The sequence below is a fragment of the Rhinoderma darwinii genome, chromosome 4 (genome assembly GCF_050947455.1).
Source record: "Rhinoderma darwinii isolate aRhiDar2 chromosome 4, aRhiDar2.hap1, whole genome shotgun sequence".
Lineage (NCBI taxonomy): Eukaryota > Metazoa > Chordata > Amphibia > Anura > Rhinodermatidae > Rhinoderma > Rhinoderma darwinii.
Genome location: NC_134690.1, coordinates 259419523 through 259491611, shown reverse-complemented (window position 1 = coordinate 259491611; position 72089 = coordinate 259419523). Strand labels below are relative to the sequence as shown.

General features: G+C 42.8%; 1 protein-coding gene across 1 annotated transcript; it reads right to left on the bottom strand.

Moving 5' to 3' along the window:
* Positions 1-42085: 42085 nt before the first annotated feature.
* TNFAIP3 (TNF alpha induced protein 3) lies at positions 42086-62710 on the bottom strand. The gene is made up of 9 exons (XM_075864277.1): positions 62448-62710; positions 56819-57122; positions 50233-50423; positions 49264-49411; positions 48107-48277; positions 47682-47862; positions 46171-47045; positions 43923-44131; positions 42086-43601 (listed from the first exon to the last, which is right to left on the bottom strand). The coding sequence occupies exons 2-9, from the start codon at positions 57114-57116 to the stop codon at positions 43356-43358; spliced, it is 2319 nt and encodes a 772-aa protein (XP_075720392.1). The 5' UTR covers positions 57117-57122; positions 62448-62710; the 3' UTR covers positions 42086-43355.
* Positions 62711-72089: the final 9379 nt, after the last annotated feature.

The following is a 72089-nucleotide window of genomic DNA, read 5'->3' as shown; positions in this document are numbered from 1 at the left end:
TACGCATCCTAGAACACTTAGGTTATATAAGAAATCCCAATATAACCAATATCTCCAATGCCGCCAGACATTTCATATCTTGCCATGACAGATGTATAAATTCCTTCCGTACATATGCAATAGAAAAAACTAGAGGAACAATGAGAGGAGGGGATCTTAAACACCTTCTCCTGACCCGAGAGGCTTTCTGGATATATAATCTTCAGACACGTTTTCCTGCAGGTTTAAGCCTCAAAAAAGAGCTTATGTTTCATTATTAAACACATTATATTATCATTAAACTCTGCATAGCCCAAGTAGTTTCCAACCAAAGATATCCAAAACTACAAAGTTCCAAACATCAAGCTAGACAAAACAACAACTTTTTTCTACACTCGACCATGCGTATAATAACCACAAGCATGTATAAAACAAATTGAATGGACATTCTATATTTTTCCTAGTTACTATGTATACTAATAACGGTTATAAATATGTATAAATAACAATTACCGGATGTACATATTTCCAGTTACAATGGTTAAAGCATAGAATATGAAATATATTACGGTCTAGAGAATTGATAGAAGAACCACACAATTACAGGACATAATTAATTTATTATTGGGTCCATATTCCCTTTGGGGCATTTCATTATCAATCTTCAAACACAACCAGATGGTTAATGGCACTCATCTATACTTTTCGGTGCATACTTATAGTTATCCTTGCATTTTATCATCTGTTTATATTTACACTTGCAAATACTTAATTTCTTATTTTTTTACATTGTCAAAATACCCGGGATATCCAGTTTAAGTGAAACCGTAATAAATCAAAAATTAAAGACAAATAAAATAGCAGAGTTCTACTCACCGTTCACACTGAGCGTTTGTTAGACTGTTTTTTTTTTTTTGTTTTTTTTTTGGGTCAATTGAGGTCCAGCTGTGTCCTCTGGTGTTCCCAAGATGGGAGTCTCCTGGTATAAGTGTTGACAACATTCAATAAAAATTATAATAAGAGATAAAATTTCTATATGAACAATTATTGCAAGTATTATATTTATACACTTAAATACCCCTTCAGTTTTTATACATATAGTATCAGCACCAAAACCATTGGGATACTTGGGTGTTGTATTCACCTATATCCGGAGTTTGTTCCACCATACTATCACCCAAAAATTTTTTGGGGGGGTTTTAAACCATATTTACAAAAAGGGAGATACATTGGCCAGATATTCCAACTCAAGTAGAATCGTGCATGTCCCGACTTTCCAAATAGAATACAAGTATATTTATGGAAGAAATATAATTCCCATATCTCATATATATGTTTGAGAATTCTTGGTTTTAAGTACGTTCGGTCATACTAGTAGGGAGTTTTTCTCCCCCTTTTTTTTATTTTAAACACTCGCCAATGTAATTCTGTGTCTAAATACTACTTACATACAGATTGTCCGCTGTATTTATCTTTATCTACATTTGTTTCAGATTTATTTGGATTTATATTATTAGATCATGATTTGCATACTTTTTTATCTTTATTTTGTCTGTTGTATATCTTGAATGTTTTACTTGTGTCTGCCCTTATATGCTGTGTCTTTGCTTTGCCGGATGACTGCTTCTATATGCAGCATTAGGTATTAATTTCAAATACAATTATTATCGTATTAAACATGGCCCAATAAGCACGGTTCAATAACTAAAAATATACTAATAATGTTTTATCCCTGTATCAACTAATAAGTGGATTATCAATAACCTGAGCCGATTCACTGTGTAGCCAAAGGTGGTTGCACAGTGTAACGAAAACACTCTCCGCCCATACTTACTACATCAGCTAAAGATTCCACCTGCAGAATTAATTACCAATTAATGTAACCAATTCCGATCCTTGTTCAATCACCACCTTTGCATATTAAGCAGACACAGCACTAGGGACATTCACATTCTTTTGCCATGACTAAGAGCAACATGTTTGCTCGAAACGCGTAGGCTAAGGCTATACAGCCCACTACCACATACACTTTGAGACTGCGTCTCCGTGTGTTTTTTAAATTCTTTTTGCAATAAAATTGGGAATATATTTCCTTTTTAAAATCAACACAGCGCTGGATTTTTCTCTCCTTTTCCAAAGGAAAACTACTTAAGAAGGACGTACCACATTATTAAGCAGGCCACAGGTTTCAAGCAATATGGGAAAGAAAAAGGATCTCTATGCTGCCGAAAAGCGTGAAAGAGTGCAATACCTTGGACAAGGTATGAAAACATTGGATATTTCAAGAAAACTTAAGCGTGATCATCGTACTGTGAAAAGATTTGTGGCTGATTCAGAGCACAGATGGGTTCGTTCAGATAAAGGCATAATGAGGAAGGTTTCTGCCAGACAAATTAATAGGATTAGGAGAGCAGCTGCTAAAATGCCATTGCAAAGCAGCAAACAGGTATTTGAAGTAGCTGGTGCCTCTGGAGTCCCGCGAACCTCAAGGTGTAGGATCCTCCAGAGGTTTGCAAGTGTGCATAAAGCTATTATTCGGCACCCCTAAACAATGCTCACAAGCAGAAACGGTTGCAGTGGGCTCAGAAATACATGAAGACTCATTTTCAAACCGTGTTGTTTACTGATGAGTGCCGTGCAACTCTGGATGGTCCAGATAGATGGAGTAGTGGATGGTTGGTGAATGGCCACCATGTCCCAACAAGGATGCGACGTCAGCAAGGAGCCACGGAGTCATGTTTTGGGCTGGAATCATGGGGAGAGAGCTGGTAGGCCCCTTTAGGGTCCCTAACGGTGTGAAAATGACCTCTGCAAAGTACGTAGAGTTTATGACTGACCACTTTCTTCCGTGATACAAAAAGAAGAACCGTGCCTTCCGTAGCAAAATTATCTTCATGCATGACAATGCACCATCTCATGCTGCAAAGAATACCTCTGTGTCATTGACTGCTATGGGCATAAATAGAGAGAAACTCATGGTGTGGCCCCCATGTTCCCCTGACCTCAACCCTATTGAGAACCTTTGGAGCATCCTCAAGCAAAATATCTATGAGGGTGGGAGGCAGTTCACATCAAAACAGAAGCTATGGGAGGCTATTCTGACATCCTGCAAAGATATTCAAGCAGAAACTGTCCAAATACTCACAAATTCAATGGATGAAAGAATTGTGAAGGTGATATCAAAGAAGGGGTTCCTATGTTAACATGTAACTTCGCCTGTTAATTTTTTTTTTATTGAAAGAGCTTTTGATTTCTATAATTATGACCTCCTGTTGCAGCAAATTCAACAAATTACCTGGCATTAAAAACAAAAACAAAATAAAAATACCTTTGTTTTAAAAATTTGTGTGCCGGATACTCTTATATTTGTTGCGGAGAAGAAGCGGAATTTCATTGCATATTTCAGCCTTTGCAATGCAAAAACTGAAATCTGTGGCAAGTCCGCTGTGCTTTCTGCAACGTCTGAATTACCTGTCAAATATGCAAATGTTGGTGCAGATTCGTTGCGTAATTTCTCCAAATCTGCACCAACATTTGCAGCGGAAAAACTCTGCCACGTGCCCTTAGTGTTTTTTAAAATCAGTGCAAGATATGAAAACCATGGCTTTTTATGTTATAAGCTTTGGATAACACCATGAACGTTTAGCCTGTAACTCTCTTTAGAGTCTTTTAAGGGTATGTTCACACGCTAAAAAAAAACGCCTGTAAAATACGGAGCTGTTTTCAACAGCCTACAATTTTCAGCCGTTTTTTAAGCATCAAGCGTTTATTGATGCATTTTTTGTGGCCGTTTTTGGAGCTGTTTTTCTATTGACCCAATGAAAAACAACTCCAAAAACAGCTCAAGAAAGTGACATGCGCTTCTTTTTACGGAGCGTTTTTTTATGTGCCGTTCTTTCAAAAGGCCGCGTAAAAAAAAGCCCCATCGGAACGAAACAACGTTTTTCCCATTTAAATCAATGGGCAGATGTTTGGAGGCGTTCAACTTCCGTATTTTCAGCCATTTTTCGGGGCATTTACGACCTAAAAAACGGCTGAAAAAAAAGCCGTGTGAACACACCCTGACAGTGATAACTGTAACTAACAATCCACACCTCTCCCCTGGAAGACCATCTCTAAAAGATCTAGTAGCGCAACTCTTCTGCTCTCCAGCGGAACACTCCAGATCTCTATTTTCTGCCTTGTCTGGTTTCCTTTGCAAGGCCCAATGGCAAAATCGAGAGCATGGTATTAACCCCTTCCCGACATTTGTTGTAAGGATACGTCATGGAAAGCTAGTGCTTCCACAATTTGTCGTATACTTACAGAAGCAGCTGAGTCCGTGCCATTATCCCCGGGTGTCAGCTGTATGTTACAGCTGACACCCCACTGTAATGGCGAGGACAGAAGTTAGCTCCGATCCCTGCCATTAACCTTAACCTTAGCATTCAAGGTGTTTGCAGGTAATCGCAACCCCAGCGATGAGATCGCCAGGGTGCCGATCGCTCCAATGGCAACCGAAGACCTAACACTGACTTCCCGATATGCCTAATACGGTAGCTTCCTAGGCCCCGCCCAGAGGCAGGGCTTAAAAGGATTCCAGTACCGACAGGAAGATGGGGCAGGCTCAGAAGCTGAGCCTACGTCATCAGCGGCTGGTGTCAGTTGTATGTTACAGCTAACACCCTGCTGTAATGGCAGGGAGCGGAGCTAGATCCGATCCCTGCCATTAACCCCTTAGATGCAGCGATCTAATGCGATCACTGCATCTTAGTGATTTGTAGCAAATCGGCAGCCCTGCAATGAGATCGCAGGGCTGCCGACGGCTGCTATGGCAACAGGAGGCCTAACAATGACCTCCTGGTCTGCCATTACGGAAGCTTACTATGCCCTGCCCAGAGACAAGGGCCTAATCGGCTTGCTGTCTGTGAACAACTGACAGTTTTAATACATTGCACTACATAGGTAGTGCAATGTATTAGAACATAAATCAGACAATTGGATCTTCACATTATAAACTGAATACTCAAACAAAAATAATACCAAGCAAAATCCACGCTCCAAAAGCCAAATGGCGCTGCCTCCCTTCTGAGCCCTACAGTGTGCCCAAACAGCAGTTTACTTCCACATATATGGCATCGCCATACCCAGGAGAACCCGCTTAACGAGTTTTGGGGGGTGTCTCCAGTGGCACGAGCTGGGCACATCATAGTTGGCACTGAAATGGCATATCTGGGGAAAAACTGAAATTTTTACTTTGCACCATCCGTAGCGTAATCATTTATGAAAAAGATCTGTGGGGTCAAAATGCTCACTACACCCCTTAATAAATGCCTTGAAGGGTGCAGTTTCCAAAATGGGGTCACTTCTCAGGGGTTTCTTTTATTACTTCACATCAGAGCCTCTGCAATTCTGAACCAATACTTTGTAAATCGCCAAATTAGGCCTCAATTTTACATGGTACTCTTTCACTCCTGAGCCATCAAATATCCAGGCAAAAGATTAGGGCCACATGTAGGGTGTTTCTAAAACCTGGAAACACAGCATAATAATTAGAGAGCTGTCTTTTCATGGTGGCACAAGCTGGGCACCACATATTGGCATATCTATGGAAAAATTGCCATTTTCACTCTGCAACATCGAGTGCACACTAATTTCTGGAAAACACCTGCGGGGTTAAAATGCTCACTACACACCTAGGGGAAAACCTTGAGGGGTGTAGTTTCCAAAATGGGGTCACTTCTGGGGGTTTCCACTGTTTTGGTTGCACAGGGGCTTTGCAAATGTGACATAGCAAGCAGAAACCAATCCAGCTAAATCTGTACTCCAAAAGCCAAATGGCACTCCTTCTCTTCTGAGCCCTTCCGTGTGCCCAAACAGCAGTTTATGACCACATATGGGGTATTGCCCTACTCAGGAGAAATTTCTTTACAAATTTTGGGGTGCTTTTTCTCTTTTCATTTGTTGAGAAAATAAACATTTTTGAGCTAAAGCTACCTATTTCTAATAAAATCTATGAAACACCTGTGGGGTCAAAATGCTCACTATAACCCTAGATTAATTCCTCAAGGAGTGTTGTTTCCCAAATGGAGTTACTTTTGGGGAGTTTCCACTGTTTTGGTCTTACAGGGGCTTTGCAAAAAGCGACATGGTGCTAAGAAACGAATCCAGCAAAATCTGTGCTCCAAAAGCCAAATGGCATGGCTTTTCATTCTGAGCCCTATCATGTGCCCAAACAGCAGTTTATGACCACATATGGGGTATTTCCGTACTCTGGAGAAGTTTCTATACAAATGTTGGGGTTCATTTTTTCCTTTATTTGTTGAGAAAATGAAAAATGTTGCGCTAAACCTACGTCTTATTGAAAACAAATGAATTTTTTTTATTTTCACTGCCCAATTATATTTAAAAAAAATGCTCACTACACCCCTAGATGAATTCCTCAAGGGGTGCAGTTTCTTAAATGGAGTCACTTTTGGGGAGCTTCCGTTGTACTAGTAGTACCTTAGGGGCTTTGCAAATGTGACATGGTGCGGAGAAACCAGTCTTGCAAAATCTGCGCTCCAAAAGCCAAATGGCGTACCTTCCCTTCTAAGCCTTGCCGTGTGCCCAAACAGCCATTTATTACAACATATAAGGTATTTACATACTCCGGAGAAGTTGCTTTACAAATATTGGGGGGCTTTTTCTTCTTTATTCCTTGAGGAAATTGTTTATTTTACCTAAAATGACATCTTCTTAGAAAAATGTTTATTTTTCATTTTCACTTCCAAATTCGAATAAAATCTATGAAACACTTCTGGGGTCAAAATGCTCACTATACCCCTAGATTAATTCCTTGTGTGGTGTAGTTTCCAAAATGCAGTCTTTTTTGGGTGGTGTTTCCTTTATTTTGGCATCACAAGACCTCTTGAAACCTGACATAGGTCCTAAAATCTAATCTAATAAAAAGAAGGCCCCAAAATCCACTAGGTGCTCCTTTGCTTTGGAGGACGGTGCTTCAGTCCATTAGAACACTAGGGCCAGATGTGGAATATTTCTAAAAACTGCAGATTCTGGCCAATAAATATTGAGTTACGTATCTCTGATAAAACCTTCTGTGCTACAAAAATGTTTTATTAAAAATGAATTTCTTAAAAAAAAATGGAATTTGTAAATTTCACCCCTACATTGCCTTAATTCTTGTGAAACGCCTAAAGGGTTAAGAAACTTTCCAAATGCTATTTTTAATACTTTGAGGGGTGCAGTTTTTAAAATGGCGTGATTTATGGGGGTTTGTATTGTATGGGCCTATCAAAGCCACTTCGCAACTGAACTGACCCCTGTAAAAATAGCCTTTCGAAATTTTATTGAAAATGTGAGAAATTTCTGCTAATGTTCTGAACCATGTAACATCCTAGAAAAATAAAAGGATGTTCAAAAAGCGATGCCAATATAAAGTAGACATTTGGGAAATATTAATTAGCAATTGTGTGGTATGACTTTCTGTCTAAGGCTTCGTTCACATCTGCGCCAGGGTCTCTGTGTTTTGACGGAATCAATAGTATAGTCGACTACGCTATTGATTTTGTCAAAACTACGGAACCCTTGCACAATAGAGACAAAAGGAAACGATTGGCACTGGATCCGTCACCATTGAAATCAATGGTGATGGAAACAGAAACCTATGGTTTCCGTTTGTGTCAGTCAGGGCTCCGTTCCGACGGAAAGCTCTGACGGAACATCGTAACGGAGCCCTGGCGCAGATATGAATGAAGCCTTACAAGCAGATACATTTACATTTATAAAAATGCTAATTTTTGAAAATTTTCGCTACATTTTGGTGGTTTTCACAATTAAATACTAAATGTATCGACCAAATTTCACCAGTAACACAAAAGTTCAATGTGTCACAAGAAAACAATTACAGAATCGTTTGGATAGGTAAAAGCATTCCAAAGTTATTACCACATAAGTTGACACGTCAGATTTGAAAAATAAGGCTTTGTCAGGAAGGTCAAAAGTGGCTGCGGTGGGAAAGGGTTAAAGGGACATCACCCTCCAGATCTTGTTTAACCTTTAGATTAGTGACCCCTGGCTGCTTTCCTTGCTCTGCCTCCATTGTGTTTGGTTACGAACGTTGCAGTCTCTAGACCTCGCTCCTGCTATGCCCTTTGCATTTATGTCTGTCATATTCCTTATTGTACTCTCTGTTATCAACCTCAGCTCTGTTTCCTGACATCCCTGGACCATCCCCGTTACTTCTGCTGTCTTGGACTGTCTTCCTTCACGTGATTGTTAAGACCAATAGACGCAATAAGGCCGGATTCACACGAGCATGTTCAGTCCGTGATATAGGGTCCGCAGGTCGGCCGCATTTCCCGGACCGAACACACTGCAGGGAGCTGGGCTCGTAGCATCATCGTTATCTATGACGCTAGAAGTTGCTTCCTCGCTGCGGGAAAACTGACACGTACTGAAAAGATGTTTTCAGTACGGGACAGTAGTTCCGCGGAGAGTCAGGGACTCCTAGTGTCATAGATAACTATGATGCTAGGAGCCCAGCTCCCTGCAGTGTGCTCAGTCCGGGAAATGCGGCCGACCTGCGGGCGTTGATAACATGTTTCACTGGCAGTTGCATAGGTAGATATGTCTTCCCTTCCTCTTAATCGATTTCTACGCTCATGTCAGACCAGTCGCTGATGGGAGGTGCTAGTAGTAATAACCTTCATTTACTGCTCTATCCACAATGGAGACCATGTAAACTGATAACTGACCAACAAGCTCCAGACACTAAATCTATTATCTCTTCAGTACTGCTGATCACCAGGTTCCAAGCACTGAATATTCCATTTAACATCAGGTAAGGGTGAATTAACATGCGGCAGATTTGTTTCAGCAATTTCTGCAACTCGCCTATTTATCTGAATGGGGCTTGCAGAACTAAATGCACATGCTGCCAAAAACAACCCCATTCACATGTATGGAATTGATATTTCACAAATCTGCCACAAGTGACCGTACCCTTTACCCCGGTAAAAGCAGCATTGTTTTTTTTAATAAAGCCCAATGTATTCATAAGAACACTGAGCTTCCCCCGAGCAGCCGAGCCCAAATGTTTTTGTGGAGGCACAGAAATGCACCCTATAATTTCAACCTCTAAACTTGCAGGAAATATTTGTTAAAAAAATATATATATATTTTGAAAACACATTATAAAGGGGTTTTAAATGTTCTCGTTGCTCTCCTTTCAGTTTAATGTGAACTCATTTTTCAGAGGGAAGTGGTGAAGAGACAGAAATACAATGTAGGAATTTCCCTTCTCAGGTTAAAATTTCAAACATAGACAGATTTGTAAGGGCTCATGCACATGGCCAAGCACTCTGCAAGGAACACGTACGTCAGTGAATGGAGGCCATAAGGCTACCTAGTACAGAGCGCATTGGCTTTCTTCTAGAAAATCTGGGGAGAAAAGCAGAAGGCATTCGTTGAAGTATTCATTTGGAACCTATAAGAAACAATGTATGCCTCTGTGTAAAATTAATGGCATATGGAGTAACAGTAGATGACCTATTCACCTCTATGGAAGCCCAATTATGGCTCCATACAAAACAGAGATGTAATACAACTGTGTCTATAATTATGATTTCAAACATATTGTACTCTATACTCTTTATTTGACTTGTAAATTTGTATTTCATTAGATTATAATCTTTGGTAAGGTTTCCCATTGTAGCGTCCACGGCCGCGGGACGTCGGGTTTACTCACCTCCCGACGCTCGCAGGCATGGATCCGTGAGCGCTGGTCCCCATCTCCTTCCTAGGACACGCCAGCGCTCACTTCCGCTCCGTTCTGCTGTGTCCCATAGGGTGCGCGCGCACGCTCGTGCCCAGCCTTAAAGGGCCAGCGAGCGCACAAAGGAAACCGTCATCATCATCAACTGCCATGATTTCCTGGTCTATAAGAAGGCCCCAGGCCTTCTGATCCTTGCCTGAGCGTTGTTAGTCTATCCCAGTCTGTCTTGCAAATGGTCCCTTAGTGTTTCCCATTTCCAATTGTTACCCGTGCCCTGTTACCCGTTCCTGTATCCCGTATTGTTCTTGTTCCTGTGCCTACCAGTGTTGGAGTCGTGTCTACTGCACCTGCTGTCGTTTGCCACGTCCAGTGTCTTCTGCCACGTCCAGTGTCTTCTGCCACGTCCGGTGTCTTTTGCTACATCGGATACTGCCCGCCATGTCTGGCGCTACCTGCCGCACTGGCCTCCATCCGTGCTGAAGCCACCTTCTGGACTAGTTCAGGTACCCAAGTATTGCTATCTGCTATTGACTTTCGTGTAGACTGTGACCAGGTCAGCTGCCTCCCCACTACGGCGGAGCAGCCTAGTGGGTCCACATACCCTGTGACCGGGACACTCATTCCTATTGTATTTTGTCTGTTAAATGGAATCTATTATCAAAAAATTACTTTGTTTAAATAAAAAATTTTATGTTAAATGAACACTAGCATTTCAAACAACTTATGCTAATCTAATAGTATACCTGATGTAGATCAACGTTGTAATTTCCTTACTGTTAAAATTTTGTTTTAGTTATGCAAATTCTGTGTTGAGTTACTGCCACTAGGTGTCTTCCTTCTAGTAATCTACTGTCCATCACCTGTTGTCAAGCAAAGTCCGTCCCTGTTTACAGAGCAGAATTGACGGACTGCAGAAGGTGAGGGTATGTCTCTTTACTGTCTATCCATAGAAGTCTATGAAGGGGGGTGGGGAGAGCAGGAGAAGGGAGCAGAGAGAAAGTGGGCCCCGCACGGACACGCTGCCCATACAAGTCTATAGAGAGGAGAGGGGGGAGCCGAGAGAGAGTGAGTCAGACACAGACACACTGGGAGCAGAAGACACAGAAATGCTGGCATGATTTCCATGTCACACCAGTGCTGAATTCTCAGCTACACTACTTATTACTGATGTATAATGTCCTCCATGCTGCTGCAGCTTATATATTTATGTAATATATAAATTCTTCCCTGGGTTATTTTAATTAGTTTAATGCTGGCTCCTACCATCCCCAGATATATGTAGACTTAGTGCCAGTTCTGGGGGTACTTGCAGCGTAGGGACCCACCTTATAGAGGTCGCCTTGTCGTGGCAGGTGGGCTTACACAATTTGATGAAAAGGCACGCTAAGAACCTTACTATCGTAAGTAGATTCAAAAGCAATGCATATTTATTTATTTATAGTGTTTAGGTGGCATTAGTATTCGCAGAGTGCTGTCGCCATTTTTGATATTGTGTGTGATATATAGAGATAGGAGAGGAGGATTCTCCTCTTCTATGTGTGCTATGTATAGAGGACATGATAGTTAGTCTCCGCCGACTATCTCAGAGAGAACTGAGAATAAGAAATAAAGCCTGTAGAGGGGAAAACTGCTAAAAAAAAAATGCAGAATACAAGCAGGGCCGGCCTTAGGATATATGGCGCCCCGTGCGAAATTATCCTTTGGCACCCCACCCCATCATAAAAAAATGCCCCATAAAAAAAGTATAATGTCCCCACACAGTATAATGCCCCTTTAGTGCCCCCCATACAGTTTAATAATAATATTTAATAATATAATATATCATTATAACCCCTTCAAGGACACAGTATTTTGTCCTCTATTTGTGCCCACACAGTATTATGCCACCTAAGTGCCACACACAGTATATTGCCCCCTGTAGTACCCCTACACAGTATATTGTTTGTTTAGTGGCCCCCACACAGTATAATGCCCCCCTCCTCTGGCTGCCACACACAGCCCCCCCCTTGTAGATAGTGCCCCCCTGTAGATTGTGCCATATAGCTTCCCTGTAGACAGTGCCATAATCCCCCACCTTCTCCTTGTAGATCGTGCCATACAGCTCTCCACCTCCCCTTTGTAGACAGTGCCCCCCCCAAAAAAAAATTGTACTGCCCTAGGCCCATTTCCCACGACGAACTGAGCTGCTCCACGACGGGATCCTTGCGTAGGCCGGCGTTATCCTGTATCCTAGTACAGAGTTTCTTAACCTTTTCAGACTCGAATGCCACCCTGTAGGTAGTGCCACACGGCCCCCTGTAGGTAGTGCCACACATCCCCCGGTAGGTAGTGCCACACAGCCCCCTGTAGGTAGTGCCAGACAGCCCCCTGTAGGTAGTGACACACAGACCCTTTGTAGGTAGTGCCACACAGCCCCCTTGTAGGTAGTGCCACACAGCCCCCTTGTAGGTAGTGCCACACAGCCCCCTTGTAGGTAGTGCCACAAAGCCCCCTTGTAGGTATTGCCATACAGCCCCCTTGTAGGTAGTGCCACACAGCCCCCTTGTAGGTAGTGCCACAAAGCCCCCTTGTAGGTATTGCCATACAGCCCTTTTCTGCAACTGTCGATTACATCATCCTAATCGAGACTCACAAGAATGTCTTTTTCTGTTGCCATCAGCATTAAAGAATCCAAATGCTCCTGGGATTCTTGATGAACTATAAGGTGGAGAAACTTTTTTCACAAGCAACTTGCGTGAATGATATAGTCAGTAGGAATTTGTAGGCCAGCCCAATCACATTATAGACATTGGTTAATAGATGGTATCACCGTAGAATTTGATAGCAACAAATAGCGCACTTCTTCCATGATGCACATGGCTTATTTACCAGCTCCATTTCTATATCATCACATTTTGTACTCTGGTCTTCAACTGCTGTTTCTCTTGCCACCCTGAGGGTATGTTCACACGGCCTATTTACGGACGTAATTCGGGCGTTTTAACCCCCGAATAACGTCCGAAATTACGGCTTGAAAGCGTTGACAAACATCTGCCCATTGAAAGCAATGGGCTGACGTTTGTCTGTTCACACGAGGCGTATATTTACGCGTCGCTGTCAAAAGACGGCGCGTAAATAGACGCCCGCGCCAAAGAAGTGTTGTGTCACTTCTTCAGACATAAATGGAGCCGTTTTCCATGGACTCCATGGAAAACCAGCTCCAGTTACGTCCGTAATGGACGCGGCGTTCAAGCGCCTGCACATGCCGCTACGGCAGAAATGACTGGGCTGTTTTCTCCTGGAAACAGCCCCGTAATTTCGGCCATTACGGACGCTGCCGTGTGAACATACCCTGACAGTGTATTTCTCCAGTGCTGATGTTTTCAGCTTGTCCCAGTATAAAGCCAGACTAATTAATTCAAAGCACAAATTGTCAGTTATGGCCCCTTCATCAAATTTGGACAAGTGTTTTCTCAATACTTTCATTGCTTGTGTCTGAAGCCCATTATCTCTTTTGTCAGAGAAATTCCTAGGGTCCAGACATACATAGTCAGTATAGAACCATACCGAAGAAAAAGAGCTATAGCGTCTGAGTATGCAAGAATATATAAATTTTATTAATAGAAAATAACATACATTTAAAAACACATCATAAGAAAACTCTAGTACTAATACCGTGGTACACAATACAGCACAGGACAAAATTAGACAACGGAATGGTATATTAGGGCAGACCCATATTCACTACCCATACAATAAAGTATATAGAGTATCTCATCCAAGTGGGTCATATACTGATGATTCTCAAAGTCCTAATGTTTATGTGGCAACAATGGATAAATACCTGGCCAAAGTATAGTGACATAGGGAAAATCAGTAATTGTATGGTGAGCAGTTATAGTGATGCTGTCTTACCCATTAAAAAGTGAGAGTCTCACGATATGTCCGTGCTGAGAGGTCCACAGTACAACCCCAACGCGCGTTTCGCTATCTTTGGTTGCTTCCTCAGGGGGTACATTAAGCCCATAGTGTGTGTAATCCTTTTATAGTGTGTGTACATAGAGAAATGGATCCATATTAGCGCCGAGACAAGAATCGGCGCTTGTCCGATGACGCGACCGGAAGAGAGTCATGCCCCACATCCGGCCCCGCATGCTGGAGCGCATATCCGGACTCCCGACGCGTAACGGGAGTTCCGGACATGCGCAGTGCATGTATCGAAGCCGAAGGGGGCAGGCGTCGCCGCCGGCCGCCCCACCGAGCAAGCGCACGTCATCAGGGAGGTAAGTGGATTCAAAAAGAAAAATTGACAGGATCAGGATCCCAGAGTCATAATGTACGCTGTACATCGTATTTTAGTAGTTCCATTGACATAATGATATAGTTATAAGATCGTCTTAGGTTACAATAGGAATCAATGGCATATGTGAACATGCAAAAAGAGAAGAACAGTGAAAATAATAAATAAATAATTGAATATATATAGAGACGTGATGCACAATTATATGCAATATGATCAAAAAAGAAAATAAATTTTATAAATGAAGTGAGAAGCAAACAAAGGAATATAAAATTGTGTATGATATGTCAATGCACATACATTGTATTGCATTTAGACATAAATTAAGAGTATAGCAATAGGATATACAAATTATATGCATATGGTGATATCGTGAACAAACAAAAATAAATATTAATAATAATATTAAGAGCATAAGATTGATAGGTATAGCCTGATGCAATATCAGAGTCATACACATTGGTATGATATTCCCTACCAAAACAAACACCAAATGAAATGTAGAGCGTTACAGAAACCTCTCCCCCCAAGTGATATTATATACAAACTCAATTGCATCAATACGTATACTTCCAGAGATTCACTAACTTAAACATCATTCCTGAGTGCGTCAATATAAAAATGTTACATTTCTACCCTATTGTATTTAGATTAGTCTCATAACAGGCCATTCATAGGAGAGCTATATTAAGAAAAAGTATTACGGCACGATAGCGCCATCTACATCTCATATCACTTTGTTACAGAGTAGTAATTATAATCAAGAGAGTCAAATAAGTATCTTCCTTTTCTTGATCTTATCTTCTCCTGGGAATTCAGATGGATCACTTCAATCTGCACCACACAAGGATACCAAACACATAGGACAAGTAGAAGGATAACTAAATAACTATAATACAAAAAACATAATTAATAACAGATAAAATCAGCAATAGACTTTACAGAAAAGGGGCAAAACTTAATGTTTCGTTCAATCCATCGGGTTTCATTGACCCCAGTAGGACAATCCACTTGCACTCTTTCTGTGCAAGAATCTTCTTCGCATTACCCCCTCTGATGCCACAATGAACCCTTTCAATACCCCGTATTGATAAAGTTTTGGGGTTACAGTCATGATGTGTCTTGAAGTGCCTCGGTAGTGTTTTTAATTGTGTAATGTCGACAGATTCTCTTGCCCCCATAATGTCACGTACGTGTTCCCTCGTACGGACCCGTAGTTCCCTAGAAGTGAGTCCCACGTAGACTTTTGGACAACCAGTATAGAGTATATAGTCAGTATAGAGTGTTCCGCTGGTGAGAAAACATTGATTTATGCTCGTAGGGGATGTTCAGGTAGGTAAATGGTTAACTAGGGGATGTGCAGGTAGGTGGGGAAGGGTTAATGTGTAGGGCTAGGATAGGGGTGAAAAGGTAGCTCATTGCAAAGGGGAGAAGGGGTGTGTAACTGTTGCTACACTTGGATACTTAGCACTCGTTGGTATAGGGGAGCGTCCGTGCAAGAGTTGGTGGAGCTGGGGAGCAGAAGGCGGGAGCAGTGTGCCAGTTGTTGGTGGAGGGAGACAGGACCCAGCTGCTCCTCGTCGGTGGGGTGGTGAAGAAAGTAGGCTGCTCTGCTGAGCGTACCGACACAGGGCTATTTAAATCCTGTCGGCACTGTTAGGGATCTGCCAGGTACTTCATCTAGGTATACTCCTGGGATTAATCAATCCACACCTGAGGCCAGACCTGTTCGACTGACACCATCTCCCACCAACCAGGGTGGCAGGCTCAGGAGTGGGAGAGCCTATCGCGGCCTGGTCTGTCGGAGTTAGCTCCGCCCCCTGTCCTTTATTACCTGCCCTGTTCTCTCCCTCAGTGCTTGTAATTCTTTTGGATTCCTGGCCCCACTGCTGCTTGCTCCAGCCTGCTTCTGCCGTGCTTCTGCCTTGCTGCAGTTCTGCTTGACCTGCTTTGCTTTGCCCCTGGCTTGCTTCTGTCTCCGTGCCCGCTCGGGTGTACTCACTTCGTCCTGGTCCTGACTGTTCGTTCGCCGCTCCGTTTCCTCGTGGCGTTCCGTGGCTACTGCCCCTTCCCTTGCGTGTTCCCTGTTTGTTTTCCTGTGCACTTAGACAGCGTAGGGACCGCCGCCCAGTTGTACCTCGTCGCCTAGGGCGGGTCGTTGCAAGTAGGCAGGGACAGGGCGGTGGGTAGATTAGGGCTCACTTTCCCTTCACCTCCTTCCTGCCATTACATAATTACAAGCCCTTACCTAGTCTACCATTTCTCCTACGCTGACGCTATCATGGACCCCCTTGAGACCCTGACCCAGCAGATGCAGGGCCTCTCCCTACAGGTCCAGGCCCTGGCCCAAAGGGTCAATCAGGGTGACGCTGCTTTAGTAGTACCCCTCACCTCACCTCTAGAACCCGACCTCAAGTTACCTGACCGGTTCTCAGGGGACCGTAAGACGTTTCTCTCCTTCCGGGAGAGTTGCAGACTGTATTTCCGCCTGAAGCCCCACTCCTCAGGTTCCGAGAATCAGCGGGTGGGTATCATCATATCCCGACTCCAGGAAGGGCCCCAAGAGTGGGCCTTCTCCTTGGCTCCTGACGCCCCTGAACTTTCCTCTGTTGATCGTTTTTTCTCTGCCCTCGGACTCATTTACGACGAGACTGACAGGACTGCTTTAGCCGAGAGTCAGCTGGTGACCTTACGTCAGGGTAGGAGACCGGTTGAGGAATACTGCTCTGATTTTAGGAAGTGGTGCGTAGCTTCTCAGTGGAACGATCCGGCCCTAAGGTGCCAGTTTAGGTTAGGATTATCTGACGCCCTGAAGGATCTGCTGGTTAGCTACCCCTCGTCTGACTCCCTTGACCAGGTTATGGCCCTAGCAGTACGACTTGACCGACGTCTCAGGGAACGTCAGCTAGAACGCTTCAGTGTGCTCCCCTCTGACTTTTCTGCGATCCCCCCCGAGGTCCCGTCTCCTCGCCCCTCCACGGAGGACTCGGAGGTACCTATGCAACTCGGGGCCTCCATGTCCCCTCGACAACGTAGGGAGTTTCGCAGAATGAATGGTCTCTGCTTCTACTGTGGGGACGACAAGCATCTACTGAACACCTGTCCCAGGCGCAAGAATAAGAAGCCGGAAAACTTCCGCGCCTAAGTGATCATCGGGGAGGTCACTTGGGCGCACAGGTATTTCCCGTTAATGTGAAACGCAATAAAATTTTGCTTCCCTTTCAGGTCTCGTTTGCTGGCCGGTCTGCCACGGGCAGTGCTTTCGTGGATTCTGGCTCATCTGCTAATATCATGTCTGTGGAATTTGCTATGTCTCTAAAGATGCCTTGTATTGATTTACCTTATCCTATCCCTGTAGTAGGAATCGACTCAACTCCCCTTGCTAATGGTTATTTTACTCAGCATACTCCTGTTTTTGAACTCCTGGTTGGCTCCATGCATGTGGAGCAGTGCTCTGTACTGGTGATGCAGGGATTATCGTCTGATCTGGTTTTAGGCCTTCCCTGGTTGCAGTTGCATAATCCCACGTTTGATTGGAATACTGGGGATCTCACCAAATGGGGTAATGAATGTCTTATGTCATGTCTTTCTGTTAACTCTATTTCTCCCCGGGAGGAGGTAAACACGCTTCCTGAGTTTGTTCAGGACTTCGCCGATGTGTTTTCTAAGGAGGCCTCCGAGGTGTTGCCCCCCCATAGAGATTACGATTGCGCTATCGATTTGGTGCCTGGTGCCAAGCTTCCTAAGGGTAGGATATTTAATCTTTCATGTCCTGAACGTGAAGCTATGAGGGTGTATATCCAAGAATGCCTGGCCAAGGGTTTCATTCGCCCCTCGACTTCTCCTGTAGGTGCTGGCTTCTTCTTCGTGGGGAAGAAGGATGGTGGTCTTAGGCCGTGCATTGATTATCGTAACCTGAATAAGGTCACCGTAAGGAACCAGTACCCACTTCCTTTGATTCCGGATCTTTTTAATCAGGTTCAGGGAGCCCAATGGTTTTCTAAGTTCGATCTACGGGGGGCATATAACCTTATCCGCATCAAAGAGGGGGATGAGTGGAAAACTGCGTTCAACACACCCGAGGGTCATTTCGAATACCTGGTCATGCCCTTTGGGTTGTGTAATGCCCCTGCTGTCTTCCAGAATTTTATTAATGAAATCCTGAGAGAGTACCTGGGTAATTTTCTTGTTGTGTACCTTGATGACATACTGGTGTTTTCCAAGGACTGGTCCTCCCACGTGGAGCATGTCAGGAAGGTGCTCCAGGTCCTTCGGGAGAATAATCTGTTTGCTAAGACTGAAAAATGTGTCTTTGGGGTACAGGAGATACCATTTTTAGGGCAAATCCTCACTCCTCATGAATTCCGCATGGACCCTGCCAAGGTTCAGGCTGTGGCGGAATGGGTCCAACCGGCCTCCCTTAAGGTGTTACAGTGTTTTTTAGGGTTCGCCAACTATTACAGGAGATTTATTGCCAACTTCTCGGTCGTCGCTAAGCCTCTTACGGACCTTACCCGCAAGGGTGCTGATGTCCTCCATTGGCCCCCTGAGGCCGTCCAGGCCTTTGAGACTCTCAAGAAGTGCTTTATCTCGGCCCCCGTGCTGATTCAGCCCAACCAAGAGGAGCCATTTATTGTGGAGGTTGACGCTTCCGAGGTGGGAGTGGGGGCCGTCTTGTCCCAGGGTACCAGCTCCCTCACCCATCTCCGCCCCTGTGCTTACTTCTCTAGGAAGTTTTCGCCCACGGAGAGTAACTATGATATTGGCAACCGCGAACTTCTAGCCATTAAATGGGCTTTTGAGGAGTGGCGGCACTTCCTGGAGGGGGCCAGACACCAGGTAACGGTCCTTACGGATCACAAGAATCTGGTTTTCCTAGAATCGGCCCGGAGGCTTAATCCTAGACAAGCTCGGTGGGCACTATTCTTTACCAGATTTAATTTCTTGGTTACCTATAGGGCTGGGTCCAAGAATATTAAGGCTGATGCTCTGTCACGTAGTTTCATGGCCAATCCTCCTTCCGAGAAGGATCCTGCTTGTATTTTACCCCCTGGTATAATCGTCTCTGCCACGGATTCTGATTTAGCTTCTGATATCGCGGCTGATCAGGGTGCAGCTCCCGGGAACGTCCCTGGGGACAAACTGTTTGTTCCCCTGCAATACCGGCTGAGGGTACTCAGGGAAAACCATGACTCCGCTCTATCTGGTCATCCTGGCATCTTGGGCACCAAACACCTCATTACCAGAAACTATTGGTGGCCTGGGTTGCCTAAAGACGTTAGGGCTTACGTCGCCGCTTGTGAGGTTTGCGCTAGGTCCAAAACCCCTAGGTCCCGACCTGCGGGCCTACTACGTTCCTTGCCCATTCCCCAGAGACCTTGGACCCATATCTCCATGGATTTTATCACCGATTTGCCTCCATCTCAGGGCAAGTCGGTGGTGTGGGTGGTAGTCGACCGCTTCAGCAAGATGTGCCACTTTGTGCCCCTTAAGAAGCTACCTAACGCCAAGACGTTAGCTTCTTTGTTTGTGAAACACATCCTGCGTCTCCATGGGGCCCCAGTCAATATCGTTTCTGACAGAGGGGTACAATTTGTTTCCTTATTTTGGAGAGCTTTTTGTAAAAAGTTGGAGATTGATCTGTCCTTCTCCTCCGCCTTCCATCCCGAAACTAATGGCCAAACGGAAAGGACCAACCAATCCCTGGAACAATATTTAAGGTGTTTCATCTCTGACTGTCAATTCGATTGGGTCTCATTCCTTCCCCTTGCTGAATTTTCCCTGAATAACAGGGTCAGTAACTCGTCAGGGGTCTCCCCGTTTTTCTGTAATTTCGGGTTTAACCCAAGGTTCTCCTCCGTCTCCCCTGGTTGTTCCAATAATCCTGAGGTAGAGGATGTTCATCGGGAACTGTGCACTGTCTGGGCCCAGGTTCAGAAGAACCTAGAGGCGTCCCAGAGCGCACAAAAGATTCAGGCGGATAGTAGACGTTCTGCTAACCCCCGGTTTGTCGTCGGGGATTTGGTCTGGTTGTCGTCCAGGAACTTGCGCCTTAAGGTCCCGTCCAGGAAGTTTGCTCCCCGATTTATTGGACCTTATAAGATCATTGAAGTCCTCAACCCTGTATCCTTCCGTCTGGAGCTCCCCCCATCCTTTCGCATACATGACGTCTTCCATGCCTCCCTCCTTAAACGCTGCTCCCCGTCCTGGTCCCCCTCGAGGATACCTCCTGTTCCCGTTCTCACCCCTGAGGGGGTGGAATTCGAGGTGGCCAAGATTATGGACAGTAGGATGGTCCAGGGCTTCCTACAGTACCTGGTCCATTTGAGAGGATACGGGCCGGAGGAGAGGACTTGGGTACCTGCCCGTGATGTTCACGCTGGGGTATTGATCAGGAGGTTCCACCTTCTCTTCCCCACTAAACCGGGTCCCCTTAGTAAGGGTCCGGTGGCCCCTCATAAAAGGGGGAGTACTGTTAGGGATCTGCCAGGTACTTCATCTAGGTATACTCCTGGGATTAATCAATCCACACCTGAGGCCAGACCTGTTCGACTGACACCATCTCCCACCAACCAGGGTGGCAGGCTCAGGAGTGGGAGAGCCTATCGCGGCCTGGTCTGTCGGAGTTAGCTCCGCCCCCTGTCCTTTATTACCTGCCCTGTTCTCTCCCTCAGTGCTTGTAATTCTTTTGGATTCCTGGCCCCACTGCTGCTTGCTCCAGCCTGCTTCTGCCGTGCTTCTGCCTTGCTGCAGTTCTGCTTGACCTGCTTTGCTTTGCCCCTGGCTTGCTTCTGTCTCCGTGCCCGCTCGGGTGTACTCACTTCGTCCTGGTCCTGACTGTTCGTTCGCCGCTCCGTTTCCTCGTGGCGTTCCGTGGCTACTGCCCCTTCCCTTGCGTGTTCCCTGTTTGTTTTCCTGTGCACTTAGACAGCGTAGGGACCGCCGCCCAGTTGTACCTCGTCGCCTAGGGCGGGTCGTTGCAAGTAGGCAGGGACAGGGCGGTGGGTAGATTAGGGCTCACTTTCCCTTCACCTCCTTCCTGCCATTACAGGCACGCTCGTAAATGGGGGCGAGTGGCGCCCCGCCCCGGCTAACATGGGTTGGCACGGTGATATGATGTCACCGACTGACCCAGGAGCGCGCAAGAGTGACCGCGCCAGCGAGAAATTTAAAATGGATACAGGAGATCAACAGTATCTCCTGTCTCCATCAGTCTCAAGCAAAGCAGGACAATGAGTAATTGTCCTACTTTGTTGTGAGGCCATTACTCATGACCAGGTGTCACGATCTGTGGGAATGTGGACCCACTAGGCCGCACCGCCGAAGCGGGGTAGCAGCTGGCCAAACAAAGGTGTACCCAATCAAATACAAAGTCCCCCACTAGGGTACCTGAATAGTCCAGACAGTGGCCGAGGCTTTAGCACGGATGGAGGTGGGTGAAGCAGGTTGCGCCAGACGTTGCAGATGACACCGGATGTGATAGATGACACGACGTCGCTGATGACACTGGACGTTGAAAATTACACTGGACATGGCTGATGACACTGGATGCGGCTGATGACACTGGACGTGGCAGCAGGTGCAGTAGGACACGACTCCAACACTAACAGGCTCAGGAACAAGGACACAGCACAGGATACAGGTAGCAGGGCACGGGAAACAACGGGAACAGGATAACACTAAGGGACCATTTGCAAGACTGATATGGGAATACTAACAACGCCCGGGCAATGAGCAAAGGGGCAGGGCCCTTCTTATAGTCCAGAGGAATCATGGGCCAATTGATGATGATGATGATTCCCATGTGCGCGCGCTGGCCCATTAAGGGCGGGCATGAGCGTGTGCACACACGCTACGTGACACAGTGGACCGTGGGAAAGTGAGCACTGGCATCTCCTGGGAAGGAGTTTCGAGCCAGCGCTCACTGATCCATAGCTGTGGCCGCCGGGGGGTAAGTAATTCAGATGGTCTGCAGCCATGAACGCTACAGTATCCCCCATCTTTTGCCCCCTCTTCATGGGGCCATAGCGAGAGAGGAACTTCTTAATGAGGGCAGTGTCACTGAGGTTCTTTTCCAGCTCCCAGGACCTCTCCTCAGGACCAAACTCTCTCCAGTCGACAAAATAGAAAGTCCTTCCTCCTACCGTTTTGCAGTCCAGGATCTCCCTCACCTCATATACATCAGATGAACCACTGGGAGCAACTGCGGGACTGGGAGTCTTACTATAGTGGTTCAGGACCACTGGTTTCAGGAGGGACACATGAAAGGAGTTGGGGATTGTGAGGGTAGGAGGCAGTAGAAGCTTATAGGAGACAGGGTTGGTCTGTAATATCTCAAAAGGCCCGAGGAACCTGGGAGCAAACTTGTATGAAGGCACCTTTAAACGAATGTTCTGTGAGGACAGCCAGACTTTGATACCTGGAAGATACTGAGGCGGTTCTCTTCTTTTTATATCCGCTTTTCGCTTCATGCGATCGACTGCTAGCAAAATAGAGTAGTTGTGCTCCGCAGAGGAAAAAAGTCTCGAGTAATAGCCACATACTACTGCCTTTCCTGTGGAACTCCTCTGGAACAGAAGTGCACCTGCACCCGGAACAGAAGAAGCGTTCACCTCCAATGAGAACTGCAGAGACACGTCAGGATGATGGGGGATCGAGGCTGAAGTGAAGGCTTTCTTGAGGCTAAAAAATGCAGATTCTGCCTCTGGAGTCCACACCTTGGCGTTCGCACGCTTCTTGCTAAGGGTACAGATGTGATGCATCAGTGATGAGAAGTTTGGGATAAACTGCCGGTAGAAATTGGCGAATCCCAAAAAACGCTGTATGGACCCCAGGCCTTGAGGATATGGCCATTCCAGAACGGACTTTACTTTCTCAGAATCCACATCCGCACTTCTCCAGCTTGGCATATAGACGATTCTCCCTTAATCGCAGTAGAACTTGACGGACATGCCTCCGATGAGTCGTCGGATCTGGAGACAAAATCAAAATATCGTCGAGATAGACTACAACACAGACATAGAGGAGATTTAGGAAGATATCATTGACGAATTCATGGAAGACCCTGGGAGAGTTACACAGTCCGAAGGGCATCACCAGGTATTCGTAGTGCCCGTCTCGGGTGTTGAACCCTGTCTTTCACTCGTCACCTTGACAGATTCAGATTAAATTATAAGCCCCACGCAAGTCTAATTTTGAATAAATCCTGGCTCCTCGTATACGGTCAATCAGTTCGGATACAAGTGGCAACAGGTATTTGTTCTTCACCGTGATCTGGTTGAGACCACGGTAGTCTATACAGGGTCGAAGAGATCTGTCTTTCTTTTTAACGAGGAAGACTTTCTTATGAAAAGCCTCTCCAAATTCTCAGTGATATAGGCCGACATGGAAAGAGTCCCTGGCAAGGAAAGAGGATATACCCGTCCACGGGGAAGAGAAGCATTTGGAACCAGTTCAATGGGGCAGTCATAAGTCTGATGTGGGGGCAGCGTCTCAGCCTCCCTCTTGCTGAAGACATCTGCAAACAGCGAAATGAGGGGGTAATCCTGCCACTGACTGAGGCAGAGGAGGCTGGACAGGATACATCTGCAACAGACAGCGACCGAGACATTTGGAGCCCCATTGGAGAACCTCTCCGGAACTCCAATCCAGGACTGGGGCAAGTAGTTGAAGCCAAGGCAGGCCCAGCAGAACAGGATTGATGGCTTTGGGCAAAACAAGAAACTAAATTTGTTCAGAATTAAGGGCTCCAGCTTGGAGCTTCAGCGGCTTGGACTTAGATTCAATTGGATCGGGCAGAGGCAGTCCATTCGAGGCAACAGCTATAGATGTCTCCAGGGGAACTGTGGGCACCTGGAGATGATCCACTAGATTGAAGTTTGCTGCACAGCCGGAGTCCAGATAGGCAGAAGCCCAGGCCCTCGTGTCTCCGTCATAGCGGGGAGGTAGTGGCAGGAAGCATAGGGGATCGGCACTGGTATAGACAGGAGGTGTAGCAGGAGGAACAGCAGGAATAGGTGCGGTGATGACTGTGGCATGAGCAACCAGCCGATGTGCAATGGCGTTCACCGACATGAGGAATTGGTCTTGCCTTGACTGAAGGTCTTGCATCTCGGCCAGCGGGGTCCATGGCCTGAGTGTACTGTCATGGTCTGTGGGTATGTGGACCCACTAAGCCGCACCGCCGAAGCAGGGTAGCAGCTGGCCAAACAACAGTACACCCAATCAAATGCAAAGTCCCGCACTAGGGTACCTGAATAGTCCAGACAGGGGCCCGAGGCTTTAGCATGGATGGAGGTGGGTGCAGCAGGTTGCGACAGACGTGGCGGATGACACTGGATGCGACGGATGACACTGGACGTAGCTGATGACACTGGACGTGGCAGAAGGCAGCAGGTGCAGTAGGACACGACTCTAACACTAACAGGCTCATGAACAAGGACACAGCAGAGGATACAGGTAGCAGGGCCCTTCTTAGAGTCCCGGGGAATCATGGGCCAATTGATGATGCTCACAGATCCATGGCTGCGGCCGCCGGGGGGTAAGTAATCCCGACGGTCCGCGGCCATGGACGCTACACCAGGGTTGTGTGTCTCTACAGCCCTGGCTCATGAGACATTACACACACACATATATATATATAGGTATATATATAAAAATGTATAAAAACGGGGGACACTTCGCTTTACACGTATGTATATAGCTTTTTTTATGTTTTAAGGTGGTTTTAAAAAAATAATTTTGTTTTTGTGTCGACATATTCTAAGAGCCATAACTGTTTTGTTTTTTCATCAAGAAATCTGTCTGAGGGGTTGTTTTTTTGCGGAACAAACTGTAGTTTTTATTGGTACCATTTTTGGGTACATGCAGCTTTTTGATCCCTATTTATTACATTTTTTTGGGAGCTGAAGTGACTAAAAATAGCGATTCTAGTATTGTTTTTTTTATTATTTTTCTTTTACAGCGTACACCTTGTAGGCAAATAACATTATTATTTTTATAGTTCAGGCCGTTACAGACTCGGCGATACAAATTATGTATAGTTTATTTTTTTTTTTTCATTTATAAGGATATAATGGGGATTTTTAATTTTATTACTTGGAACTTTTGCTTTTTTGTTTATATACATTTTTTTTTTAGTTTCTTATGTATTGCAGGGTATTATACCTGTTAGTTTCCCACTGACAGGTAGCATATTAGGTCCTGCTGCTGGTAGGACCTAATCGCTTTCCGTAAATGATCCCACCCGATGTCTTCCCTCAGTACTAAGACTGCTAGTAGCAGCCAGTACTGAGAGATTAATGGGCTGCAGGCACAAGGACCAGCGCTGCAGCTCGTTAATCTACGCGGGGTGGTCGTGAAGGGGTTAAGAGGTGTGTCCCGAAACTTTTGTCTATATAGAGAATAGCTTATTATTACCCTTGATACAGTCCCGCCAACAAAAAGCAGCTGCTATTCTGCCACTCCCCCCCCCCCCCCACTGCCGTGCCAAGATAAAACTTTATGCACTGTGCAGAAGAGTTAGGCCTCTTTCACACGACAGTGAAAAACGGCCATGTGATGGCCGTCCTTTTAACGGCTTTCACATGGCCGTTTTCAGAACAATGATGTTCTATGGGTGCATTCACACGGCCGTTTTTTTAACGGCCCGTGAATAATGGCCGTCAAAAAATAGGACATGTCCTATTTTTGGCCGTTTTAACGGCCTGACGGCCCCCATAGAAGTCAATGGATCCGTTTTTAACGGCTGTCAATACATGTAACAACCGTTAAAAACGGATCTGTTACATGGGGACTGGCAAGGGAACTACTAGTTCCCTTGCTGGCTATCGTTGGCATACTCACGTTTGCGGCGCTTCTTCAGGTGTGGTCACTCGTCTGTGGTCACTCGGGTTTGAAGGCGCCTCGATGACGTCACCGCACCGTCGCACTGCCTTGCCAGATCCCGTGCAGACGAGTGACCACAAGTGAAGAAGAGGAGAGACGGCGCTGCTCTCGTGAGTATGTGGCACGATCTATAGGCAGGCTGGTGTGGCATCTACAGGGAGGCTGGTGTGGCATCTACAGGGAGGCTGGTGTGGCATCTACAGGGAGGCTGGTGTGGCATCTACAGGGAGGCTGGTGTGGCATCTACAGGGAGGCTGGTGTGGCATCATGTACAGGGAGGCTGGTGTGGCATTTACAGGGAGGCTGGTGTGGCATCTACAGGGAGGCTGGTGTGGCATCTACAAGGAGGCTGGTGTGGCATCTACAAGGAGGCTGGTGTGACATCTACAAGGAGGCTGGTGTGGCATCTACAGGGAGGCTGGTGTGGCATCTACAAGGAGGCTGGTGTAGCATCTACAGGGAGGCTGGTGTGGCACGATCTACAGGGAGGCTGGTGTGGCACGATCTACAGGGAGGCTGGTGTGGCATCATCTACAGGGAGGCGTGTGGCATCATCTACATGGAGGCGTGTGGCATCATCTACAGGGAGGCGTGTGGCATCATCTACAGGGAGGCTGGTGTGGCATCATCTACAGGGGGCGTGTGGCATCTACAGGGAGGCGTCTGGCATCATATACAGGGAGGCTGGTGTGGCATCATATACAGGGAGGCGTGTGGCATCATATACAGGGAGGTGTGTGGCATCATATACAGGGAGGCTGGTGTGGCATCATATACAGGGAGGCGTGTGGCATCATATACAGGGAGGCGTGTGGCATCATATACAGGGAGGCGTGTGGCATCATATACAGGGAGGTGTGTGGCATCATATACAGGGAGGCGTGTGGCATCATATACAGGGAGGTGTGTGGCATCATATACAGGGAGGCTGGTGTGGCATCATATACAGGGAGGCGTGTGGCATCACATACAGGGAGGCGTGTGGCATCATATACAGGGAGGCGTGTGGCATCATATACAGGGAGGTGTGTGGCATCATATACAGGGAGGCGTGTGGCATCATATACAGGGAGGTGTGTGGCATCATATACAGGGAGGCTGTGTGGCATCATATACAGGGAGGTGTGTGGCATCATATACAGGGAGGCGTGTGGCATCATATACAGGGAGGCGTGTGGCATCATATACAGGGAGGCTGTAAATAGTGTCTAGGTGAACATGTGACCTTCCTTTGGGTGTTTTCAGGGGGTTGGGACAAAAAAAGCCTGACCAATGAAATTCATCAGTTTTTTTAACGGCCATGAAAAACTGATGCAAAATGGATGTCAAACGGCCATTAAAAACGGACAGATGGACTTGAAATGGATGAAAATTTAGAGACAAACTGATGCAAAATGGCCATGAAAAACTGACAGTTGATCAGTTTTAAATGGACATTTTTTTTCACTGTCGTGTGAATAAGGCCTTATGCTGCCCTCTGCTAGCAGGAGCTAATGACAGTAATGTCTCATTTACATTATCAGTTTTACTATAGAAGTTTCTGAGTGATTAAGGTCCTTCTAGCAGTCAGTATCTCCAGGAGACATTCAGCAATGATCAAATATTGTAGTGAAGGTTCACTAAAAGTAAACCACCTCTTTAAGATTTGAATGAGATGATTTCATAATATATTTGATCCTGAACAAATCTGCAAATCTAAACATTTTTTAAATTTTCCACTGGAAAAACCTGTTTGAAATCCCTGCCACTAGGGGTCTCCCTTCTTTGTAATATACTGTCCATTCGCTGTTGCTAAAGCAAATCCGGCTTTAGCAGTAGGGATGCCGAGATGGATTCAGGCTCACTGTAGGGAGCCTGAGACTGAGGCTGTAGGGAAGGGGGCTCACTTCAAATAGCCATATCTCGGGCTGCGGACCACCTAGAACAGTGGTTGTGGACCACCTAGAACAGTGGTTGTGGACCACCTAGAACAGTGGTTGTGGACCACCTAGAAGAGTGGTTCTGGTGGCATATAAAAGATGAGATTCTTAGCCGTGACACAACCGGAGAGATCACCAGTTAAAGACACAGTCGGGAATGGGAACCTTATATGCATATAGTATACAGCTTCCATTCCCAACTGGTGATATCGCCTGAGATAAGATTCTCAGCTTTCATATGCCACCAGAATTGAAGTACTAGGTGGTACACAGCCCAAAATATGGCTATTTGAAGTGACCACCCCCTCCCCCCCACGTTTAGTGAGGCGTTAGTCTGTAGCAATGTGTTACTGGCAGATTTCTAAGTTTGGTCCATGCCCCCAGCCTCAGAGAGGAACTGAAGTTGGGGTGCAGACAGAACAGGGCTAATTCTGCCGGAATAAACAATGCTGTAGCGCTCATAAAGGGTTACACAGGTAAAGAATGACCTCGCAATGAGGTCTCTGCATGATTTTACTGAACTCATCAAAACTCAGGTTCCTTTTAATGACAGGCAAGTAGAGATCTTTATGAGACATAACCAATCGCTATTTACGTGTGAGCCATTCTAATACAATTTACGTGTGTGTGTGTGTGTGTGTGTGTGTGTGTGTGTGTGTGTGTGTGTGTGTGTAAACACTGTACTTTGCACAGGTGTCATATGGCATGTAGATACCAGTGTTGGAAACTCCTATTCGTCATTGCAGAAACCTGCAGACCTAACCCTGAAGATATGTAGCAAGTCTGCAGTTCTGTGGTAGTGGGACAGAATGATAGTTGCCGGACAGAGCCTAGCCCCGCTAAGCAAATGATATCCTGCTAGGGCCCAGCCCTTGTAACTGCCTGCCTCTGCTATCTGTTCCTGGTGTTCTCTGCACACCAATGCAGATATTTACACAATTCATAAATACATTTTTGTAACCAAAATTAACCCGTTAGTGACCGCCAATACACCATTTCACGGCGGCCACTAATGGGCTTTGTTCTGATGCATACACCTTTTCACATCGCTGCGTCAGAATAAATAAACAGAGCAGGAAGCCGTTAAAACTCCCTGCTTTCGCCCTTTTATTTATGTACCCTATGCCACTACCCATTTACAAATGATCCCTAATTAGGCACCTCCTTCAGGCTGCCAAATCGGTTTTCCCCCGCAAGTGGAAAACGGCAGTTCCTCCACGGTTGGATGAATGGTTTCAGGAGGTTGCCTTGATACAGCGTATGGAACACCTCCTGGCTCAATCCCCGGCTGCCTCTGCACGATATACGGACACTTGGTCTCAATGGCTTCTGTTTCTCTCTTCTCCCACCTACCGTACTGTAGTGGCTTGATGCTCAGTACCCATCCTCCCCCATGAGACTTCGTCTGGGAGGGGACTGTCTGCGAGTACGGAGGGGTTTGTTTGCTCCATCCAGGTTTTTATCAGGTGCATAGCTGCTTTTTCTTATTTGCCCATGCTTCTCCGGAAATAGAGTCCAGGTTCACCATGAACTCTCCTTGTCTCTCCCTTGCTTTTGTTTGTCTTCCATTCTATCTCTTTCTTTCTTTCTTTCTTCTAATTTGAGGGGTCATTTGCTTCCTGTGATTGTGCTCACATGCTATGGCCATTGCATTTTCGGATGTGTAGGAAGTGAATTATTGCATGTTTCTTTCTCTTTACTTTTAAGCAATGCTCCTTCCCGTTATGATTGCTCAGATGGCGGTCGTACTGTGTGCGCTTCCTGGGTTGTGATGCTTACCCTTCTGTTTGGGCTGTGCCCTCATTTGTCATGTTCCTTTTATTATGGGGACACATTTTCTCAGAATGTTTTTGTCATTGTTTGTTTGTTTGTATTAAAACCAAATAAAACATTTTGAATTGGAAAAAACTCCCTGCTCTTAGCTACCAGAGGTAGCTGAGGGCTGGGGGCATCCCTGCTCGAACGGGTGAGATCGATATCAGTATCGATCTCACCCATTTAACCCCTCAGATGCGGAGCTCAATAGCGATCACCGCATCTGAGTTGTTTTGGAGAGAGGGAGGGAGCTCACACTCTCTCCCACCGGCACCCGGCGATAAGATTGCCGAGTGTCTGTGTCTTCTATGGCAGCCTAATAAAGGCCCCCAGGTCTGCTCATAGTAAATGCCTGCTAGGCCATGCCAGAGTCCGTTTCAAACGGACAGGCAGTAATACACTGCAAGACAAAAGTATTGCAGTGTATTATAAAAGCGATCAGATGATCGCATATTAAAGTCCCCTAGTGGGACTACTAAAAAAGTAAAAAAAAAGTTTAATAAAGTTAATTTTAAAAAAAAGTGAAAAGAAAATGAAAAACCCACTTTTTCCACTTACAAAATGCTTTATTATTAAAAAACGAAAAAAAAGTTACACATATTTGGTATTGCCGCATCCGCAATGACCCCAACTATAAAGCTATTACATTATTTAACCCGCACGGTGAACGCCATAAAAAAAGAAAATAAAAAACAATGAAAAAATTGCTGTTTTCTGTGAATCCTGCCATAAAAAAAAATGTGATATAAAGTGATCAAAAATTCACATCTACTCCAAAATGGTACCAATAAAAACTACAAGTCGTCCCACAAAAAAAAAAGCCCTCATACAGCTGCATCGGCTGAACAAGTTCTGGGTTTTCAAATATGGAGACACAAAAACAAATAATTTTGCAAAAAAAAGTGTTTTTACTGTGGAAAAGTAGTAAAACATGCAAAATCTATATAGATTTTGTATCGTTGCAATCGTAACAACCCGCTGAATAAACTTATTGTGTTATTTATACCACACGGTAAACAACGTAGATTTAAGACGCAAAAAGTGTGGCGAAACTTCAGGTTTTTTTCTATTCCCCCCACAAAAAGTTAATAAAAGTTAATCAATAAATTATATGTACCCCAAAATGGTGCTATTAAAAAATACAACTTGTCCCACAATAAAACAAGACCTTATACAGCTATGTCGACGCAAAAATAAAAAAGTTATGGCTCTTGGAATGCGATGATGGAAAAACGTAAAAAATAGCTTGGTCATTAAGGTTTAAAATAGGCTGGTCATTAAGGGGTTAAACCTTATTCCGATGGGCATATTGTACCGGCATGATTGATTAATTCTGTCTGAATTGGGTCTTAACCCCTTCCCGACATTTGACGTACACTACCGTTCAAAAGTTTGGGGTCACCCAGACAATTTTGTGTTTTCCATGAAAACTAACACTTATATTTATCAAATGAGTTGCAAAATGACTAGAATATATAGTCAAGACATTGACAAGGTTAGAAATAATGATTTTTATTTCAATTAATAATTTTCTCCTTCAAACTTTGCTTTCGTCAAAGAATGCTCCATTTGCAGCAATTACAGCATTGCAGCCCTTTGGCATTCTAGCTGTTAATTTGCTGAGGTAATCGGGAGAAATTTCACTCCATGATTCCAGAAGCACCTCCCACAAGTTGGATTGGCTTGATGGGCACTTCTTGCATACCATACGGTCAAGCTGCTCCCACAACAGCTCTATGGGGTTGAGATCTGGTGACTGTGCTGGCCACTCCATTACAGATAGAATACCAGCTGCCAGCTTCTTCCCTAAATAGTTCTTGCATAATTTGGAGGTATGCTTTGGGTCATTGTCCTGTTGTAGGATGAAATTGGCTCCAATCAAGCGCTGTCCACAGGGTATGGCATGGCGTGGCAAAATGGAGTGATAGCCTTCCTTATTCAAAATCCCTTTTACCTTGTACAAATCTCCCACTTTACCAGCACCAAATCAACCCCAGACCATCACATTACCTCCACCATGCTTGACAGATGGCGTCAGGCACTCTTCCAGCATCTTTTCAGTTCTGAGTCTCACAAATGTTCTTCTGTGTGATCCAAACACCTCAAACTTCGATTCGTCTGTCCATAACACTTTTTTCCAATCTTCCTCTGTCCAATGTCTGTGTGCTTTTGCCCATATTAATCTTTTCCTTTTATTAGCCAGTCTCAGATATGGCTTTTTCTTTGCCACTCTGCCCTGAAGGCCAGCATCCCGGAGTCGCCTCTTCACTGTAGACGTTGACACTGGCGTTTTGCGGGTACTATTTAATGAAGCTGCCAGTTGAGGACCTGTGAGGCGTCTATTTCTCAAACTAGAGACTCTAATGTACTTGTCTTGTTGCTCAGTTGTGCAGCGGGGCCTCCCACTTCTCTTTCTACTCTGGTTAGAGCCTGTGTGTGCTGTCCTCTGAAGGGAGTAGTACACACCGTTGTAGGAAATCTTCAGTTGCTTGGCAATTTCTCGCATGGAATAGCCTTCATTTTTAAGAACAAGAATAGACTATCGAGTTTCACATGAAAGCTCTATTTTTCTAGCCATTTTGAGAGTTTAATCGAACTCACAAATGTAATGCTTCAGATTCTCAACTAGCTCAAAGGAAGGTCAGTTCTATAGCTCCTCTAAACAGCAAAACTGTTTACAGCGGTGCTAACATAATTGCACAAGGGTTTTCAAGTGTTTTCTAATCATCCATTAGCCTTTTAACACAGTTAGCAAACACAATGTACCATTACAACACTGGAGTGATGATTGCTGGAAATGGACCTCTATACACCTATGTAGATATTGCATTAAAAACCAGACGTTTGCAGCTAGAATACTCATTTAGCACATTAACAATGTATAGAGTGTATTTCTGATTAATGTAATGTTATCTTCATTAAAAAAACTGTGATTTTCTTGCAAAAATAATGACATTTCTAAGTGACCCTAAACTTTTGAACGGTAGTGTATCCATACACCAAAGTCGGGTAGGGGAAGTATGGAACGGGCTCACGGAGTGAACCCGCTCCATACGATGCCGGTGTCGGCTGTATGTTACAGCCGACACTTAAGAGTAACGAGCGGGATCGCGTTCGAACGCGATCCCACTCGTTTAACTCGTTAATTGCCTCAGTCAATAGCGACCGCGGCATTTAAATAGTTAGAAAGACGGGAGCGACCCCCTCTAACAGCTCATCGCGTCCCCCGCAATGCAATCGCGGGGTGGCGATGGTTGCTATGGCTGCCTGGGGGCCTAATGAAGGCCCCCAGGTCCGCCATCTTTGTGCTCCTATTATGCGCTACCTCTGGCAGGGCTTAGGGTATATTCACACTTAGTGACCAAAAACGTCTGAAAATACGGAGCTGTTTTCAGGCGAAAACAGCTCCTGTTTTTCAGAAGTTTTTTTAACAACTCGCATTTTTCGCTGCGTTTTTTTACGGCCGTTTTTGGAGCTGTTTTTCTATGGAGTCAATGAAAATCGCCTCCAAAAACGTCCCAAGAAGTGTCCTGCACTTCTTTTGACAAGCCGTCATTTTACGCGCCGTATTTTGACAGTGACGCGTAAAATAAAGACTCGTGGGAACAGAACATCGTAATTCCCATTGGAAGCAATGGGCAGATGTTTGTAGGCGTATTAGGGGCGTTTTTTCAGGCGTAATTCGAGGCGTAAAACGCCCGAATTACGTCTGAAACCACTGCGTGTGAACGTATACCCTTAATAAAAGCCTGTCAGAATCACGATATACTGTAATACATTAGTATTGCAGTATATCGTGCAAGCGATCTAATGATCGCTGGTTGAAGTCCCCTAGGGGGACTAATAAAAAAAAGTCACGATTTGTAAAATAAAGTTTTTTTTATGTAAAAAAACATTTAAAAAAATATTAACGTTAATAAACCTCCCCTTTTCCCATTTCCCCCCTAGAGCATAGTAAAAAAATAAATAAATAAACATAATTGGTATCCCTGCATCTGTAAAAGTCTGAACTATTACAATATATCATTATGTAATCCGCACGGTGAACGCCGTAAAAAAAAGCAAAAATGTAAAACGCCAGAATCTCTGTTTTTTGGTCATCTCATCTCCCACAAAAAATGAAATAAAAAGTGATCAAAATGTCGCATGTACCCCAAAATTGTATCATTAAAAACGACAGCTTATCCCCCAAAAAAATAAGCCCTCATACCACTTAATCGGCAGAAAAATAAAAAGGTTACGGCTCTCAGAATTTCGCGACACAAAATAATTTATTTTTTTTACACTTACTTGTAAAAGTAGTAAAATATAGAAAAAACTATATATTTGGTATCACCACAATCGTATTGACCCACAGAATAAAGTTAACATGTTGTTTTAATTGCACAGTGAAGTCCGTAAAAACTAAGCACAAAAAACAATGGAGGAATCGCTGTTTTTTTCATTTTCTACCCCACAAATATTTTTTTTCCCGTTTCCTAGTACATTATATGGCACAATAAATGGTGCTACGCAAAACTACAACTCGTCCCGCAAAAATCAAGTGCTCATAGGACTATATTGACGGAAAAATAAAAAAGTTATGGCTTTTGGAAGGTAGGGAGGAAAAAACGAAAATGAAAATCTGAAAAATGGCTGCAGCGGGAAGGGGTTAAAGTGTTATTGAATTCCTACCTCTAAAGTGGAATTTACCTGGGGGGGGGGGCTGTGATAAGGAGATCTCTGGGGTTCTCCTGGCTGCCTCTATCTGCTATAAATATTATGACTCACTCTTGTGCATCTAGTAATGTCTAGTAGAGGGAGTATTTACTTATACAAATGACGGCTCAATCAAAAGACCCCAGATAAATTTTGGGGTGGGGAATGAAGTGTGACTTGCGGAGAGGGGGAATTATCATTCAACCGTCTAATGTTAAATAGACCAGGTCAAGTGGCAACATGCGCACAGTTGTGTAGGTCGAGTGAAAGCAAGAAATAAAATACCCACACAAGTGCAGACTGATACAAACAGTGGCACGGTCCCTGCTTGTGAAACCTTATGTACTTAGATAGTGTTTATTTTAATAACATAAACTTTAGTATGGCATTAGCATGTATGGAGCTGGAAATTACCTGAGCGCTCTGGCTGAGTGAATGAATTTCTAGCGGCTGTTCCGCCAACTTCCCATTCATGGTACCAGTTATGGTATGGCAGAGCCCTGTGCACAGGCAGTGGACGAAACATGTATCCTCTTTAGTTTGGAGCTGTACAGGCTCTGTCGGACTCTGTGGGTACGCAGATAATCTCCCCTTAGAAGCAATGATTCTAGGGTGGAATAACCCCATAGGTAAGAAGTTCAAATGAACATCATTTATTATTTTTGATTAGTATGGAATCCAACATTAAAAAAAAAACTCGGTATGAAACTGAAGGCATGCAGAGATATAGTAGAGGGCTTATGCAGCTCCATTGGATCCCTTTAGCGACAATAAAGGGTATATTCACACGCGGAAGATTTGTTTCCATTCATCTGAATAGGGTTCGCAGAAATCCATGCACATGTTGCAGACATTTTCAGTTGAAGGGAACAAATACGGTCACAGAAATCTGCCATGTGTGAACATACAGTACTATACCTTGAGGGTGCCTGTAAATATACCGGTAGTGTGACGCGCGTCAAAATTGCACCTGGTTTTGGAGCCAATTACCTCAGTTTTGCAATGTGATTTTTGGCCATACCCCTTGTACAGGTGAAATCTGGTTTTAGGGTAATTCGCTGTAAAACCGCATGTAACGCACTACTGTGCGGACAACCTTAGGGCATGGCCAGACGTGGCGTATTTCTGCAGACACTGTCCGCATCAATGCCGCACATAATCTGCGTTGCAGATTCTGTTGCGGCTTTGCCTAAAATGTGCAGTAAATTGATGTGGATTAGCCATTGCGTATTCAGGTGAAGAGTACTTCCTGCTGTCTTTTAACCCCTTAAGGACACGGCCAATTTTAGCCTTGAGGACAGAGCAATTTTTTTTAAATTTCCCTCTTTGCATCCCGACGCTCATAACGCTTTTATTTTTTGTACGACGTAGTTGTATGAGACTTTGTTTTTTGCGGGACGAGTTGTACTTTATGTACGTACCATTTTTTGGTACAAATACATTATCGTTTAATTTCTATACATTTTTAATTAGATTAAAATGCAGAAAAAAAGCAGTTGTGCAGCAGTTTTAATATTTATTTTTTTACACCATACACCGATCATCATAAATAATGTTATACATTTGTTATACAGGTTGTTACGGTCGTGGCGATACCAAATATGTCTATATTATTTTATGTTTTGGGACTTATATTTTAAAAAGTTGATTTATTATAAAAAATGTGTGTTTCTGTGTATTTTATTTACTTTTTATTTATTTATTTACCATTATTTTTTTTTTACATTCATTTAACTTTTTTTTTTAATCCCATAAAGGGATTTATCATTTTGATTTTTATTTTGTAACTGTAATGTACTGGCATAGATCTATATGCCAGTACATTAGACTGTGTACTGATCGTACACAGGCAGTTGTTAGGGCATACCTCAGTATGCCCTAACAACAGGAAATATGTTCAGACAGCCCTGGGGTCCTTCACTGGACCCTGGGCTGTCTGGCCATATGAGTTGTGGGCTTTGATCGCGTCACAGTTATTTTCTGTGACGCGATCAATGTGCAGTCCCCTCTCCTTGAACGCCGCGATCAGCTGTCATCGCGGCGTTCAAAGGGTTAACAGCGGAGAGAAGATGTTTCTCTCCTCTCCGCTGTCAGAGCGGGGCCGTGGCTGTGTATTACAGCCGTTGCCCCGCTCTCGATCGCACACACAGAGACGGCACAGACGGCTGTCACACAGGACGAGTATGCTCGTCCTAATGCGCGAAGTGCTCGCTGCTCAGGACGAGCATACTCGTCCTGTGTCGGCAACCAGTTAAAACATTTCATCTCAGTCTGGCTATAGACCTCGAAACACATAGGTCCAGCCAGAATGAAGAAATATCCTTTTCTTAAAACCAATACGCAACGCAACACACATAACATCTGCGGATTTCATTGCAGAATTTTGAATCTCCATTTAAGTCAATGGCGAAATTCCGCAATGAGTCCGCAACAAGTCTGCTACACGTCCGCAACAGCCAGTGTATGCTGCGGACACCAAATTCCGCATCGCAGCCTATGGTCCGCAGCGGAGTGTGCACGAACCTAACTAAAAAGGTGTGGAAACCAATGGAGAAAATGTCTGCTGCGGATTTCCGCAGCGGACTGGCCGCAGCGGAATTCCAGAGCAATTCCGCCACGTCTGGCCATCCTCTGATTGGCTGTAACAGTCACATGGGATGAAATGTCATCCCAGGAGGCCGGCCTGGAAGGAGAATAGAAGAAAGCGTCGCTATGACAAGGCCCAGGTGGTAAGCACAAGGTTTTTTTAAATTAATTTTAAACCAAAGAAAGCAGCGTTTCCACCACAAAAGTCGCAACACTTGGCTATTTGTTGCAGGTTTTACATCCTCATTGAATTGAATGGGAAAAACCCACAACAGAAAAGCAACGAATATGCAGCATAAATAAACATGCTGTAGATTTAAAATCCGTACCGCAGGTCAGTTTATGAATGTTTTCACTGCAGATTTTTTTTCTACAGGGTGTGCATGAGATTTCTTCAAATCTCATTCACTTTGCTGCTATTGTAAATGCTGCGGCATTTCCGCACAGAATTCCACAGCATTTACACTTCGTGGGAACCTGGCCTTATAGTATGTAGCCAGTGTGAGTGAATTCTTGCAGTGACAATACAGTGAAGGAAATAAGTATTTGATCCCTTGCTGATTTTGTAAGTTTGCCCACTGTCAAAGACATGAACAGTCTAGAATTTTTAGGCTAGGTTAATTTTACCAGTGAGAGATAGATTATATTAAAAAGAAAACAGAAAATCACATAGTCAAAATTATATATATTTATTTGCATTGTGCACAGAGAAATAAGTATTTGATCCCTTTGCCAAACAAGACTTAATACTTGGTGGCAAAACCCTTGTTGGCAAGCACAGCAGTCAGAAGTTTTTTGTAGTTGATGATGAGGTTTGCACACGTTAGATGGAATTTTGGCCAACTCCTCTTTTGCAGATCATCTGTAAATCATTAAGATTTCGAGGCTGTCGTTTGGCAACTCGGATCTTCAGCTCCCTTCATAAGTTTTCGATGGGATTAAGGTCTGGAGACTGGCTAGGCCACTCCATGACCTTAATGTGCTTCTTTTTGAGCCACTCCTTTGTTGCCTTGGCCGTATGTTTCGGGTCATTGTCGTGCTGGAAGACCCAGCCACAAGCCATTTTTAATGTCCTGGTGGAGGGAAGGAGGTTGTCACTCAGGATTTGACGGTACATGGCTCCATCCATTCTCCCATTGATGCGGTGAAGTAGTCCTGTGCCCTTAGCAGAGAAACACCCCCAAAACATAATGTTTCCACCTCCATGCTTGACAGTGGGGACGGTGTTCTTTGGGTCATAGGCAGCATTTCTCTTCCTCCAAACACGGTGAGTTGAGTTAATGCCAAAGAGCTCAATTTTAGTCTCATCTGACCACAGCACCTTCTCCCAATCACTCTCAGAATCATCCAGATGTTCATTTGCAAACTTCAGACGGGCCTGTACATGTGCCTTCTTGAGCAGGGGACCTTGCGGGCACTGCAGGATTTTAATCCATTACGCCGTAATGTGTTACCAATGGTTTTCTTGGTGACTGTGGTCCCAGCTGCCTTGAGATCATTAACAAGTTCCCCCCGTGTAGTTTTCGGCTGAGCTCTCACCTTCCTCAGGATCAAGGATACCCCACGTGGTGAGATTTTGCATGGAGCCCCAGATCGATGTCGATTGACAGTCATTTTGTATGTCTTCCATTTTCTTACTATTGCACCAACAGTTGTCTCCTTCTCACCCAGCGTCTTACTTATGGTTTTGTAGCCCATTCCAGCCTTGTGCAGGTCTATGATCTTGTCCCTGACATCCTTAGAAAGCTCTTTGGTCTTGCCCATGTTGTAGAGGTTAGAGTCAGACTGATTAATTGAGTCTGTGGACAGGAGTCTTTTATACAGGTGACCATGTAAGACAGCTGTCTTTAATGCAGGCACCAAGTTGATTTGGAGCGTGTAACTGGTCTGGAGGAGGCTGAATTCTTAATGGTTGGTAGGGGATCAAATACTTATTTCTCTGTGCACAATGCAAATAAATATATATAATTTTGACTATGTGATTTTTTGGGGGGGGGGCACGTATAAATTTCTTATTGCTGCATATTGCTGCGGATTTATTTTTATTTTATAGGTCTTATACAGGAAACAATGAGCAAAAAGCGGAAAATAATACAATTTTCTCTTTGATTTCCTCTAACTCTCCTCTGCATAGCGCAGAGAACAGATCCTAGATTCGTTTTTCATGTATCTCCCTGGATATTTTCTCGATGTATCGGTTTAAAATGCCCATACGCCATCATTATCCAGACGTATGCTAAAGTGTCGTGTACATTTTTTTTTTCTATATGGAATTCAATGGCAGACATATACAAATATATGGGCATACAGTTGCATATGTCTGGGTCATACGGTCTGCAGACCATTTAAATCCGTTCTGCTGCGCAAGATGCTTGAACATAGTGTATACAAAGCCTTACATTTAGTCTATGTGCAGAGTCCTTTTACATAGTAGTAAATATTTGGAGGCATAGGTGTATAAATCTATGCCCCTAGTGGTGGTCGCAGACAGCTAGAAATTCACCATTTATCACTAGGATGGTGTGAAAGGAAGTGGATTTTCAGCTATATATCAGGAAAACTGATATAAAAATGTATTAGTAAAGTTAAAAACTATTTTAAATCTATAGAAAATGTTATTATATGAATACTTTAACCCCTTTTATTTTGCCCTATACTACCGCAGAAATTACAATTGCAATAACCTCTTCACCAGCCTAGACCACTAGAGATATTTGGTATTAACCCCTAATCCTTTCTGAAGGGATTTTACAAGGAATACTATCACTAACATATATACTAACTACTGTATATAAAAACGCATAATGTAATACATGTAGAAAGTGGCCAAAGTAAGTATAATAGACGGTCATTTTATTGTCTTTCCCAAATTTGGGAACACCCCTTAAAAAAAAATTGCTTTGTTCCTTTATATAGGGAAAAAAACATGGTGCTGACTGTTGTCCAGGTCCACAATGCAGGTTTTCTGATATATTAGACCACTATCCATTCTGTGGTTGCTACTCAAGAAAATAAGTTATGCTGATATTTGCATTACTGCAATTCAGATTACAGTTCACAGAGCAGCCAGGTCCGTTCCTAACTTTGCTAAGGTGCCGCCGTGATTTCTAGTTACACCTTTGAACATGCCCTTCCCATAGTAGATGGAATGGCACTAGTTGCAAAAATGAAAAACATTTTTTGGGGGAAAAATGTCCGCTAAAAGGATCATCTCAGGGGATATAACTGGATACTGGGAGTTTCCATGTTCTTCAGTGTAAGAAAAAGAAAACATAAATGCCTTAAATAATTTATTAATTTAAAGTGAATGACCAATATACAATAATGTGCAAGTATAAAATTAGAATATATAATGTGAGTAAATAAATTATCTCATAATTATGCATGCTGTACACATTGGATGAAAACTGAATGTGAAAATAAACAAAGACTTGCTGAATTTAAAGAGCATCTGTCACAGAATGCAGTTTTTGGACCAATCATTTGAGTAAGATATAAGAGGCTCCACCCCTGCTTAGCTCTCTTACAATACATCATATAGCAGCTACCTCTACTTGCTGACAGCTGACCAGTCTGTCATTTGACCTTACAAACACAGCTGGGAAACAGTGAAGGCGATTGGTCAACATTCTCACTGAACAAGTCTACCTGCTTCAGCCTTTAGACTAATTCAGAGACAAGGAAACCCTTAGACTTATTTACAGCTCATTACAATTTCCTGAAAATCTGTCAATGGGTCCCTAAAAATTTATTTTTTCTGTTTTCTTTAACTACCAAAATGCATTTTTCTTAATTATTTTTTTAATTGTTTAACAATTTGTATTTGATAAAAATGATTTAAAAACAAAATCGCATTTATTGTATTTTATTTGCATAGTTATTTTATTTATTTGTAAACGTTAATTATTTTTTTATTCTGTGCAAAGGAGTTAAGGAAGGTGATTTTTTTTTAATTTTTATTCACAAATAATGGTCCCTTTCACTCATTCACCTACTGAAGTTAGTGCATTAAATTATAATACAGCTAACAGTGTAATGTGGGCTTTAGGGAAGTACAATAACATTGCGGAACTAATTCAAGGGAAAGTCTAGTGAAAATCATAATGTCCCAAGTCAATTTTCTCCTGTTATCATTCTATCTGATATCGATGCTGTCTTTTTTAGGTTTCTAAATAAGTAAGCGTATTGCCAACAAGTCATCTCTGCTCCTAGTTAGATGGAGTTTGCAGACTGCCTGTGACATGAATGCTGCTGCACAGGGCAACGTCTGCAGTCTCTCCTGTACTTATGCCTTACACTTGCATTTGTGATTGTCCGGCATCCTACTCACAATTATGGAATGATATATACCTTAACATAGATGTGATCTGGTAATACCTATCTTTGTGGTTCCTCGGCAAGGCATCTTAAGACATGCAATTCCCACAGCTGCTTTGAGTTAGAGATTACATGGGGCAAATAAAATCTATATTTTTTTTTATTGTGGGCAAGGTTGGGGGGATGGTGCGAATGCGTTCATTTATCTGTTGGAATTTCTCTTTATAGATTATCCTCTATAAAAAGCCGTGCCTTTCTGATTAAGATCAGAAAGGCACAAGCAAACAAGCTGGAATTTGTTAGCTACAAAAAATGTTTACTGTTTGATAGTGTTAAATGCAGACAAAGTATGATAGCCATAAACGTTAGTATCAGGCCTGCTTACTGGTGCTATTGTACGATTCCTAGGGAAAGCCTGCGAGTACTGCTTCCCCGCCCGATTGACAACTCTCCCTGTATGCAAAAAGGTAAGTTGTCAATCACATTGCATGTACGGGCTTTCTCTAGGAGTCCTGTCACACTTTATTCAGGTTTTTACATAAAAGCTGTTTAAAGTATTTTAAGGTTCAGCTTTAAACAATTTACATAAAGATATAATTACATTAAAAGCGGACCAACTTTGCAAATACAGTACTTTACTTATCTTGTCCTGATGATAACATTTATGTTATAGCAAATTTTATCCACAGCAGAATTCACAATTGTGCAAGCATTCTGAGCTGAAATCTTGTTGCTTCATCAGCGTCAGCATAAGGCCTTATTTACACGAGCGTATTTAAAGTCCGTTATACGCGCGTGAAAATCACGCACGTCGCACGGACCTGTTAGGCAATGGGGACATTCAGACTGTCCGTGATTTTCACGCAGCGTGTGTCCGCTCCGTAAAACTCACGACATGTCCTATACTTGGCCGTTTTTCACACATCACGCACCCATTGAAGTCAATGGGTGCGTGAAAATCACGTGCAGCACATGGAATCACGTCCGTGTGTCGCGCGTGATTCGCGCTACAGTTGTAAAATAAATTAATGAAAACATAAAAGCACCTCCTGCTTTTATGTTTGTAAACATAAAAACAGAGTATCATAACGATGCCATATGCGTGAAAATCACGCAGGCACGCACCAAATACTGATGCCATACGGAACTGCTACGTGCGCAAAACGCACACGCTCGTGTGAATCCGGCCTAAAGCTTACCCTTCTGATTTTCCTTAGGAAGTGTAGTCTTGACACCAGGATCTGCACAGTAATATGGGGAAACTAGCTTAGCTATCCCAGAATGCAGTGCAGCACAGAGTAGTGCATAAGGGATGTGATTGTAACAAATGTTCTACAGGTTCTAGTGACAACTATTTGAATTAGGAACACAGCTCTGAATGAAGACAAGCGGTGACTCTGGACTAGTGCATGATAGGTAAAGAAATTTGTGCTGGAACATCTACAGATAACCTATAATTGGCCATTCATAGACATTAGTTAAAAGTCATCATCTGTCATAAGAACATTATTTACTTTCTACATAGTATGTACCATAACTCAACTGCATTTCGTTTTATCTTTTCTTAACTATTATGATTTATTTTAGTAACACATTGCAATAGCATAAATATCCCAAGGACCAACCGTTGTTTTACAAACGTATTAAAAAATAAAATCTTTTAAAAGAAACAGTAATGTTAAACATTGTTTGCAGCATAAGGACATCGATTTCACAAAACACATTGATTAAGACTGTTCACATCTGCTTCGCAGATTCCGTAGTTTGTGACGGACAAAATAGCACAGCAGGAGGCACTATTTTGTACGGCAAAACAACTGGCGTGACAGAACATCAGACGGTACCCATTAAAGGGTTCCATTCAGCGGCTACGGTTTTTCATTGTTCTGCCCCATGACAGAGTGCAGCAATGGAAAGCCCTGACACAGATGTGAAAAGCCTTAGTCTTTGTTTTAAACTTGTGTATTTACATAAATAGACAATATTATTCATATAAATATTAAAAGAAATAACCCTAACCGAAAGTTATGTATAAAGTAGTCTCTTCAGCAATGTCTTTCTTGTGGAGTGTTGAGTAGGTAGCACCATTTGTGGGTAAATAGGGTGTCCAAGCTTTTCCAAATTATCCATACATCTGTCTGAACTGATAGCACTCATTGCAATAACCATTGCACTTGTTGTTACCGTAGTGATCACATCCTGGTGCCCTACACCGCAGCTTAGGTGCATCTTCTCCCGATAACTTGTGATGGCCACATCTGTGCTTGCACTGTTCACAAAGTTCATCATTTTTACCTGCTACTGGTTTTCTGCAAACATCCCTGGCACAAATTTTCATGTGACAACCAGTCCGATTTTGTCCAGGTCTCTGAGGATAAAAATAATTTTTAGAATAAATTTATATATTTTTATAACTTCAAACATGGCCTACTTTAAATTTTTCCCTAAAACATCTGCCCCTGTTTAACTCCTTGGTGACATATGACATAACTATACGTCACAGTCGCCAAGTGGAAGTATGGAGCTGTCACATGGTCATGGAAAGTACTGCCCCATGCACATAGGGCACTCTGGGACCCCTGTTTTCAGGATCGGTGAGAGTCCCAGCAGTCGGACCCCACAAATCAGACATTTATCACCTATCCTATGGATAGGTGATAAATGATCATTAAGAGAAAACTATATCTACCTCTGTTTGTCTTTGTATTCGTTCCTCTGTATTTCTTGCTTCATGGTATCTTTGGTTCTGAGCTTCAATGAAGCACTTCTGGCAGAATCCCTCAAATAATGTACTGCCTAATGTGCTACACTCCCGACCCAAGCACCGACTCATGTCCTTGAATGCAGCCACACTGACATAGGTTTGTGATGATTTGTTGGGTCTACTTGAATTAACTCCTGTAAAATAGAAAGTATAGTCTTATTATTAACATCAATAACGTCCAGTCAACTTACACAGACTAACTAGAAATACACAAACTTTATTTTATTATTTTAAATACTGCATGACTTAGTATGTGACACCCCATATATTAAAACAGGTGGAAAGTGGAGCAGTTGTCATATCACTTCTTTCATTTTTCAGCATGGTTTGGGTAAAAGCTCCACTTTGTGTCTGCAGTAGTTTTAATACATAAAGTTACTTTTAAGTGGATCAATCAGCAGGGTGTAAGAACATCGCTTTGGTCTGGAATTCTACCTACACACAAAGTTTTACTTATCTCTGGGCCGCTGTTCAAAAGATCTGCCGTCACAGCCTAAGCTCAGGAACAGCAGCTCTGAAGGAGTAAAATTTAGGGGCAGATAAACTATTAACTCTATACTGGGGGAAGGTGTTAGGACTATGAAGTGTTGTCAAAGACGAGGACTTATATAATACATTGCATTAGTGTCTTTTCTATCTATTTCTTTTTTCATGATCCATTAAACGGGTTGTCCAGGCAAAGACAACTGATGACCTATCCACAAGATAGGTTATCAGTATATGATCAGTGGGGGTCCGACACCCAGACCCCGCACCGATCAGCTGCTTTGGCTGCCTCCAGGCACCGGATGTCCATGCCGGAACCAGATGACTCCGGGCACAGAATAGCGGACGAGCTGCAGTACTGCAGCTCTTCTCCTTTTCAAGTGAATAGGAGCAGAGTTGCTGTTCTGCAGCTCGGCCGCTATGCAGTGGTCGGAGCCAACTGCTTCTGTCTCAGGGTATGTTCACACGCACTATTTACGGACGTAATTCAGGCGTTTTACGCCCTTGAATTACGGCCGAAAATACTGCTTGAAAGCGTCGGCAAACATCTGCCCATTCATTTGAATGGGTTTTACGATGTTCTGTGCAGACGGTCATTTTTTTTACGCGCCACTGTCAAAAGACGTCACGTAAATAAGATGCCCGCGTCAAAGAAGTGCATGTTACTTCTTGGGACGTAATTGAAGCCGTTTTCCATTGACTCCATAGAAAAACAGCTCCAATTACGTCCGTAATGGTCGCAGCGAAAAGCGCCTGCACTTGCCATTACGGCTGAAATTCAGGAGCTGTTTTCACCTGAAAACAGCTCCGTAATTTCAGCCGTAACGGACGTGCACATGTGAACATACCCTCAGAATACTGCATATCCTTCATAACATCCAGTGCCTGGAGACAGACAGAGTGTCGGACCCCCACCGATCATATACTGTTGATCCTATCCTGCCAATTTTGAGTCCTGATCATGGCGTAAAAAATAAATCAGTTTTACGATTCCCTGTTTTGCAAGTTAGTGTTTGTATGAGACCTCTGTTTTTCTGATGCTCTGCGGACAAGGAGAGGTAGGTACTCCTTTACACTGTCCCTCCCCACAACCAACTATTTGAGTTGATGGCATCAGTATAAGGCCCTGTTCACACTGAGTTTTTTTGCCGCGGAAACCGTGGCAAAAAACGGCCGAAATTGACTCCTATTGACTTCAATTGGAGGTGGAGGCGTTCTTTTTACCGCGAGCAAAAACAAAGCGCTCGCGGGAAAAAGAAGCGACATGCCCTATCTTGAGGCGTTTTCCGCCTCAAAAACCCAATTGAAATCAATAGGAGACGGAAATAAACGCGTTTTTTGCTGCGTTTTGCGGCAAAAAATGCTTGCGGTTATTCCATCTTTCTGTTGAAGAGATAGCTAAAACAAAAAAGCCTAAAAAAAACACGTGTGGTGCACAACCACTTCAAAAAAGCCGGAGCTGATTTTTCCAGGCAGAATCTTCTGCCTGCAAAAAAACTCTGTGTGAACATACTCTAAAGCTTCATCCGCACTGCAGTTTAGGTTTATATTTTGATTTATATAGCATTGAAGCCTAATACTTTGTACACTAAAAACTGCGCCTTCAAACAACTACAACCACGTTACTACCAATAAAGAGCTAACATTACTAAAATGAACAAACAAAAAAATCGGAGAAATTACCTACCACTGTTTTCTTTATACTCCAAGAAGCATAAAGTGCAAAATCCTTCATTTTGTAGTGTACCAAAATACTGGCAGGCAGGTTTTCTACATTTTTGGTTAGCTGTCCTCTCTACATTGTAATTTGTCCCAGACTGTGAACTAGTGGTTGATGTCTGGGTCTCGTCATTAGAAGCCTCTTGACCTGATAGATTCACAAGACTCCTTGACAAATTTACAGGGTCAGAAATGGACCTTTGATGAAGCAAAGGGGGGAAGCTCCTACTGTGGGAGTGTTCTGTAGTCCGTTTAAAGCAAGAGCTACAAATACCGTTAAAAGTTCTAGTGGCATCCTGAAAACATATATTGCACCTAATAATGTCAGAGGTCCTAACCCTTTCAGTACTATTACCTAGCTGAGGATGTCTGGTATTGTGACAGCGTTCACACAGTCCATTGAGCTCCACATTCAATGTAAATGGGCAGTCAGCTGTTTTACATTTCATTGCATTTGTTTCACTGTAAATGAAGAGGCTGGGCGCTGTTGCTAGTGCAGAAGCAGGATCTGGCAGCGACTCCGGAGTCATTTGACATGACGGTTCACAATATTCAGGTTTGCGATGTATAGATTCACCCTTCTGTATTTGGGTTTTAGTCCTGTCACTGGATTTCTGTTTCTTATCGAAGCACTCATGGCAGTAGGGCTGCGTGCTCACGGACATGAAGAAAGGACAATTTAATGTTTCACATTTCACTTCAACAAGAGACAGCTGAGGAAGGGTAATCTCAAATCGGCTTTTTCCACCTTTGGTCTCCTGCCACCGCTTATACTCGTGCTGAACAAGCTGAAAGTAATCTTCCACCAAATTTATTTCCTTGGGTAAATTGTTTTCATCAAGCCTGCAAAAAACAACAAATGAATCAGTGTTTGCCTTTTTATGTAGCAGTAATTCATATTTTTCTTATTTTGCAAATATATTTTCAGAGGCCTTAGACTAAGGCCTTATTCACACGAGCATATTTCACGTCCGTGTTACGCGCGTTAAAACAACGGACGTCCGACGGACCTATGCAATTCAATGGGGTCATTCAGACATTGTGTTTTTCACTCAGCGCGAATCCGCTGCATGAAACGGACGGCATGTCCTATTCTTGTGCGTTTTTTGCGCATCACGCACCCATTGAAGTCAATGGGTGTGTGAAAATCACGGACAGCACACGGACGTCATCCGTGTGCTGTCCTTGATTCACGTAACGGTTGCTAACGAAATGATGAGAAAAAGAAAAACACCTCCTTCAGTTTTTTTTGCTGACGTAAAAAAAACGTGACTTACGAATGACATACGCGCGTAAAAAAACGCAGACACGCACCGCAGACAGATGTCACACGGAACTGCAATGCAAGAAAAACGCTGCATTTTTTTTACAAAATGGACACGTTCGTGTGAATATGGCCTAAGAAGACGAATAAACACTAAACTCTGCATGGTCTTGCCTGTGTAAAGCGATGCACATACATTATATAAAGGAACCAACCTGGCCGTGTTTACTAGATGAGTGGTCCCATTCTCCCAGGAATGCACAGGTACCTCCAGCACATGCAAATACTCTTTAAGCAGCTTCTCCCTGGATTTCTCTTCATGGTCCGTTATAAAGTGCACTTTCATATCTTCAAATCTGCCTTCTTCACTGACTACCAATGGGACAGCACGGATTTCTGTGTGGGCAGCAAGGTTGATCATTAGCCGTACAGTGGGACACACTCTATGTTGAATACTAACAAATACTATTACTGACAAAGTGAAAGCTGGGATACTGGAAGGGTTAAGTAATAGTAAATGGAAGTTTGCTGATTACGAGCATGTACAATACTATAGTGGTATTTTTCTTCAAGTTATAGAACAATATCAAGATATAAGAAACTAATGTCTTCCTCATTTTTTCGGCAGTGCTTTACATACCTGGCCCTGTGTCTTTCATAGTGACAAGGGGTGAAAAGTGCTGGCTGTCATAGCCAAGAATAATGGGGTATTTATAACATTCCTGCGCAGGCCAATGAAGAGGTAGGTAAATTCCACCAACATTCAAAGGTGAGAAACTAGAGCCAGACTCCAAACTTCGGAACATGTTATCTGTAGAACAAGATTTTTTTTTGAATATAGCATTATTATTATTATTATTATTATTAAAACTTTTAACAAATATAATGTCTTTTTATAGTTTTAGTACATGCAAAGGACATTAAAGGGTTCAGTAACATGCAGCAGATTTTGAAAATCAGTTCCATTCATGTGACTGTGGTTGTTCCTGCAGTTGGTGCTGCAAGTTCCGTTCAGATGAAATTTTGCCGCGTGTGACTGCACCGTAAGGGTGTACCGTACTTGCATTGTATTTCCGCAGTGTAAAAATATTCTGTGGAAACTCCAATGTATGCTTAAGGGGAAAAATATTCTGCAACGCAGACATATTTCATTGGTCCTTGTGTTGCGGAATATTTTTTCCTATAGGAATACGTTGTAAAGTTTTCCGCAGCGCAGGTTTACGCTGCGGAAATACAATGCAAGTAAGCCACGTGTGAGCGCACCCTAATGGCATTGATCAGGATTAGAAAAATGGTCAGCTTTTTTTCCCCAAAAACTTTCAACGTCTGTACATAGGCTGTGTTTGGTATTGAAGTTCAAACCTATTCACTTAATGAGGATGAGCTGCAATACCAGCTACAAACCATGGAAGACGAAAAAGATCCCTTTTTCAAATTCTAGACAACCACTTTAAAGGCAATGGACACCTTTGAACACATTTGTTTATTGCAATTAATGTACTTTTTCAAATAAAACAGATTTGCAGTTGGCTTTAATTAAAAATATACCCCCGTTTTGCCAATTGCAAATCTATTTTATTTGTAAAAGTACAAACAACGCAATAAAGTGTTGAATGGTGTCCATACACTTTAAGAACAATTTTTTTTTTATGTGTCCATTAATAATGTTTTTTAAAATATACATTAAATCAGTATTTTTGTTTTCTTCTAGCACAATAAAAATAAATAACAGCCAGAAATAGCTTGGATCGACCTGATCTTAAGTTAAATATTTATCAGCAAGTTACAATATATTACCTGAAATAACAATAATTGACCTCCGAAGGATGTTAGCCAACACAAATATGTGTATCTCTTCAAGACAATTGTACTGGAGGCCAGTGTGTCCTACTGAGGTGTCTGTGGATGCCATATTGACAAGATGTTCCCATTCTTCATCCCAATTCTACAGTAAAAAAAAAATATACAATAAATTATTGATTTCATTTAAGAAAAAATATAATCTGATTATCGACATGACATACTTTATGAGAAATCCAATCAAAATGATCTTCTGATATGCCTTCGATGCCATAGCGAATCACATTGGTCTGTGATCTTACACTGTTACTGATTTGTAGAAAGAAAGGGTTCTATGGAAAGCACTAAAAACTTCTAATAGTAGAAATCTCTCACCAGTGCCAAAGGGGTTTGTACTCTATATAGAGTCATTTTATGTATGGATTTATGTAATATTTTATATCTTTTTTTCCCCCCTCTCTCACACATGGACTACAGTCTTCTGTTCATGAAATATTTATTTCATAGCTTTGTGCCATTACTGCCCTTTGTAATGCTGCTCTATGTCCTCTACCTCAGTGACTGATTTTGGGATGGTCTATCCTTACATATACAGTGAAACCTTTCAAAAAGACCACCTCTTTGAGAAAACCAACCCTTTATCCAGACCAGATTCCCTTTGATGGATTTTCAGTACTATAATATACAATGCATAATGGGCATCTTCTTTGAGAGGACATCCCTTTAGAAGACTAATTTTCAAAGCAATTTTAGGTCGTAGTCGCAAAGGGGTTTCACTGTAGTACTTGTGCCAAATGAAATTTGATCAATGTTCACAGATAAATGATGTCACAAGGACCCAGTGTTATGTTGCTCCAGGTCTAGTCAGTTGTAGCTCTAGCCCTTGTCGATATCTTACCGCCATAATGAGTCTGAGTCGGTTTCTGTGGATGTCTCCTAGTGTCGATATCTAGTGGTATTTCTTACCCGTGTGTCGTAGCGAAGTTCTGTTTGTTGAAACACTGTGGATTTGACACATTCCAACTGCCAGCGGAATTTGAAGTTGCGCGTATCTGTTGTCTTTAGAACATTGTGCAATGTTTTCCGGAGCACTAAATCTGTATCTTGTACGCCCCACATATACATGGATGCAGCATGCATTAAACAGTTCCCATCACCTATACAGAAGTAATGAGATAGAAATAAATTGTATTAAACTAAAGTAAAAAATAGTGTAGTACCGTGTTAGCCAGAGACAATATGAAATGTTAAATACTTTTGTGTCAAAAAAGACAAAAGTATAATAGGTATGATACCTTTATTGGCTAACCATAAAAGTTCTATATGCAAGCTTTCAGAGCACAGAGGCCCCTTCTTCAGGCAGTTTACAAATGAATGACTTAGAAAAAAGCACAACATTATAAAGGTATCATACCTATTATACTTTTGTCTTTTTTGACACAAAAGTATTTAACATTTCATATTAAACTAAAGAAACAGTAATAGAGCTGAATTATGAACCATTAAACCTAAAATACAGAGAGCTAAAAAGCTAATTCTGACATACTGTACACATGAGAGGTGAATAATGTTCAACAAAGTCCAGTCTCTAAAACACCACCTCTTTGAGACTAATACCCCTGATCGAGACAAGATTTTTCAGTGACTCCACCAAAAGACCAATTTCACGGCAATTTTAGGTATTTTCAAAATAAAATTATCTGCTAAAGATGAAGCACCAATATAATAATGCAGAGATAAACTCCAGGATATGGTCACTACTAGCCCCAAAAAATGGTCGAAAACGAATTGCAAACAATCATGAAAAAAAGCAAGCAAATTGTCTGACATTTATCTCATGTTTATGGCTTGATGCAGGCCATACAAGTTAAAGGGATTTACAAAAAAAAAAGTTGCAGTTCAGAATTATTGAAGTGACTAGGGCTAAACTGCAATACCAGCTTGACTATTTGGGTATGTTCACACACAAACTCAAAAACGTCTGAAAATACAGAGCTGTTTTCAAGGGAAAACGGCTCCTGATTTTCAGACGTATTTTAAGCCACTGCCGATTTTCGCAACGTCTTTTACGGCCGTTTTTGGAGCTGTTTTCTATAGAGTCTATGAAAAACTGCTCCAAAAACGTCCCAAGAAGTGACCTGCACTTCTTTTTCGCGGCCGTTTTTATTTATGCGGCCGTTTTTGAAAACGGCCACGTAAAAAAACGGCCTGTCGGAACAGAACGCCGTTTTTCCCATTGAAATCAATGGGCAGATGTTTGGAGCCGTTCTGCTTCCGATTTTTTTGGCCATTTTTCTGCCTTTACGGCCGAAAATAGGCCGTGTGAACATACCCATAGGCTACGTTCACACTGTGGATTTTTCATCCGGATTTGTGGATGGAAGTACAGTAGCAGCAAAGTGGATGAGATTTGAAGAAATCTTATACACACTTTGCATAAATAATCAGCCGAGAAAATGTTCATAAATTGACTTGCGTTGCCGATTTTAAATCTGCAACATGTCAATTTATGTTGCATGTTTGCTGCACATTTGTTGTTGGTTTTCTCCAATAGGAGACAATAGCAATAGGAAAGTAAAAATCTGCAGCAAATGACAATTGTTGTCGACTTTGCTGCGATTATGTTGTGTATTTGCACCAAATTCCGCAAGATTCTTAAAGAAAAAAGGGAATACTCACCTCTGATGATGCCCCAATGGCATCTATTCCGGAAAGTGTGTGCATAGGCTGCCTCATGTAATCATATGGGATGAAACGTCGTAACAGGAGGCAGCCTAGGCATACATAGGCCGGTAGAGCAAGAACGCTTTTCCATGGTAGCGCCTATCGGAGGTGAGTATAATTTTTGTTAGCCGTTTTATGCAGCGCTGAATCCAGCCGAATAGATGCACACCATTTAGAGCGAATATTCGACCGAATTTTTCTGCAGCATACACGCCCTGTGTGATCATAACTTTACAGCGTCACGCATGCTATAAGTCAACTAAAGACACCAAAGTCCGTTGCCTTCTGTCCACACCATGAAGTATCATAGAAAAATGAAGGCATTTTGTAATCCTTATTGTTATTATGATTTCATTTTTTTCCTTTGCCTTGATATTTCTGTTGACAGCCTCTTTTGGCCCTGTTGGATCATTACAAGGGGATACTATCAGGAAGATGCAGTACGTTTTTCATGATACTATAGCAGCAGAAAAATCATTAGCGGACTACTCCAATCTTCCCACACTCCGCATTTGCCCAGGATGCTGACCAGTCACGACAATTACGAGACTTATAGTACTAACAAACTAACTGGCTTCTTAGCAGTCAAGCTGAATATTTTTTTTGCAGCCAAGAGGGTGAACATTGTCATCCTGGAGATCTGTTATAACGCTTTGTCCAGGTGTTTCTCCATGTTGATTATATTGTATATACAGATGACGTAGAGCAGAGGTTCTAATTTTGGTAAGATATGCCATAATAACACTATGTATTATCTAGGTTTTTTTTTATACCTTTGCAGCTCATAGGAAATATAAACCCCAAGTAAGTTATTAATAAGCTAATATTTGTAGTATTAGTGCTTTCGTTAATATCACATTATTATGAACAAGTATAGCTCGACCATGAAGATTGAAAATCGTGTGCAATGCACATACGTCTCGAATCTTTTTAGCCTTCTCCAATGCTGCTGGTAAATTCAGCACAATAAAACTGTTCATAAACAGATAAATTTCCCTCCTACTGTCAAATGCAGAACAAAGATATGATTTGTTCTGCCTGTAAATTTCTTGCACACACCGAACCATCAGCATAAAATTCCGTGTTACTTGGAATTTCCCAGTGTGTGGCGATATGAGAAACAATTGGCTGAAGTCTATTGTACTTTTTTGTTCTTTCAACATTGTAGCAGACAGGACTTTCCAAGAGGGCGGGGACGAGCCTGACAGGATTGTATATTCATCAGGCAAGTGAAATCAGTGCAGCTCATTCATGTCGGAATTTTTCTTCTGTCTTTTTCATAAGTTTCAATTCTTGTATGAGCAATTGTCTTCCTCATTTCTGTCATTCTTATATCCTGAATTACACTGGGGATGATTCACTAAAAAAAAAAGTCATATTCCTGCAAGGTATTCTGCCAACTCATCTCTCAAAGCTGTCATAGGTACATCGATCAGGTACTGGAAGAGCGGCAGACATTTTCAGAAATATGATCAGTGCCACTTAGATAGAACATCTCGTAACCTGCCAATGCCATTTTCATTGCTTTGGAAGTTGCCAATAGAATAGCAAAATGCGTAATGAAAGTGGTGTAATTGAAAAGTTCATAGACTGTTCTATATACGGCTGTATTACAGCTCGGTAACAATATAAACAGAAACTGACGGTTCAGAATTATTATATCTTGTTTATCAAATTTATCATTTTTAGTTTTCATAAGAAAAAGCCTCTGAATCCAGGCATTTTTGGAGCTGATTTGCAACCATTTTTCTTTCTTTTTGAAGCGTTTTTTGTAGGGCCAATGGAAATTCAGCTTGTAAAACGTTTTAACAAGTGACATATGACTTCTTTTTTACGAAGCGTATTTTTACAAGACTTGTTTTTATTCAGCAGTGTAAAAATACACTTCATATGAACTACACGGTGTAATTCCTATTAAAATCAATGGGAAGCTGCTTGCAGGTGTAGTTCAAGTGTATTTTGGAGTGTAATACAAGCTTTTTACACTTTGAAATAAGCCGTGTGAACATGCCCTAAGCAGAGCTGCAGTGCAAAGAATGAGAAAGGAACAGAGCGAAAGGCTAGGTTTCTGAAGAGACAGGAGGTGGATTCGAGCCAATCTTTGATTTCCTGTAGGCAATACAACAGTACAGCACTTGGCTACGTCCGTCAGTTCCATAGAGTTTAATGGCAGGGCAGTGTGCATGTCTGACAGCTGAACCATTTAAATAGGGGGACGGGACACGGGACACTGATCGGTGGGGTCTCCAGCAATCAGATAGGGCATAGCCAAAAAACTTCATTCACTTGATGGCGGCTAAAAGAGTGTCCCTCTGGCCTCGGTTAGGCTGGTATTTTTTTTTTAAGTAGTTTACGCTATTCCATAGTAAAAAAACAACAGCTTATACTGCGTGGTATACGTTTTTTACAATAAGACCCTATGGTCACCGTTGCAGAATTGCGGCCATCTCTTACTGGGAGATGTTCCTGAAAATAGCAATACCTCCCCTTTACGAAATTTCCACATAGGAAACATACTAACCCTAACTTGCCAGAGGTGTGGAGGCGACATGGCGAACATGTACCACTATTTGTGGGCCTGCTCTATCAATCATTCATTTTGGAACAGGACATTGGTATTTACACATACTAATGCTACTTAACATATACCTTTAAAACCTAGTTGGGCCCTTTTCGGCAAACTGCCAGACACCACCTCTCACGTCCCCCAAATACATCAGGGGCTCTGATTTTGCTTTTCCACTGCTACCCGCAAAACCATCCTGCAAACCTGGAGGGGGGACACAGGGTGTCCCATCCCATTGCCTGTTCTTGGAGAAATCAGGTTTTCCATTGTGAATGGACTGGGTAAAAGTTTCTCTGCAAAAAGAATCTATTCTTGAAATTTTTTGAAACATGGCGACCTATTATCCAGCTATTACCAACCCATGTTGAATCCAGAATAGTTAATGTTTCCGGTTCACAGTCTGGGACCTTAAACAAACTGTAGTTTGGGGAAATCTGTTATAGCTCTTTCTTACCCGCACCACTTCTGAATGTATGTTTCTCCTTTTTTGTGGTACACTTCTTTGATTTTTTTTAGTTTAGGCCCTTGGGGTAAACCTAATCTGCACATCTTTATGTGCCCTCCTTTGCTTCGTACCTTTCCACTTTTTTCTCCCCCTTTTTTTTTTTTCCTCGTTCCCTCCGGACACCAGCTGAACCATCAACACACTGCATTTTCTCCCATATGGCAACCATGGACTCTATATTCCAGAGTATAGTATCCTCTCATAAGTATCCACTTCACAACGGAATACCTGAACTGGAGCCCCCAGTCGGCTTTTCTTGAGATGCACACTAACAGCTTGCTTTGTTACGCCCTCTGCGGTTTCATCCCTGCAGGATCTGTACTAATGGGCTACACAGTCTTCTGCATTGCAGCTATCATGACAATGGAAAAAAATCTCTCTACACATTTATTTTTCCTTACCCCTCCTCCCCACCCAATGTTTTATTGTTTTGCCGTGGACGTCCACGACCTGTAAAAAACGAAAACATTTGCAATAAGCAAGGTAAAAAAAAAAAAAAGAAGTTGTAGAACTTTTCATTTTACAACATTTGGACATAAAACCGAAAAACATGCTTGGTTGAGTCTTCTTATGCACAGGAGACTTATTTTTACTAAATGATTTAGCATCAACACATCAATATAAACATAATCAAAACTACACAAATAATGTGTTGACAAGTCCGTTGAACATAAATATTACCTTGATACAGAAACAAAGCAGATTGAAAGGAGTTTTCCAGGGCTCTGATATTGATCTTTAGGATAGGTCAGTAATATCAGATCAGTAGGGATCTGAGTTCCAACACCCCTGACGATCAGCGGATTGAAGGGGGAGCAGCGCAACAGCCTCTTCAATGCTTACCAGACACAGCTTCGAACATTGTAATGGCTGTGCCTGGTACTGCAGCTCAGTCCTATTCACTTGAATGAAACTGAGCTGCAATACCAGGGACTGCCACTGTAAAGAGCGGTGTCGGAAGTTGGACCCCACTGATCTGATATTGATGACCTAATCCTAAGGATCGGTCATCAATATCAAAGTCCTGGAAAACCCCTTTAATGTTCACTTACATATACTGTAAGTATGTACTTTCTGTACCGTAATTGCTAATGTTAGACCTTTGAACCACTTATTAGGAAACTGCATAAATATATTAAAATAAAATTCTGACATAAGCAGCTTCTGTCTCTTGATGTACCTACAGGGCTCACTCAGAGAATTACAAATGGTGTTATTTATGCAATTCACGGGAACATTCTTTATAGTAACTCCAAACATGAAGTTTTGCTTTCAGATTATTAGTCTGAGTTATCTTATCCTATGGGGTTAATGGAAAGAAAGACTTCCACCTACTGAAATAACACTTTTAACATAGGACATGGTTACATATAGGAGAGCCCTTGAGAGAGCGGTGATGATGAGAACAGTACAAAGAATTTTCTCAGCAAAAGCTTGCAGTTTTAAACGTTTTTGGCAATATTTCCACAAAAAAAAGTGCACGCGCACACACACACACACACACACACACACGCACACACACACGCTGTGTTTTTTGCAGTAAATAAGACAACGGAAAAAAAGAAAGACCCCGTAAGTGAACTTAAGAGCCAAAAATCTATGATAGCCCTCTGAAATACAAAGACTATCATAGGCATAATTCATAATCTATAAACATCACAGTACAGTATGCCCAAGACTCCTCTCTGTATATCTTACATTCAACAGTTGGCACAAACTACTTTACAACTAGTTAGCAGATAGAAACCGGTTCTTACCATTTGTCCGTAGGGGGACGAGTTTTTTCACTTCTTTGCATGCATTTAGCTTCTTATGACTTTCCAATGCAACTTGCATGGATCTATTATAAAGAGTCTTCTGCAGAATCTCTCGGAATCTTGTGCAAAATTGACAGATCATAAACAGTTCAATAGTGTATCGGTGCATTGTCCGAAAGTGGGGGATGACTCCATTGCTGGGCTTCACTATGTCCTGTGGGGTTCTATCTCGGATTTTCACAGCCTTCAGCATGTTGCTCATGTACAGATCCTGGGGAAGGACCTGCTGCGTTGCCATCTTCTTCTGAAATAGCGTAAGGAAAGAAAACAGTTGTCATTTTAAGTCGATCACAAACTTGGAGTTTGTAAATGTTACTTTTTCTTTACGTGAAGCGCAGTATTAAAAATCCCCCACAGTTACAAAAGAGTTACAACAAGTTTCCGAGATTTCACAAATAAAAAAAAATAGAGACTTAGTCATACAGGTCTGATGTCATTCAGATAAGGCAGAAATCTATAGGGAAAGTACTACATGGATTACACACTAGTTCATTAATAGTCTTCCACTTCATTCATGTACAACTATAATTTATAAATGTCATCAAAAGTTTCCTTTACTACCTAGAGTGATGATAGTAAGTATACAAGCTGCCCCCGAGCACATGTATATTCACTTGTATATAAGACATTTCAACACAGTACTGTGGCTATATACTGTAGCTATATACAGGGATTTTCCGCTGCCAGTGAGCATGTTTTAACATGCCTGAGACCCCAATGTTACAGTCCATCCCTTGGGAATTGGCCATTTACACCCTCAAAATAATAGTAAGAGGAAGGGTGGGGGATAATAAGTGGAAAATCCCTGTGAAGAAGAGCACCATGAATGGAAAAAGTAGCCTAATAACTGTTTAGAGAAGACTGTTTAAAGAGGCAGCTTCTATGCACAGAGATTAAAGTATGTCCAGGTGCAGGAAAGTCCATACCACAGGCCTGGGAAATCCCAGAAGTCAGGTCGCCAAGGCACCCAGGAATTTGCTGCAGGCACCTAACACTTTTGGACTTATTCAGACTAACTTATTTTATGTTTGTGTGCTGTCCGTTAAAACAACTGACAGCACACGGACCCATGCAAATCAATGGGGCTATTTACACATGCGTGATTATTCACACAGCGCTATGTCTGTTGCGTGAAAGTCCTTTTTTAGTCCGTTTTTGCGGACCACGTCGCCCATTGAAGTCTATGGGTGTGTGAAAAACACAAACAGCACATGGACGACATCCGTCTGCTGTCCGTGTTCCACACACCAGTTGCAAAAGAAATGCTGAGAAAAACAAACAAACCAGGAAGTGCAGAAACATGGACGTGAAAGACCGATCCCACGCGGAAAGCACACGGATGCCACACGGACTTGAAATGCTTGAAATACGGTCCTTTTTTTTTTTTTTTTCGGATTGCACCTGAGGTTTCTATGGTAGAAAAGGTAGTCGGTCTACCATCACCTATGTAAACCGGATTTTCACCAATTAATTGTTTCTGCCTTTACTATTTAGGCAGATCAGTAAGAGAAGTGGTCTGTCACTTACTAAAAGCGCTTCTATTGAAAACCTCATCTGTAGTACTATATGTTAAACGGAGATTATCCTTGTAAGGCTCTGTTCACACTACTGTTAATGGGGTCTGTTGGGGTTTTTGTCAGACCTCCAGGAATTAAAAATGAAAATGGCTGCTTTATTTCAGAAATAGCGCCACGCCTGTCCATGGGTTGCGTCTGGTATTGCAGTTTAGCCTTATTGAAGTGAATAGGGCTGAGTTGCTATACCACACACAAGCTGTGGACAATTGTGAAGCTGTTTCTGGAAGACATCAGCCATATTTTTCTAAAACTGAACAATCCCTTTAAGTCTCCTAGTGGATGGCAGGCATAACATAACACTTCTGTATTACTTTATGATGTGCGGTCTGCTCTGTAGGTTTTGCCCACTAGACTTATAATCCTGCCGATAAGTCTATATAACCTCTCCTAGAAAATATATATGCTTTATCTGCAGATAACAGACACTATATTACAGTACGTCCATATGGGCCTTATTAAGATTACCTTTTCTAAATAGACAATATGTAATTAACCATTTAATAATATGAGTTGCCTAATTGCAGTAGTCTTTTTACATGAAGATGGGTCTAAACACCCAAGTAGATTGACATATCAATAAAAGAAAGCTGCCCTGTGTTCTACACAACGATTGGGGGTAAGCCACAGAGACCTTTGCAAAATCAGTCCCATAAAAAAATAAAAAATAAACTATGGCAGCACTCCGATACTTGCCAAAGGAAAAAAAACACCTCATTTTTTCCACCATGTTGTGACGTTTAACCTCTACTAAAGAGTTTTTCATCAAACAATGTATATACAGACCCACAGGGTATATGTATGATGTACTGAGATATGTATGTAATATTATGTTGTATGTTATATTACACTCCACTGATTGTTAGGGTATGTTCACACAGATTATTTTCGGCCATTTTTCGGGCCGTAAACGGCCAAAAAGTCGGAAGCAGAACACCTCCAAAAATCTGCCCATTGATTTCAATGTGAAATACGGCGTTTTAAAAACGCCAATGGGCCCGTTTTTCATTAACTCTATAGAAAAACAGCTCCAAAAACGACCATAAAAAACGCAGTGAAAAGCGTGTGACCATACCCGGTATGGTCACACGCTTAGCAAAAACCTTTTGAAAGTACAGAGCTGTATTCAAGGGAAAACCGCTCCTGATTTTCAGCCGTTTTTTTAGAAAACTCGCGTTTTTCGCTGCATTTTTTTACGGCCGTTTTTGGAGCTATTTTTCTATAGTCAATGCAAAACCGCGTAAAAAAAAACGGCCCGTTGGAACAGAACGCCGTTTTTCCCATTGAAATCAATGGGCAGATGTTTGGAGGCGTTCTGCCTCTGATTTTTCGCCCGTTTTTGGCCTGTGAAACGGCCGAAAATAAGCAGTGTGAACATACCCTGAGTGTGCACTTGCTTTATATACCCTTTGGCACTGTAAAGACATTGTTTGATACAACCTCTGGATGGGGCAGAAATGTCACAACATGGGTGAATAAATACGTTTTCTCTTTTACATATATATCTGAGTTCGTTGGCTCTCTTCTATACAAGTAGGTTGGCAGGTTGAGGTGTACTGGTCCTGAGAACATCCATAACCACATGCGATAAACACAGGGAAGCAGCATCACGCTATTTTTATTAGTGCAGCTCGAGCACTTTATATTAGCTTCTACTATAAAGTATGGTTTTGTTGTTTATATGACTCCTTATAACAGTGTAAACCAACACTATTGTATTTCAGCAAGCGCAAGAGAAAGATGGGTACGATTTTATGGGGTGTTCGGGAAATTCGATTTTATGGTTGGACTTTCCTAGGTGAATACAATGTTTTTCCACTGATAACGGGATCCAAAGGTGTCTGGCAGCACTTCACCCATCTGAACTCCATGGAAGTTCATACACATGTGGGCAAGTCAGACATTCAAGTTCATGAGCTTAACCAGTGGCGTTACCCAATGGCTGGAGATCTTTTGCCTGTCACCTCATGTGTATGGACAGTTCATTGGCTTAGAATATATGCAGTGCAGGTACTGAGAATTCAGGTCATACAATATAATATGTATTTTACATGTTCTAACCCTAAACTATCTCTCACCAGAGTATAAGCTCATTTTGCCAGGATCTGTCACTGAGATGTCTGTTCTGCTGATCTCTGTATTTGTGCATTTAGGTATTCATCCCCTTTATATCATATTTTACTGCGCCACAGAAGATGTTGGTGCCATATAAATAATAATAGCTATTCCTGGGGGTTCTTTAACAATCGAAGAACCCCCTAAAGCTCCCCCAAATAGAAATTTCTTTTAAAATCCCCCTATGGCAGCTGCGGTCCCATTACATTATTACGGAGGGGAACGAAGAAGCATTTGAATGGTAAGTATATTACAAAAGTTTATGATTTTCTGTTTAAATGTTGTAAAAGCTGAAACTACCTAAACTAAAAGGCGTATGCGGGAACCGACCCTACAAATGTTAAAGATTGGTCATATATTATATGCATGTGAGAATACTAAATATAAGAACTCTGAAATAAATAGAAGAGATACTGTGCCCGTTATAAAGCAATATTCATGGCATCAGCTTGTCTATGGCACATAAATAGTGCATAAAGTGACACTTTAACCCATGATTGCCTGTTGATATTTTCTACATGGGATGGTTACGCGCTGCCTTTTGATAGTGTTTCCGAGTAGCGGCTGCCGTTCTTTACCTCTGCTGTTCTTTACCTCTTTTCAGGATGACATGTAGCGGAGCTACATCCTGTCTCTCCCCCGCTGATCACGTGACTGAGTACAGTCAGAACAAGACACAAAGCGTCTGTCATAGCGACAAATATAACTGTACAGTAAAGTGTTCCTCTGTGGGGGATGATCACAATAAAGAAATAATAGTAATGAAGTTATATAATTCTAAAGAGTAAAAATAATAGATCTAAAATACTAATAAAAACAACACCTGTAACAACTTCCCGTAGCCCTGGTTCTTCGTTATTTTAGGAACATTAAAAATGATAGGGGGTCAAAAATAGAAAACATTAAATAGGGTAAACCTTACATCGATAACCCCTTTCCATATGGCCTATAAGGGCACGTGGACATTATACAGGGCCTCGGGACCCCTCTATGAGCCGGAACGAAGAGCCATAGTGACACTCCCTCTGGTGGCCCCAGCCTGTACATGTATCACATGGACCCCCATTGACTACCATGTAATATTATATTTCCTCGGTAATGAATGGCAAGCCGTAGCTTCAGGTCTCGCAAGCCGGTTTTACTCTTTTATTTTAATAACATGGACATCAACCACAGCCTAAATAACTCCAAAATAGCAAAGACTATAGACAAGTCTAATAATGCAATAGGTGTCTCAGGGGGGGGGGGGGGAACAACACAAAAGCCTCTCAAACAAATAAAGCCTAAATATAATAAAATCCCTAAACTGTGTCTGATCAATAAGACTCAATAATAATCTGGAGAAATTGATACATAAAGGAGTATTCTGACGATAAACCATTATTCCCTCTAGGGTACTGCGCACATGCATGGCCAGCCGCTTGTCGGATTCTGAGGTGCAAAGTGGGACCGGGGACCCCCACCTATCAGACATTTATGAAATATGGAATAACGGAAACCATCAGATAATCCTATTAATTATTCACAAAAATGATCAGACAAGAATGGAATTCTGACACATATTTGGCAATGAGACTGATAACAAGTCTGTATTGAATTGTTTGCCTGGATACAATATTTTAACTAAAATCATTACATTTTTGACAAATTCAAAAAATGCTGCAAAAGTCATCACCTCAGACTACATAGAAAAAACCTGACAGTGCTACAATAATCGCGCATGCGCAAATACCGCAGACAAAAAAATATATATTTGTCATCTATTTTGCACACGTCAACAGATTTTCATAAGACATTTTGTAAACGACTTCACATTTTTGCAATTTACTACACAAAATGCACTCGCGCGGCCGCATAATGTATTAATGTCACAGTCTTACCTCAACAATTGTAAATGAGCGGGTCACTGGCGGGTGTGTGGTTGACAGGAGACCGGCAGTGCTCACATTACTTCCAGATGAGGTAGCAGCAGATACACAGGTCCATGGAGCGCAGTCCTGCTCTCCTTCCCCGCAGCGTGTGATGATACTGTGTCCTGTCACCTTACGACCGGAGAATTTGCACTCGAATAGCTCTTGCGCTTCGGGTGTAGACTCGAAGTCCCCGCGCCTCCTCCCTGTGGGGATTTCCCAGGCCTGGGGACTTTCCAATACACGCCATTCAGTGTAATAACCGCGAGTGCCAGCAGAGGGCGCACCATTAATCAAACTCTTAGCACATATTTATATAATAGGAACAGTTATATATTACGAAGGGGAAGTACTGTTTTTGTTGTGTAATCGTATGGATGTTATGCTGCATGTCGTGTCAGTCGCCTATGTCGGATATATTCCTTCGTATACACTTGGCACCAGCTAAAAATAAAATAATTTTCATTCTCTTTGTAAAGGAGTCATGTAGTTTTGTAAGGGACAATTTTTCTCTTCACATTATTGCCTTCTGTCGGAGGTACTGTATACATCGGGAGCACGTATACCTCAGATGGACGACTGCAATGTATCCCATTGTATGGTATTCAGCGGGATAAGTCACCTACAGCATACAGTCAACTGCGCTATACCATCCTTCACAAAAAAAGGTATACTGACATACCAGCCCGACGTGGTCTAAAGGACACTCTTTTATGCACACGACCGTACCCGCAATCACGGCCCGCGATTGCGGGCACGGCCGGCCGCCGACTGACAGCCGCATTATCGGGCTGTGCTCCCATACAAAGTATGGGAGCATGGCCCGCAAAATGCAAAAGAACGGACATGTTCCATAATTCCCGAAACATTTCCACGGCACGGACACCCTTCCGTAGTGCTACAGAAAGGTGTCCGCGTTCAATGAAAGTGAATGTGTCCGTTTTTGTGGGCCGCAATTGCGGTCCACAAAAACGGAGGTTTTTTACGGTCGTGTGCATGGGGCCTTACCCTCCGTCTGGCTACTAGAGCCCTATGGTCACGTTTATATAATGGAGGCCTATAGACACGTTTATATAATGGAGCCCTATAGACACGTTTATATAATGGAGCCCTATGGACAAGTTTATATAACGGAGCCCTATGGACACGTTTATATAATGGAGCCCTATGGACAAGTTTATATAATGGAGCCCTATGGACAAGTTTATATAACGGAGCCCTATGGACACGTTTATATAATGGAGCCCTATAGACACGTTTATATAATGGAGCCCTATAGACACGTTTATATAATGGAGCTGTAAAGGATCTGCCAGGCACAGCTTCGGGGTTAACTCCCAGAACTAATCAGTCAGCACCTGAGAATACATCCCTGAGACTGACTCCTGCTTCCACCATTCAGGCTGGCAGGCTTAGGAGTGGGAGAGCCTATCGTAACCTGGCCAGACTCAGCTAGCTCCCGCCCTCGGTCTATTTAAGCCTGCACTTCCTGTCCCTCGGTGCTTGTGATTCTTTCCTTGTGGTTTCCTGGCCCAGCTACAGCTCCTGCTATTTTTGATCCTGCTCCATACAGACCCTGGCTTACCGACTACTCTTCTGCTTTTCGTTTGTACCTCGCACACTCCTGGCTTGACTCGGCTCGTTCACCACTCTGGTTGCTCACGGTGTTGCCGTGGGCAACGGCCCCTTTTTCTTGCTTGTGTTCCTTTGTATGTTTGTCGTGCACTTACTGAGCGCAGGGACCGCCGCCCAGTTGTACCCCGTCACCTAGGGCGGGTCGTTGCAAGTAGGCAGGGACAGAGTGGCGGGTAGATTAGGGCTCACTTTTCCGTCTCCCTACCCCCTGCCATTACATAATCACAAGCCCATACCTAGTCTACCCCTGGTCCCTGACACCACTATGGATCCCCGTGAGACCCTGGCTCAGCAAATGCAGGGTCTCTCCCTACAGGTCCAGGCCCTGGCTCAGAGGGTCAACCAGCCTGATGCTACCCTGGTAGTTCCCCTCACCGCACCCCTTGAACCCCACCTCAAGTTGCCCGACCGGTTCTCAGGGGACCGGAGGGCTTTTCTCTCCTTTCGGGAGAGTTGTAGGCTTTACTTTCGTTTAAAGCCTCATTCCTCAGGTTCTGAGAGCCAGCGGGTGGGTATAATTATGTCCCGGCTCCAGGAAGGGCCCCAAGAGTGGGCCTTCTCCTTGGCTCCTGACGCCCCTGAACTTTCCTCCGTTGATTGTTTCTTTTCTGCTCTCTGACTTATTTATGACGAGACTAACAGGACTGCCTTTGCCGAGAGTCAGCTGGTGACCTTACGTCAGGGTAAGAGACCTGTTGAGGAGTATTGCTCTGACTTTCGGAAGTGGTGCGTAGCTTCTCGGTGGAATGACCCTGCCTTAAGGTGCCAGTTTAGGTTGGGTCTGTCGAATGCCCTGAAAGACCTGCTAGTTAGCTATCCCTCTTCTGACTCCCTAGACCAGGTTATGGCTTTAGCGGTACGACTTGACCGACGTCTCAGGGAACGACAACGTGAACGTTTATGTGTTTTCTCCTCCGATTCCCCCATGATGCCTCCCGAAGCTCCGTTGCTTCGTTCCTCCCCGAAAGATTCAGAGATACCTATGCAACTCGGGGCCTCCGTGTCCCCCCAACAAAGTAGAGAATTCCGCAGGAAGAATGGTCTCTGCTTCTACTGTGAGGACGACAAGCATCAAGTGAACAACTGTCCTAAGCGTAAGATTGCAGCCAGAGAACTTCCGCGTCTAAGTGATCATCGGGGAGGTCACTTGGGCGCACAGGTATTTCCCGTAAATATGAAACGTACTAAGATCTTGCTTCCCTTTCAGGTCTCTTTTGATGGTAGGTCAAATGGAGCCCTATGGACAAGTTTATATAATGGAGCCCTATAGACACATTTATATAATGGAGCCCTATAGACACGTTTATATAATGGAGCCCTATGGACAAGTTTATATAATGGAGCCCTATGGACAAGTTTATATAATAAAATCTTATGGACCCGTTTATATAATGGAGTCCTATGGACAAGTTTATATAATGGAGTCCTATGGACAAGTTTATATAATGGAGCCCTATGGACAAGTTTATATAATGGAGCCCTATGGACACGTTTCTATAATGGAGCCCTATAGACACATTTATATAATGGAGCCCTATAGACACGTTTATATAATGGAGGCCTATGGACAAGTTTATATAATGGAGTCCTATGGACACATTTATACAATGGAGCCCTATAGACACGTTTATATAATGGAGCCCTATAGACACGTTTATATAATGGAGCCATATGGACAAGTTTATATAATGGAGCCATATGGACAAGTTTATATAATAAAATCTTATGGACACGTTTATATGATGGAGCCCTATGGACTTTTTTTTTATTCAATAGAGCCCTATGGACACGTTTATATAATGGAGCCCTAAGGACAAGTTCATACTATGAAATCTTATGGACACGTTTATATAATGGAGTCCTATAGACAAGTTTATATAATGGAGCCCTATGGACACGTTTATATGATGGAGCCCTATGGACTTTTTTATTCAATGGAGCCCTATGGACAAGTTTATATAATTGAGCACTAAGGACAAGTTTCTATAAAGGAGCCCTATGGACACGTTTATATAATGGAGCCCTATGGACATTTTTATTCAATGGAGTCCTATGGACACGTTTATATAATGGAGCCCTAAGGACAAGTTTATATCATGAAATCTTATGGACACGTTTATATAATGGAGTCCTATGGACAAGTTTATTTCATGAAGCCCTATGGCCAAGTTTATACAACTAAATCCAATGGACACATTTATACAATTGAGTCCTATGCACACGTTTATAAACATCCTTCAGAAACGCGATGTAAAAGGGTCTTACTGAGATTTGGTTCCTGACATTCAAAGGCACCGCGGCCTGTCCATATGGATGGCTGTACCTAAAATACTGCAAGGGCCGTGACTTGCGGCTCAGACGGCCGCGGAGTGTCACCCCACAAATCGCGGACCGTGCACATGTCCGTTCTTTTTGTAGTCCAGGCTCCTGGGCCAAGCACGGACCGTGGAAACCACGGTCATGTTCATGGGCCCATTGAAATGAATGGGGCCGCAATTCACCTGCAGATTTGCGGGTGAATTGCGGTCGCAAAAATACGTTCGTGTGCATGGGGCCTTAGGGACAAGTAACCAAAACAAATGAACATAGGAGCCGCAGGAGCTTACAATCGAAAAATATTAAGGTTATAGAAAACCAATTTAGGCCCTATTTACAGCTGTATCGGAGGCTTCGCCAGGATGTGGTCAAAATGGTGGAAGAAATTGCGCAGCTATTTTTTCTGGTAATACTACGGAAACACTGATAAAAACCTGGCAAAACCCATTAAAGTCAGTGGGAGAGGTTTAACAAAACTGGTGCAAAGAAAAAGTGGAGTAGTTGTAACAAGATTGCTGCTTTCATTTTCCAAAGGGCCTTAGCAAAATAAAAGGTGAAATGTGGTTGCTTTGGGCCACTGCTCCACTTTTCATTTGATATTTCTTCCTCATTGAGTACCATCGGTGCCGTTTGTGTCCATCATGCAACTAGAGTTGCCACCTTTCCCTCCCAAAAATACCGGCTAGGTTGACACACGTAAAAAAAAAAAAGCGGGTGTGATATTGTGGGCGTGGCTTAACATGGAGTGTGATTTTACATGTGGTGTTTGCAGGGGCGTAGCTAGGGGGGGCAGGCACGGCATGTGCCCCGGGCGCAACTAAGACGGAAGTGAGGGGGCGTCAGGTCTGTGGCCTGTTGCCTCTCTGAGGGGGCGGCGGCGCCACTGAAACCAGCCGCCACCCGCTCCTGCACTATAGGCGATGAATGGCCGGGTAAGTTCCGTGCCCGGCCATTCAGCATCTTTCAACGACTCAAGCGCCATGATTACTTCTTTGCGCTGCTTGCGTCGTTGAAAGGCACTGATTGACAGGTCAAGTCATAGTGCCCTGTCAATCAGCGCCTTTCAATGACGCAAGCGGCGCGATGACTTCATTGCGCCGCTTGCGTTTATGAAACCACAGGGAAATCCGACTGAAGAATCGCACAAAGTTTGATACTTATGTAGCCATGACATCCCTATGCCGCCATGAAGGACGGCCTCCTGAGATGACGTTTGAGCCCATGTTACCGCTGCAGCCTGTGATTAGCTGCATTCGTCACATGGGATGAAACGTCATCCCAGGAGGCCGGCTTGGATGAAGAAACACAATATTCTGAGAAAGTATACTTTTTTTTTTCCCTGAGTTTCATCTCTAAGTTTTTGCGGGTTTTACCTCCCATTGAATTGCAACAAATAAGCAGCGATTACGCAAATACAATTGATATGCTGCGGATTAAAAACCGCACCGCAGGTAAATTTCGGAGCGTTTTTTCCGCTCACCATTTACCCAGATTGTGGATAAGATTTGTTCAAATCTCATCCACTTTGCTGCTACTGTATTATATTGCGGATTTTCCGCAACTAAATCCATTGCAGAAAATCTGCAGTATTTACACGTGCAAACTCACACTTTGAAGTAATTTACTGATGCTTGTTGCAATATTTTTTTTTATGGTCTCTGAATGATTTCATGGCTAGGGCTGACTTTGAGATGTGGAAAAAATGTCAGTGGTTCCCCCATGCAAAAAGGTTGGGAAACACTGGACTAATGAATAACGTATTGTGTTGTTCCTCTATAGTCTTGATTCCCATAAGGGTATGTTCACACGCTAGCTGTCATTTACGGCTGAAATGACAACCTGTTTTCAGAAGAAAACAGCTGCGTCGTTTCAGCCGTAAAAGCTGCTCCTCGTAATATACGAGGCGTCTGTGACGCTCGTATATCTTGAGCTGCTCTTCATTGAGTTCAATGAAGAACGGCTCAAAATACGTTGCAAAGAAGTGCCCTGCACTTCTTTGCCGAGGCAGTGAATTTACGCGTCGTCGTTTGACAGCTGTCAAACGACGACGCGTAAATTACTGGTCGTCTGCACAATACGTCGGCAAACCCATTCAAATGAATGGGCAGATGTTTGCTGACGTATTGTAGCCCTATTTTCAGATGTAAAACGAGGCATAATACGCCTCGTTTACGTCTGAAAATAGGTCGTGTGAACCCTGCCTAAGAAAGTATAATGCATGAGACAGCACAAAAAAAAAAAAAAGCTATTGTTTTTGGCCACCATCAGCCGAAAGAATTCAATACAACAGATAAAAATTTTCATTGGTTGTTTCCCAAAAAATTATCATGTAAAATAGTTGAAATGGGAATTTTGGGCCATACTTTATACTGTTCCTTTCTTGTGGATCCACCTCTGCCACAATTGAGCCAAAAACAGCATCAAAACTGTGTGTGTGTGTGATTCTGGCCTAAGTGCTCTACTAGTGATACTAAGAAGTGTATAGTGCACAGAGATAACATAATTTGGGATACCACCACAAGGAATAAGGAAAGAAAAAGTGAGTGGGTTATCATTCACTTGGCTTCAGAAATATAATAAATATGCACAGAAAATTGTCATAGTATTACCAAGTGAGGAAATTGATAAAAATAACAGAAGTAAGTTTGATTCTAAAATAACCTATGGATGTTGAAAAATTTACAAAAACCCTGAATTCAGTAACATGTAAAAGGAAGGAAATGAATAATGAAAACATTGGGAAAGGCAAAAAGGGAACAGGAAAACACAAACTTCAATCAGAAAATCAGCTTATGTTATTATTACCCGTACCCGTATAGTGCCACAGTGCCCATGTAGATAGTGCCACACCCCCTTGAAGATAGTGCCACACCTTGCTGAAGATAGCGCCACGCCCCTTGTAGATAGCGCGACAAACCCCCTGTAGATAGCGCTAGACTTCCTTCTCTCTGCTACGCTGAAGCGGACAGAAATCAGACCTGGGGGCATTTATTAGGCCCCCGGGCTGCCTTGAAAACCATCAGCGGCCTGCGATCGCATCACAGGGGAGGGGGCGATGGTCTGTCCATCTAACGGTTTAAATGCCGCAATTGCTATTGACCGCGGCAATTAATTAGTTAAACCCTTAAGGACGCAGCCTTGTTTTGGCCTTAACCCCTTAGTGGCGCAGCCTAGTTTTGGCCTTAAGGCTCAGAGCCCATTTTTCAAATCTGACATATTTCACTTTATGTGGTAATAACGTCCGAATGCTTAAACCTACCCAAGCGATTCTGAGATTGTTTTCTCGTGACACATTGGGCTTCATGTTCGTGGTAAAATTTGGTCGATATATTCAGTGTTTATTGGTGAAAAATTGCAAAATGTAGAGAAAATTTTGAAAAAATTTAATTTTTCAGAATTTAAATGCATCTGCTTGTAAAACAGACGGTTATACCTCCCAAAATAGTTACTAGTTCACATTTCCCATATGTCTACTTTAGATTGGCATCATTTTTTGAACATTCTTTTATTTTTCTTGGACGTTACAAGGCTTAGAACATAAACAGCAATTTCTCATATTTTTAAGAAAATTTAAAAAGCCTTTTTTTTAAGGTACCTCTTGAGTTCTGAAGTGGCTTTGAGGGGCCTATGTATTAGAAACCCTGATTAAACACCCCATTTTAAAAACTAGACCCCTCAAAGTATTCAAAACAGCATTTAGAAAGTTTTTTAACCCTTCAGGCATTTCACAGGAATTAAAGCAAAGTGGAGGTGAAATTTGCAAATTTAATTTTTCTTGCTGAATTTCAATTTTATTCAATTTTTTTTCTGTAACACAGAAGGTTTTACCAGAGAAACACTACTAAATATGTATTGTCCAGATTCTGCAGTTTTTAGAAATGTCCCACATGTGGCTCTAGTGTGCTCGTGGAATAAAACACAAGCCCTAGAATCAAAGACGTACCTAGTGCATTTTGAGTCCTCTTTTTTTATTAGAATATATTTTAGGCAGCATGCCAGGTTTGAAGAGGTGTTGAGGTGCCAAAACAGTAGGAATCCCCCAATACTGACCCTATTTTGAAAACTACACCCCTCAAGGAATTTATTTATGGTTGTTGTTATCATTTTGACCGCACAGTTTTTTCACAGCACGTATTTGAATTGGGCTGTGAAATGAAAAAAATGTCATTTTTTCCAATAAAATGTCATTTGTGATCAAAATTTCTTATTTTCACAGGGAACAAAATACCCCATTTTGTTGCCCAATTTGTCCTTAGTGTGGCAATACCCCATTTGTGGTGATAAACCTCCGTTTGGGCCCATGGGAGGGCTCAGAAGGAAAGGAGCGCTATGTGTTTGTTGGAGTCCAGATTTTGCTGGATTGGTTTTCGGGTGCCATGTCGCATTTGCAGAGCCTCAGAGGTATAAAAGCAATGGAAACCCACCAGAAGTGACCCCATTTCGGAAACTACAACCCTCAAGGAATTCATTTATGGTTGTTGTTAGCATTTTGACCGCACAGTTTTTTCACAGCACCTATTTCAATTGGGCTGTGACATTAAAAAAATGACATTTTTTCCAATAAGATGTAATTTTTTATCAAAATTTCTTATTTTCACAGGGAACAAAATATGCCATTTTGTTGCCCAATTTCTCCTGAGTGCAGCAATACCCCATTTGTGTCGATAAACTGCCGTTTGGGCCCATAGGAGGCCTCAGAATGGAAGGAGTGCTGTGTGTTCTTTGGAGTACAGATTTTGCTGGTTTGGTTTTCGGGTGCCATGTCACATTTGCAGAGCCCCAGAGGTATCAAAGCAATGGAAACCCACCAGAAGTGACCCCATTTTGGAAACTACACCCCTCAAGGAATTCATTTATGGGTAATGTGACCATTTAGACCCCATAGTTTCTGCACAGAACTTATTTGAATTGGGCTGGGAATTAAAAAAATATATATATTTTTTCCAATAATATGTCATTTTAGCTCAAAAATTCTTATTTTCACAAGAAATAAAATACTCCATTTTGTTGCCCAATTTGTCCTGAGTGCGGCAATACCCCATTTGTGGTGATAAACTGCCGTTTGGGCCCATGGGAGGGCTCAGAAGGAAAGGAGCGCTATTTGTTCTTTGGAGTCCAGATTTTGCTGGATTGGTTTTCGGGTGCCATGTCGCATTTGCAGAGCCCCAGAGGTATCAAAGCAATAGAAACCAACCACAAATGACCCCATTTTGGAAACTACACCCCTCAAGGAATTAATTTATGGGTGTTGTAACCATTTTGACCCCATAAATTTTTTACAGAACTTATTTGAATTGGGCTGGGAATGAAAACAAAATAATTTTTTTCAAATAATATGTCGTTTTGGCTGAAAATTTCTTATTTTCACAAGAAACAAAATACCCCATTCTGCTGCGCAATTTGTTCTGAGTGCCGCAATACCCCATTTGTGGTGATAAACTGCCGTTTGGGCCCATGGGAGGGCTCAGAAGGAAAGGACCACCATTTGGCCTATTGGGGATTTTCTAGTGCGAAGTCATGTATGCAGAAGCCCCTGAGGTACCAGTACAGTTGAAACCCGCAAGAAGTGACCCTGTTTTAAAAACTACACCCTTATGGCATTCATCTAGATGTGTAGTGAGCATTTTGATCGGAGACTTACACCCCATAAACTGTAATGTG

What these genes read in the sequence shown, in the direction of transcription:
- TNFAIP3 (XM_075864277.1), bottom strand. Translation starts at nt 57,116, where the DNA reads ATGGCAACGCAGCAGGTCCTTCCCCAGGATCTGTACATGAGCAACATG. An exon ending in CGTCCCCCTACGGACAAATG is followed by an intron (nt 50,424 to 56,818) that starts GTAAGAACCGGT and finishes ACTTCTGTATAG; the next exon opens with GTGATGGGAACTGTTTAATG. An exon ending in AACTTCGCTACGACACACGG is followed by an intron (nt 49,412 to 50,232) that starts GTAAGAAATACC and finishes TTTTTACTGTAG; the next exon opens with AATTGGGATGAAGAATGGGA.